The sequence below is a fragment of the Podarcis gaigeae genome (assembly GCF_964106915.1).
Source record: "Podarcis gaigeae genome assembly, chromosome: 15".
In the NCBI taxonomy this organism is placed as follows: Eukaryota; Metazoa; Chordata; class Lepidosauria; order Squamata; family Lacertidae; genus Podarcis; species Podarcis gaigeae.
The window spans coordinates 8088068-8160156 of NC_139692.1; the positions used below are offsets into that span (position 1 = coordinate 8088068).

Below are 72089 nucleotides of genomic sequence, written 5' to 3' on the forward strand. Positions count from 1 at the left end.
GAAGAAGGCTTTTCCAAGAACCCTCAGAACCCCAAAGAAACGGCAGTTTCATATTTTGCCATAGTAGTTTGCGAGTGTGTATGTGCATGCGCGCATAGAGGCTCAGGGAAGTTGCTTCTTGTTTTTAATAAAAAATAATGCTTTCCACCCACATCACAAATTGTTTCTCAAAGCTGCAATTTGCTTTGGGATGGAAGCTGTCATTTCTACCAATGATAGTTTCCCTCCTGGGGCAAATTGCAGCTTTGGTGTGTGAGCATGAATTGAAGCACTGAGTGAAAGGGTTAATGCCCCCCATGTGCTGCTGTTCCAATCCAGATAAGATCTCTCTTGCAATTTTTATTTTAAAAGCCCATGTATAAACAATGGCAACCTACAACGTAACTTGGTTCTAAGCCTTAATGACACCTCTTCTGTTCCATCTATGAAACTGCAGACTGAAGCTTTTCCAAGAACATCTGAAGAACAGATCCAAGGAATCTGAAAACTTTATGTGATTTTTTTTTCATTGGGCCTAATGAAGATATTACTGTACTGCTGCTTTTGGAGCCTCCACCCCCTTAAAGGGCAGACACTACATGCATTTCTTTTATTTTTTTAAATTGCATTCAGCTAATCACTTCCTTTCAAGATCAACGACCAATTTTTGCTTCTCTTGATATCACTTTTAGTGTTCTGCTTCTCCGACCCCTTTTTAAAAATAAAAAATAAAAAATAAATGTGGCCTTTGGGGAGGATAATTCAAATCCTCCCCCCAATAAACTGTAATCTGTTTACTTTCACGAGGGCTATAATTTAAGCTGTAGCCTCAGCAGAAATCCATTCAGTGCCAACTCTTTCATAAAGTGTCATTTAGGCTGAAGATACAATCTCCCTCCCTGGCTTCCATTCTCGCGCAATAGCATGTTTGTGGAATAATCATCATGGCTTCGCTCAAACCGCCAAGGCTTTATTTAGATTCTCTCCCTGCCCCCCCCTTCCATATTTCTCTCTGCAACATACAAATGCTGCCATAGTAAACAAGTGCTCTTTTTGGAAACCTTTTACTGGTATGTAATTTTCTTTCAAAATGTCATAATAAAGCATTGCTCTTTGTTGCTAAGGAAAAAATATGCAGCCTATATTATTATTTTTTTAATAGGAAAAAGCCAGGAAATTCAACTAAATAGAACATCAGATGCAATTGGGGGAGCATGCAGGCATGAATGGTTGATGGCACTACAAATGACAAATACTTGGTGGGCTCGATTCCTTCTTCTAAAAGTTTCCAATCAATTCGCTTTTTGCTTTGCTACTGAAAACATCCACATGAAAGTTGTATTCCTGCTGCTTAACTCTCACTGGGTGAGCAGGATTGCTACTGTGCAGAGCTATCTGAAGGATGTGAGCTCAGAAGTGAAACACTTTTTTGCACGGCCATGCACATAGTGGCTCGTCCCAGAGAAACCATTTGTTCCACCAAGGGACAGAGGTTAATTTTGGATTTCAACACAACACAATGGAATGAAAGCTACTTTTTAAAAATCAAATAGCTAAGATAAAGCTACAGAACATTACATTTATGCCCACATCCCTCCTGTTTGTCAGAAAAGCTCATGATCTACAATGGATGCACTTCTGAAGCTGGGGCTGGTTGGTACACTACATTTTCTATATCTATTCTTTGTCTTATTATTTGGGTTATACTTCAGAGATCTTTACAATGGCTATACATTTTTGCAAGGGTGAAGGACTACCTAGGGCCTGGCATGCAGCCAACACAGATAAATCTTAAATCCATCAATATAATCTGTAGCAGATTGTGATACCCTGCTAATGGCTTATCTTGAAGATTAAAATTCCCAAGCTGCACCATCTCAGTCTGCAACTAACTTTTAGAAAATAATATTGTATATAATAACAATACAATATAGAAAAGCAGAATTAAAGGCCCCATGACCCACATGATCTCTAGGCACGAGAGGAACATTGCTGTATGCCACCTAGGTAAAGGTAAAGGGACCCCTGACCATTAGGTCCAGTCGTGACCAACTCTGGGGTTGCAGCGCTCATCTCGCTTTATCAGCCAAGGGAGCCGGCGTACAGCATGTGGCCAGCATGACTAAGCCACTTCTGGCGAGCCAGAGGAGCACACGGAAACACCGTTTACCTTCCCACTGGAGCGGTACCTATTTATCTACTTGCACTTTTACGTGCTTTCAAACTGCTAGGTTGGCAGGAGCAATGGGAGCTCACCCCATCGCGGGGATTTGAACCGCCGACCTTCTGATCGGCAAGTCCTAGGCTATGTGGTTTAACTCACAGCGCCACCCACGTCCCCATATGCCACCTAAAATTCCTCAAAATCGCAATGATCTTCTACTCATGCATTCTCTAGTGGTTGCTCAATACATTTTGCTGCCTAGTGCAGAGCTCAAATGGCAGTCCCTCTGTTTGAACTTTTAAAAGCCTTTCTGCATTATGCTGAGACATCAGTTCTTGCTTCTAGCAGCCCTCTTTTAATGGTGCCTTCTGAATCAGGATGCTTCATTCTGTTGATTGGCAAGGCAGGCTCTGATGTTAACATGCTGTTCTCTGGCCATGCCTCTGATGCCCATGAGTAGGTCCTTGGCCATCCCAGCTCTGGTCTTCCCTGCTCTCAGAAATAACGCATTTGAGGGTTTCTGCTGGCTATCGGCAGTGGCGTAGCGTGGGGGGTGCAGGGGGGGCCGGCCGCACCGGGCGCAACATCTGGGGTTTAGGGTTAGGGGGCACAAATCCACAGGTTAGGGGGCGCAAATCCACGGGTTAGGGGGTCAAATTACTTGCCTTGCCCCGGGTGCTGACAACCCACGCTATGCCACTGGCTACCGGAGTTGATAATACAGCTAGTGGTATCTTCTAACTGCCGTTGCTTTTTGTTGGGCACAGTAGGGACCTCTGCAGCGGTGAAGTCCTGCCACTGGTTGAGTTCATCAGAGGTCAGTGCATCCAAACCCCCTATAGCATGGTGGATCAGGGGCTTGGATTGCTCTGTTAGAGACAGAGCTGCCAATTGAGGTTCAAATCATGCCTCTACAGTGAACTCACTAGATGCTCTGCGACAAGCTGTTATCTGAGCCTTAGGCCGCCACTCTACTTCTGCACTAAGGTGATAATAACACTGCTCTACCTTACAGGGTTGTTGTAAGTGTGACAGCACAAAGTAACATATGTGAAGTGCTTTGAGAACTCAGAAGAGCTGTCTAAACACTAAGTGTTATTGTTATGTTGTCAAACAACGTGCTGCTTCAAATCCACTGCCTAGTAGGCAAGGTGGGCCGTTCCAATAAAGGGTTCAGACAATCTGTGTGATGATTTGTGCTACATGAAAGCTGTACTGTATGTATTCCTCCTGCCTCCTCATTCACACACGCTCTGGTCCTTGTGCAGTGTCTCTCTTTTATCTCAAATCAGCAAGCTTAAGATCTGGCAGTCAGTCAACTTAATCAATCCAAACAGCCTTCATTTATCATGAGATCCACACGCTGCTTACACAAGAAAGTTCAAACAAGATGTTGAAGGTTTTGAATGATACAGAATCTCAGCTTGAAGGAAGGAAAGTTAATGGAGATGCTGCAGTTCAATCTGTCTGTGGTAATTCAGTCAGTCATGGATGGAACCTTAACTGCTTTGTGGTTTCTTCAGCACTCTCAGTAACCCCTCTGCACATATAGAAGCAAGACAGAAAGGAATTCCAGGGACTGTATTCAACCAAACCACTGTGCTAGCAGAAACCCAGTGCAATCATGCCCACTGGTGAAATGGGACGTTCACCCTCTTCTCCTCCTCCACTGTGCCCCCCAATCTGGGAATGATGGGAGTTGCAGCCCCAAAACATCTGGAAGATATCAGGTTGGCAAAATCTACTATAAACTGCTGACAATGGTTGCAACAATCTTGCAAGGTAGGCAGAATCTGCATATTCCAGAACAGCCACTTGAATTGGGATCTGCCTATTCTGGATGTGGCATTGAGGTTGGATTGTGTTAGCAGAGCTGGATACCAACACCGATCTATTTATGTTTGTGGCGATCACACAGGGTCCCCGGACGTTTCACCATCTATTGATCCCTGTGCCACCACTTTATTTATCACTGCTACCACCCAGGCTCTACCTGGGACAATACTGAGTCCAGACAGGGTTAAATTGGAACATAAACTTCTGTTTATTTATTGCACTTTAACAAGCGTGTGGTTTCATAAACGGTATCAGTCAATTACATTCATGGGGTGCCTATCCAGATCTATAACTTCCGCTACCTGCTGTCACTCACTAAACCACCTCTCAGATATTTACTTGTCTTCCTAGCCCCTAACTGTTCCTGATTCAGCCTATTTCGTTACACTAACTCAGCCTTTCCACAAACTCTATCCCAATTCACTCCCACTCCAACCAACCACCCAACTCCCAACAAACTCCCCCCTTTGCCCCTCCCAGAGCTGGTATTATAGTCCCTCTGACTCCACCCCCTGGGTCCTGATTGGGTCACCTGTTTAACTATTTCACCTCCAGCACTCTCATATGTTAACGTCACAATGATCGGCCAGCAAAATGAGTTGACCAGATCCTTTATCCCAGCCATGGTCACTGGGGAGGGAAAGGGAGGCTGAGCCCTCTTTCTCTAAATTGACTGTGACGTGAAGAAGGGGGAGCTTTTTGACAGGCATATGCTGATTTGTTTTCTCTGCACCTAATACCCCCTACTCATCCATCCGGCAGCCACAGGAAGTGGTAAGTCACTGACCACTACTGCAGCAATGTGGACACCAGATCACCCTTGGCTAATCATCTAAGGCCCCACATGTCAGAGGTGGATGTGGCCAAAAGTGGATGTAGCCTTCCCAACACTCCCACAGGCACAGAGAAGACCCCCCCCCCATCTTTACAGATCAGCTGAGGAGAGAGGTTATTGCCTCCATCTCAGAGTGAGGGTGAATTGCATCTGCATTAGGGTGCTGTGCTGTGTTGAGATGTTTACATTTCTTCACCAGCCCCAGCAGCTGCATGTAGTTTAATTCCCCACTTCCTTGCCACCACCAAAATCAGTGGATTTTAGTGGGCCAGAAAAAATTGCTTGGGAAGTCAGATTAGGACTCTGGGCGGAGGGCTCATGCCCTCCAACATTTCTCTGGTGAAAATAGGGACAGCCAATGCAATTCTGGGCTGCATCAATAGGAGTATGGCATCTAGATCAAGGGAAGTAATGGTGCCACTGTATTCTGCTCTGGTCAGACCTCACCTGGAGTACTGTGTCCAGTTCTGGGCACCACAGTTCAAGAAGGACACTGACAAACTGGAACGTGTCCAGAGGACGGCAACCAAAATGGTCAAAGGCCTGGAAATGATGCCTTATGAGGAACGGCTAAGGGAGCTGGGCATGTTTAGCCTGGAGAAGAGGAGGTTAAGGGGTGATATGATAGCCATGTTCAAATATATAAAAGGATGTCACATAGAGGAGGGAGAAAGGTTGTTTTCTGCTGCTCCAGAGAAGCGGACACGGAGCAATGGATCCAAACTACAAGAAAGAAGATTCCACCTAAACATTAGGAAGAACTTCCTGACAGTAAGAGCTGTTCGACAGTGGAATTTGCTGCCGAGGAGTGTGGTGGAGTCTTCTGCTTTGGAGGTCTTTAAGCAGAGGCTTGACAACCATATGTCAGGAGTGCTCTGATGGTGTTTCCTGCTTGGCAGGGGGTTGGACTCGATGGCCCTTGTGGTCTCTTCCAACTCTATGATTCTATGATTCTATTTGATCATCATTGTGATGGGATAGTGAGCTGCTTGTGCGTAAAAGCTTGATCCCTCTGGGGTTTGGCTGGTCATCCAAACCGAGGCACTAACGGAGCCCCCAAAGCATGACTCCGTCAGTCGCTGGTAGAATCTGACAGTGGGCGTCTACGGAATTTACGCCAACATAAAAGCTGTTTGACGGACATGCGCCTTCGTGACTCTCTGCGTGACAGTTTCCGGCGAAGGGTGGGAGTTCCTAACGGGGGTCTTGTTACCTCTTCGCTATTCTCACTAGAAGTATCCCAGAGCCTCCCCTCCGCTGTGACTCCTGCACTCCCCCTGCTGGTTCCTTCCTCTGCTGCAGATTCTCTCCTATTCTCCTGGAGCCTGTCCACCACCTGTCCCTCCGATGGCAGTTCCCTGACATCCACCTCCCCCCCCCAGGGCCCCCTTCACCCCCTCCCGCCTCCTCTCCCACTGGCGGTGAGGGCGGAAAGCCCCTGAAGGAACTCTCCTCGTCGTCCGAGGATTCAAACACTTCTAGCCACGGCGTACCGTCTCTCTCCCCGTCTTCCTCTTCTTCGTCGGAGTCGGCTTTCTCACCCACCCCTGACTCTGGGAACCCTTCAAACTCTCCTTCCTCATCGGTGGTCCCAAAGTGTTCCCTTCTAAATCGTGCCACGGGTTGCGGTTTTCTTGGGAAACGCTGATTAAATGTTTCTATTAAGACCTCGTCATTGACTACCTCTGCTGGTACCCAAGTGTTTTCCGATTCTACTTCCCCCTCCCATTCTACCAGATATTCCACCTGATTCCCCTTCCACCTGGAATCAATGATTCCTGCCACGTTCATGTCGCGCTCTCTCTCTTCTATCACGGGCGTTTGGGTGGCCTCTCTCTCACGCTCCCCCCACTCACGTCCCTCTCGGTACGGCGACAGTAATGACCTGTGAAATACTGGGTGTAATTTCATGTGACTGGGCAGCCTGAGTTTGAATGCTACTGGGTTGACCTGCTGTATGACCTCAAAGGGTCCCAATCTTTTGGGTCTCAATTTCTTACTCCCGCCCTTGAACGGTAGTCCTTGGGTGGATAACCACACCCGGTCTCCCACCCTTATAGTTTCACCTTCCCTCCTATTTCTGTCTGCTTGCTTCTTATATTCTTCCTTGGCTTTCTCTAAGTTAAGTTGAAGCTGACGGTGGATCGCTTCCATCTCTTCAAAAAAATATTCCGCCGCCGGCACGCTCCACCTCTCCCCTCCCTCTCCTGGGAATGCCCGGGGGTGACACCCATAATTTGCCAGAAAGGGACTCATCCCTGTGGACACGTTCTCAGCGTTGTTGTAGGCAAATTCTGCTAGAGGTAACTTATCCACCCAATCATTTTCTCTGTCTTTTACATAACACCTCAGGTATTGTTGTAAAATCCCGTTTGCCCTTTCCGCTTGCCCATTTGTTTCTGGGTGCCGGGCAGTTGAGAAATTGAGTTCTACGTGCAGTAAGCTCATAAGTTTCCTCCAGAACCTGGAAGTAAATTGTTTCCCTCTGTCGCTCAAAACCCTCAAGGGGGCGCCATGCAACCTAAAAATATGTTCTACAAACAACTTGGCGGTTTCCTCCGCTGTGACCGCATGTGAACAAGCTATAAAATGACACATCTTGGTTAATAGATCTACCACCACCATGACAGCTGTTTTGCCTTTGGATTTTGGCAGGTCCGTCATAAAATCTATGGATACTGCCTCCCATGGCCTTTCTGGCGTGGGTAAGGGTTGTAATAGCCCCGCTGGCGCCACCCTCTCTCCTTTCACTCGCTGGCACCTGTCGCAATCCCTGACATATTCCCGTACGTCCTCCCTCACCTTGGGCCACCAAAACTCCCTGGTAACCAACCACATGGTTTTCTGCTGTCCAAAATGTCCCGCTGTGGGGCTGTCATGCAACTGCTTGAGTACTCTGCCCCTCAGTTCCCCATCGGGTATGTACAGTGCCCCTTTGTAATACAACGCCCCGTTCTTTTCTTCAACCCCCCCTGTGTTCTCCTCTGTCCTCCTGAGCTCTCTGAGTTTCTCTTGGGCGTATTCATCGTTCTCAGTACCCTCTATCAGTTCCCTCTGCCCCACCAATGCCGCCCCACACACCCAGCGGTCTTCAGGGATTACATGCCTTGCCTCAGGCGCTCCCTCCCCCTCTAAGTACTCAGGTTTCCTGGAAAGAGCGTCCGCCCTCACGTTCTCGGAGCCGGGCACGTAACGAATCTCAAAGTGGAATTTGGAGAACTCCTGGGCCCATCGCACTTGTCTCTGGTTCAGCACTCGGGCTGTTCTCCAGTATTCCAGATTTTTGTGGTCAGTTCGGACTTGAACCTTGTGCTGCGCCCCAATCAGCAAGTGCCGCCATTTCCGGAATGCTTCATGAATGGTGAGCAGTTCTCGGTCGTATACTGTGTAGTTCCTCTCGGATTTGTTCAACTTCCGCGAGAAGAATGCACACGGTCTCCATTCAGACGTATCTTTTCCCGGCTGGAGAAGAACGGCCCCCACCACTCGGTCTGACGCGTCAGTCTCCACTCTCATTGGTTGTTGTAGATCCACGTGCAAAAGTTGCTCTTCCGACGCAAACGCCCGCTTTAAACGTTCGAACGCCCGCTGCGCTTCTTCCGTCCAAACAAATTTCTTTTTGCTACTAAGACAATCCGTGATGGGCGCTGTTAAATGGGCAAAGTTTTTGATGAACTTCCTATAGAAGTTTCCGAAGCCCAGGAACCTTTGCACGTCCTTCTTGGTCTTTGGTGTTTTCCATTCCAGTACCGCTTGAACCTTGCTGGGATCCATGGCCAATCCCTTGTCAGACAACCGGTACCCCAGGAATTCCACCTCCCTGGTATGAAACTGACACTTCTCCAGTTTCACCCACAGCCGGTTTTCTCACAGCTTGCTCAGTACCTCTCTTACATCTCGCACATGCTGCTCCTCATTCTCTGAGTACACCAGGACGTCATCTAAGAACGCTACGCAGTTCTTGTAGAGCAGTGGCCCCAGGACGTGATTCATGAATGATTGAAAGCAGGCGGAGCCCGCTTGTAATCCGAAAGGCATAACCCGGTACTCAAAAGCCCCCAAGGGGGTGAACATAGTGGTCTTCCACTCATCCCCCTTTCTCACACGTATCAAGTTATATGCCCCCCTAAGGTCCAGCTTGGTAAAAATTTTCCCTTTTCTCACCCGTGTTAGAATGTCATCAATTCTAGGCATAGGGAAAGTCACTGGTTCTGACACTGCATTTAGGGCCCTGAAATCACATACAAGCCTGGGCTTGCCCGTGTTTTTTTTGTCCACAAAGAACACTGGGCTGCCCCCCACCGCTCGTGACTCTCTGATGAAACCTCGCTTGAGGTTCTTGTCAATGAACTCCCTTAACTCCTGCATCTCACTGTCTGACATTGCATACAGCTTGCCCACTGGCAATTGTGCTCCTGGGAGTAAGGTAATTTGACAGTCAAAGGGTCTGTGCGGGGGCAGTTTATCTGCTTCCTTTTCGCTAAAGACGTCAATCAAGTCAGCGTATTGTGGTGGCACCTTCCCTTTGTCCATCACTTCCATCCCTGCTAGAGTGGCCCTGGCCCCTGCCTGAGCCTCTCCCTCCTTGCAGTGTTCTAGGCAATGTGCTGATCCAAAGGAAACCACTCTCTGATGCCAGCCTACTAGCGGATCGTGTAGCGCCAGCCAGCTCATACCCAAGATAATAGGAGCTCCTCCCAAGGTGGCTACGTTAAACGCTATCAGTTCTGTGTGTCTTGCCACCCTCATTATCATTGGTACAGTCTGTTGGCTCACTTCTCCTCCCAACAGCTCCCTCCCATCAATCGTGGTAACCTGCAAAGGCTTACTTAATGGGATAGTCTGTATCTGGTGTTCAGCTGCAAACTCCTTACTCATGAAATTACATGAGCTACCTGAATCCAATAGCGCTTTTATCTTCAGTGGGTGTCCGTTTGCCAGTTCCAGCAACACCTCTATCACAAGCGCTGGTCTTGGAGGTTCCGGCGTGGGCACATTCACTACTCCCTGGCCTGGCTGCTGTGCCCTGATGTTGGCAACCAGGCGTTGGCTTTTACTTGCTCCGTGATTTCTTCTTCCTCCTTCCCCCCAACAGTTCCCGCCATCCCTTGCCATTCCTTCCTTTGCGGACAGACTCTGGCAAAGTGACCTGGCTGTTGGCAGAGATAGCATCTCTTGCCGCTCTTTCCCTCCTTCTTCCGCCCTTCACTGGTGTTTGAAACTGCGCGCGCGCGCGCTGTTCCAAGTTCCATCGGCTCTGCTGGCGGGAAAGGCTGCTCCGGAATCTCTGGAATGCAGAAGTCCTTCCAACGTTCCCCCTTTCCTTCCCGCTTTTCCATAGCTCTAGCCTCCTGGCGTGCTCCTATGGACAGCGCTGATTTAGTCAGCTGATCCATAGACTCCGCCCTAGGCGCCCGGGAAAGTTCATCTTTCACTGCCGGAGAGAGACCTTCTTCAAACAGCATTTGAATAGGTTCACTAGCAAGGTCCCACCCTAGTCTATGAATCAGCATGGTGAACTCAGTCCAGTACTCACGTACAGATCGGCTCCCCTGTTTACACGCCATTAACTGTCTGCGCACCACCCCCTGCTCGATCTCGCTGGAAAACATCAAGTCCATGGCGCGAAAAAACTTCATTGTGTCCTTTAAGATTTCATTATTGGCTGCCATCAGGGGCCGAACCCAGTCCTTCGCCCCTCCCTCTAGATGGCCAATCACGTACGCCACTCTAGAGTTCTCATCGGGGAAGTCATCAAACAGTAGATTGAGAGCATATTGCATCTCTGTCCTAAAGGCTTGATAGTTCCTGGGATCCCCCCCAAATTTCTGCACCAATCCAGGCACCCGTCTGGCAAGTGGGGTGGTTTTCCCTTTATCTGCATCTTGAGCCCTCCTCTCCTCGAGCCTCGCCGTTTGCAGCGCCAGCTGGACCTCCAACGCCCTGTACCTTTCTTCCAGGCTTGGACCTGCTCCAGCTCCAGCTCCTGCTCCTCCGGTTCCGGCTGGTTCGCTCATGATGCCCTCTGCTTGCACAAGCTGCTTTCAAAGACTGTCAGATTGCTGTGATGGGATAGTGAGCTGCTTGTGCGTAAAAGCTTGATCCCTCTGGGGTTTGGCTGGTCATCCAAACCGAGGCACTAACGGAGCCCCCAAAGCATGACTCCGTCAGTCGCTGGTAGAATCTGACAGTGGGCGTCTACGGAATTTACGCCAACATAAAAGCTGTTTGACGGACATGCGCCTTCGTGACTCTCTGCGTGACAGTTTCCGGCAAAGGGTGGGAGTTCCTAACGGGGGTCTTGTTACCTCTTCGCTATTCTCACTAGAAGTATCCCAGAGCCTCCCCTCCGCTGTGACTCCTGCACTCCCCCTGCTGGTTCCTTCCTCTGCTGCAGATTCTCTCCTATTCTCCTGGAGCCTGTCCACCACCTGTCCCTCCGATGGCAGTTCCCTGACAATCATCATGACACTATTTATACCCCACCCATCTGACTGGGTTGCCCCAGCCACTCTGGGTGACTTCCCACGTATATAAAAACATAATTAAACATTTAAAAACTTCCCCATACAGCACTGCCTTTAGATGTCTTGGGAGGCTCCATAACTCCATAACCTCCAACATTTCTCCAATAAAAATAGGGACGTCCTACCATACCCTGCAACATTTGTCTGATGAAAATAGGGGCTACCTGAGGAAATAGGGACATTCTGGGGACAAATCAGAAACTTGGATGGCTTCTGTCAGTCTGGGATTGTCCCTGGAAAATAGAGACACTTGGAGGGTCTGAGGGTTAACAACCTCTAGTAGCTGCATTAACTGGCTGGCAGAAACTCCCCAGGTTTTCAGACAGAAGTCTTCTTCAGCCCTACTGGGAGATGCTAGAGACTGAAGATATTTTGCACGCAAAATATGCACTCCCTACTGCCAGTGGCGTAGCATGGGGGGTGCAGGGGGGGCCAGCCGCACCGGGCGCAACATCTGGGGGTTAGGGTTAGGGGGCACAAATCCACGGGTTAGGGGGCGCAAATTACTTGCCTTGCCCCGGGTGCTGACAACCCACGCTACGCCACTGCCTACTGCTAAGGCAAGAGTCCTTCCCTGATGTAAATGTGTGGAAAGGTACAAGAGAGAGCATCTGTTTCATTGCACTCCAGACCCTACCAGTAGAGTCATTCCATCACTGTTGGATGGCAGGTTTCCTCCAAATGGGGAGGAGATGTGTTGCCGTCCCCTCGCTTTGATCATGCCAATAAAGATAAGAAAGAACTCAGTGCATTCTCTTTAAGAAAGCAATGGATTTTGGAAAGGGCATTTTGGAGCTAAAAGTTCAGAAATAATAAGAGAAGGTGCTTTGAGATATCTGAGGCATGCTTAATTATTCCTGAGGGAGCTTATTTGTTCTGATTGCCAGCAGCCTATGTTTCTGTTTTTAACTTGAAATGGAAATAAAGGAGATAAGTTTCAAGGGGGTGGAGGGAAGAACGCAGAAGGAATAATCTCAGAAGGCAGGGGACAAATGTCTTGACACTGTCAGTTTGAGTTTCTATCAGTTTCTCCTTTTTCTTATCCAAAATCTAGTTCACCACATTTCCACATCAGTTTACAATTTGAAAATTGCACGAGCAATGCATTTTTAAATGCTATTTTCATATGCAATAGGCGTATGCAATATGATAGCCTCACTTACCATAACATACAAGCTTTGGGTCAAAAACTGCATTGGACAATTCAGAGAAGGGCAAATTTCCAAGGAAAGCTGGAGTTTGACATATGTAAAGTTTGGGGCAGTGTTAATTGTGTGGGCCTAATACGTGCGCAATGCAAAGGCATAATTAAAGACAGACCACCGGAACAAGGCAGGTTAAGTTTCCAACAAAAGGGAAAGGGGCAGCGTCTTTTAGTTTGCAAGGATCAAAAACATGAAAATTCAAATTAAAAATGCCACCTGTTTCTGGCCATTCTATGATTGCAGTAATCCCGACACTAATGTAGGGAGTGGCATTGTAGCAACAGTCCTTGCTATGGGCCCTTCTGATGCACGTGTGGGACATGCTTATGCACTATAGGCATAACATGTATGTAATGATTCTAGGGGTTGCTCGTGCGTAAGTTGCCGCCACTCCTGGCTAGGTTACCTGGTTGAACCCTTTCTGTCTGGACAGCCCTTCACTTTGTGGCTGTCTCAGTCGCTGGCAGAATCCGTCAGTGGGCGTTTCTTGAACTTCTTCCAGCAAAGAAGTTCTTTGACGCCAAGTCTCCCCCTACTCTCCCTGCGTGGAAGTCTTCTGCACAGGGAGGGTGTGGGCAGCGGAGGACCCGTGCTCTCCCCGCTGGTCTCTCGTGAAGAATCCTGGAGCCTCCTCTCCGATTCCCCCATCTGCCCCCCTTCTCCACTGGTGTTATGCTGATTTCCTTCCCCAGCAGATGGGCTGCCTCTCTCCCTACTGGGACCCTCTCCGGCATCCCTCTGGAGCCTTCCCTCTACCTTTAGCTCTGATGGCAGTTCCCTGACAATGTATGATGAGGCAGGGCCCCTCATCACAAAGAGAGGTGCCTACAAGCGTTTTCACCCAGGCACCTTGCAGATATGCATTGCAATGTACAGTGGTACCTCTGGTTATATACTTAATTTGTTCCGGAGGTCCATTCTTAACCTGAAACTGTTCTTAACCTGAAGCACCACTTTAGCTATTGGGACCTCCTGCTGCTGCCGCGCCGCCGGAGCACGATTTCTGTTCTCATTCTGAAGCAAAGTTCTTAACCTGAGGTACTATTTCTGGGTTAGCGGAGTCTGTAACCTGAAGCGTATGTAACCTGAAGCATCTGTAACCCGAGGTACCACTGTACACAGGGTGGAGGTGAAGCCTGGAACTGCCCCCTGCCTTATGCACAGAGCCCCAACCACACTTGTGTAAGGAGTTTGTCTGCAACGTTTCAATTCAAAGCTCAGATGTACTCACTGGTGGAGGAAAGGGAGTGCAGAGGGAGCGGATCGCCCCCAGCACCACTATTCTGGTAGGGTGCCATCATGGCGCCCCCCCCCCCCCGGATATGCACCACGCACTCCCCTGGGCACGGGTGCCACACCCCTGCGGGTGACGCGCCATGCTCCCTTGAATGTGACACGCCCCTGAGGCCACGCCCAGGGATGTGTACCATGCCCCCAGGGTGCGTGTCAGGGTAGTGGAGCATGCAGCTTTGCCACTGGATGTACTGTACAGGTATATGACACAAGCACTATAGCAGGAATGGTCAGTGCCAAAAACCCTATTCAGAAATGTCATTCATGTGTTCTCAATAGCCATGCCCCTGATATCTTGTGAGACAGCTAGCCCAAAACACTGGCATCCGAGTGAACTGGCAGGATGGAGCCTCCGTGTGTGCAGCTATGTGTGCAGATACCTGGGGTGGGGTTAGTTTGAACACATGACATAGGAGGTGTGGCTAATTGCTGCAGGCGTATTACCCCTTCATATGCTAAGGAAACACTTGAGATTGCTTCTGAACAGGGCGACAATTTCCCTGGCTGCACTACAATGCTAGCTTTGCATTCTCCCCCACTCCTCCTCATTTTTGGCAGTTCCTTGCTGTCTCACTAATCAAAATTGAAAAGTAAATATAAATCATTCTCTTTCCCCCAAAATGAGTTCTAATAGATTATAATAAAGACATTTGTACTTGAGATAGCATTGCTACACCCATTCATTACAGAATATTATTACTCCTGGGTTATGTCTTAACACCAGGTAATCAATAGTTGACAGTGCGGGGTAATCTGCACTGAAGTGTTCTATTAATTAAGCGCCCTGACGCGATATATGACATTCCCCATTTCCTGTAATTATAGTGATGAATTTGCTGTAATTATTCATTGATAATATCTGGTCTTGGATGCCAACTATCAATCCCTCCCTTTTGGCACAGGCTTTTCTATTTCTCTGCCATGCTATTGATTTTCCATTGTTGATGCAATTACAATACAGCCTCCTGGGATATTTACCATGTCCCCCTGACATCTTTATATTTTGCACTTTTCAGTGAATAAAACCAGGATTAAATAAACCTCCGGCTCTTAGCAGTTCAATCTATAGTAACTCACTAGCAGCCAGATGTAATTTGTGACAACAGGAACCTTCGGAGAGGTAAAGGATTGGGCAGTAAACGAACTTCACCTCACTTCTTTGCCTTCTCCCCTGGAATTCTGTCCGGCAGGAGGAAGGAACCCTCATCCAGTAGCAGGTGACGTTCTGGAGAGGGCTGTAGGTTGTATTTTCTTGCCCAGTGCAAAGTGAAGGGAGCGTTTCAATGCCTGCCTCCTCCTCCGAGGTAAGGCTTCCCACCTTGTTTTCACCCCCTTCTCCTTTTTTCTCTGATATCACCCCGCCCCTTGTTTCCATGCCTAGAGTCTTCCCTGCCTCCAACTGCTTTGCTTTATCCCCTGCCCTGAGGCTGCTTCAGCCCTCTCATCCTGCCTCTCAAGATTTGGCCCATCCAAGTCATCTTTGTTTTTTAAAATGTTTTTTATTAATTTTTCTGTTTTACCATTTCAGATAAACATTTTACATACTTAAGATATCAGTGCCTTCCCTTCTTCTCTTTCCATGGTTCATTTTACATATCTTATATCCCTGCTCATTTTACAAAACCTGTACCAATCAGTTTTCCATTATGACATCCATCAAAACTTATTTATACTGTTGAATTTATCTTAATGCTGCCAGTGTTTTCAGCTGTACACAATTATTTTCCATATATTTAATAAACATTTTCCAATCTTCTTCAAACATGTTCTTCTTGTTCTCTTATTCTGTATGTTAAGTCTGCAAGTTGTGCATATTCTGTCAGCTTAAGTTGCCGTTCTTCTTTGGTTGGGATCTCGCTCACTTTCCGTTTTTGAGCTAACGAAACATGGGCAGCATGTTGCTGCATACATAAATAACCTTTTCTGACACCTGGGAATTTCAGTCTGAATTATCCCCATCCAAGTCACCTTTGGGTCTGTCCAAAGGAGAAAGAATGCAAAACTGCCACCCCACATTGCTATCTCGTGAGAGAATAATTTTCCATTAATCCGAGTGATTCTGTTTTACTTATTTTGCACTCGGCCTTATTATTATTGCTATGTGTGCATGTAAAGTGACTTCAGTTTCTCATCGATCTCAGGCTATTCTTATTATCCTCAATGCTATTTATTATTGCTCATTGCTTGTGTGTCTGATGGCTGCCCATCTCACAGACCCACAAAGGCTTATCTTAAGCAGGACACAGCTGCTGGCTCTGTTTGCAACTCCTTAGTATCTCCCCCACCTGCCACCAGCTGAACGATCCTTGAATTATGAGGTTTCTACCACAGCTCCCTGCCACACCTCTCTCCATCTTCCATGCAGGCAAATTGTCACAATTCAGGAACACACTGGAGCCAGCCAGAAAGACTTGAGGAGGCTGCAGAGGAAGGCTGATAAGGGGTGTGGAATGGTGGTTATTACATGGGCTGCTGGGGAGAGTCCTGAGGGTCAGATATCCTGAGGCTTGCATATCCTCCAAGATTTCTCCAATGAAAATAGGGATATCCTATTCAATAACAGGTGCTGGAGGAGACTCTTGAGAGTCCCATGGACTGCAAGAAGATCAAACCTATCCAATCTTAAGGAAATCAGCCCTGAGTGCTCACTAGAAGGGCAGATCGCAAAGCTGAGGCTCCAGTACTTTGGCCACCTCATGAGAAGAGAAGACTCCCTGGAAAAGACCCTGATGCTGGGAAAGATGGAGGGCACAAGGAGAAGGGGAAGACAGAGGACGAGATGGTTGGATAGTGTTTTCGAGGTTACCAGCATGGGTTTGGCCAGACTGCGGGAGGCAGTGGATTACAGCGGTGCCTGGCGTTCTCTGGTCCATGGGGTCACGAAGAGTCGGACACAACTAAACAACAACAACAATTCAATAGTAGTAGTAGTAGTAGTAATAGTAGTAGTAGTAGTAATGATGTTATTATTTTGCCCCAGCAGCTCTGGGCAGCTTCCAACATAAATAAAAACATAATAAAACATTGAATATTTTTTAAAAAGACTTCCCTATGCACAGCTGCCTTCAGAAGGCTCAGGGGCTATACCCTCTGATGAAAACAGAGACATCCTAAGGAAAAGTGTGACATTCTGGGATCAAATCAAAATCGTGATGGCTTTTGTAAATCCAGGACTCTCCCTGGAAAATAGGGACACTGGGGGGGGGGGGGTTCTGGGTTTTGTGGTCCTCATTTGTCCCCAAGGCTTGAGGTTCCCCACCACTGTGCTAGGACAGCCAAACACCCCAACAGCACTTCAAAAGGCTTTATGGTTCAACTATGCATTTAGAACAGATAGATGCAGCTATAGGTGCTTTAATTCTTTCTCCACTGAATGTTCAGGTAGGCTGAATACATACATTCGAAGCACATTTTAATTCCCCTCCAACCTAAGAATCCCAGGAATTGTAGTTTGTTAACATTGATAGGAGCTGTAGCTTTGTGAGAGATAAATTACAGTTCCTAGGATTCAGGGGTGTCTGTACTCTAAATGTATGGCGTTTATGTAGCCATTGTCTCCGCTGAAAGGCCCAAGCCTGTTCTCAGATCTGAAGAATTACTGAATCTCTGTGTCTAGACCTTTCTGTAGTTATCAGAAAGAAATGAAAGACATTGGACAGACACCCCAAATATATGATATCTATCCACCTATCTATCATCTATCTATCATCTATCTATCTATCCATTTTTGAATGAGATAGATTGCCAGATACTCTCAAATCTTTGTAATGATGACAACCCATTCTGAGCAGCCCTTGAACGCTGCTGGTGAGAGAATTCATCACCATTACAAAAAGAATGAATTAGTTTGAGGGCCAATTCAAATTGTCTATTGAGGTTTAGCACAGTTGCAATAACAGGGTTTTCTTTTTCCAGCCTTGTGGAGCAAAATGTTCCCTTCATCTTTCACTTTGCATGAGGCAAGAAAATATATTGTTCCTTGAGTGCTTATAGGACACATTTTCAGTCAGTGGAATCAAGCTCCTATTAAAAGGGCCTTTTCTGTAGTGGCTCTCCATCTTTGGGACACCCTCGCCAAGGAGGTGTGCCTGGACTCATCTACTGCCTTTCCAATGCCAGGCTAAGATATTTTTCTTTTATACACAAGCATTTGAACACTGTTCCCTGTCTTTTGCTTGCTCAGTCGATAGTTTTTAGCTGCTTGGTATTTTATAGTGATTGCTTACAATAATTCCAGTTACAGATAGGTAGCCGTGTTGGTCTGCCATAGTCAAAACAAAAAAAGAATTCCTTCCAGTAGCACCTTAAAGACCAACTAAGTTAGTTCTTGGTATGAGCTTTCGTGTGCATGCACACTTCTTCAGATACCTGAAGATACTTCAGATACAGGTATCTGAAGAAGTGTGCATGCACACGAAAGCTCATACCAAGAACTAACTTAGTTGGTCTTTAAGGTGCTACTGGAAGGAATTCTTTTTGTTTTGCTTACAATAATGTTAAGGTGGCAGATATGCTTGGTAGAACATTTAGTGGGAACACTTTTAGTTATCATTGTAGTATTTTTTTTAAAAAAGTTTACTGTGTAAGTTGCCTTGAGAACTTAAGGAATAAGGCAGGTCATGAATGAAATAATACTAAAAATACTGATAATATTAAGTTGTATTCAATGTAGCCCTAAGTAGGTAATTCTGTCAGGACAAAAAAAATTATATTTGCACAACAGAATGATCTCTCTCTCTCTCCCTCCTTCCACTATTTACTACCTAGAGGGGATCGGGAGATTTTGTAGGGGGAAGAAAGGGGAGAAATTCCCTTGCATTAGCACAAAAGTGTGGTTGAACACCACCCAATAATAGTGATTAGAGTAGACCTGCCCAGTCCACTCTAAGACCATCTGACTGCGTTTCTCCCGCCACTCTTGGAAGCTTCCAACATTTAAAAAAACATGATAAAACATTAAACATTTAAGAAACTTCCCTATACAGGGTTGCCTTCAAATGGCTTAGGGGTCAGATAGCTCCATACCCTCCAACATTTCTCCAATGAAAATAGGGACATCCTATGGAAAAGGGGGACATTCTTGGGTCAAATTAGAAACCAGGGTGGTTTCTCTAAATCAGGGACTGTCCCTGGAAAATAGGGACACTTGGAGGGTCTGCATCAAGTGGCTCCACAGTAGCTGCCATCTTCACCCTCCCCAAAATGCCTTTGGGCCTGCCCCAACATAACAACATTACATCAGAGGCTGCTGGTTAAGACAATGTCCTCTTTTCCCAGGGCACGTCCTCTATTTCATGGGTATGTAAAATGAGAGTCGCCATGGCGATCCACAGTTAAAAGCAGAAGTCTGCAAATGTGTCCTCTTTTTTGATCTTCAAAATATGGCAACCCTACATTCTGGAAGAGAAAAGAGGGTGGTGGCTGTTGCAGACCTGCCCAGACCACTCCAAGACCGCTCTGGCCTGCCACCAGCTCTTCCCCTATCATCTTGTAAGTTCAGGGCATCAGGACTGGATCACTGGCCTGAGAGATTATACACCTTGGTGTGCCTGAATCACCAGCCTAGGAGATGCTGTGATCAGGGTGGGGTGGGGGGCTGGCCTGGGAGGACCAGGGGAAAGGGGCTGGATAGCCAACCCAGCAAGTGTGGAGGAGTTGCAAAGGGGACCCTCTGAGGGTCTGCAGAGGGATCCTTGTTCAAGGCCACCTCAACCCTGATGCCAGGTCTGCATGGGTGAAATAGAGAATGGGAATCCAGGCTTCCTTCTGACATGCCTCTGCTGTCTACCAAATATAAAAGCGTGTAGAATGCCTCATTATTGACTTTTTCTATTGGCTCTCTGCAGGCTGGTTCTACAGTCCAGTTAAACAACAGTGCTAGGAACTGCAAGCTGGCTGAGTGTGGTTGTTTTCAATTGGGTGAACTGGCTTACAGCTCATCACATTGGCTAAAGTGCTGACTTCGTCAAGAAGCTGCTGCTCCCACAAAGCCGTGTCTTGATCGATAGGTTTCTGTATTTAGTGTCTCACCTGGAATGAGCGTATTAGGATAATTGAAGGGCTATTGCTATCGCTGATGAATTTTACTTTTATTGAAAATCAGTCAGCATGCTTAAAAAGAAGTGCTGGGGGAACTAGCACAAGTTCATAAAGATCTTTCGGCACACACAGCAATAATAAAAATAAAAATGTTCATAATCTTGTGATTGTTGGCTGAATTTCATCAGCCTAGCCAACCTTGAGCTGCTTTTGCATTTCTCTACAAATCACTTTTTGCTGACAGATAGAGGAATGTCAGTGTAATGGAATCAGTAGGTGGATGCTTACTGGAGTGCCAACGTATGTGTTTTGAAAGAGGAGCTGTTCAGGTGAAAAGATGCCACTTTCAGCCCAGTCTGAATATCATGACAAATTTATCCAAGGCAGAGAAGAGCAACTGAGTTGACTGATTTTATCCTCACAGCAATGCTGTGAGGTAGCTCAGGCTGAGAGACAGTGAGCAGCCCAAGGTCACCCAGGGAGTTTCATGGCTAAGTGGAGATTTGAGTATCCCAGGTCCTCCCACCCTGTAACCACTACACTGTGCTGCCTTGCATGTTGCTTTTACATAAAGGGGCCATGTCTGAAGAGAGCTAAGGAAAATTGCAAGGCTGCAGTTGTGTGTGGAGTTAGAATTACTGTTGTCTCCCTCCAACTTTACATGTTGCTCTTAGCAATGGTTTCAAGCAATGGGTTGATTGTTCTGCACTCATCCTGCCAGGCAATATCCCAACCTCCCAGGCAGCTCAGGGTCCCTGTTCTCTGAGGAATGGAATTGCATTTTCTCATCTACAGTACATCTTAATTCTTGGAGTGCTGGGGACCTTCCCCGAAAGAAGTGCTTGCTTGAGAGAAGACAACCTGTTTCCTTCTCCAACGAATAAATGACAATACAGTGGTACCTTGGGTTACAGACACCTTGGGTTACAGGCACTTCAGGTTACAAACTCTGCTAACCTGGAAATAGTAATTTGGGTTGCGAACTTTGCCCCAGGATGGGAACAGAAATTGTGCGGCGGCAGCGAGAGGCCCCATTAGCGAAAGCGCACCTCAGGTTAAGAACGGTTTCAGGTTAAGAATGGACCTCTGGAACGAATTAAGTAGATCATCTGAGGTACCACTGTAGTGTGTTTCAGTGCACTATACAGTGGTACCTCGGGTTACATATGCTTCAGGTTACAGACTCCACTAATCCAGAAATTGTACCTCAGGTTAAGAACTTTGCTTCAGGATGAGAACAGAAATTGTGCTCTGGCGGCGTGGTGGCAGCAGGAGGTCCCATTAGCTAAAGTGGTGCTTCATGTTAAGAACAGTTTCAGGTTAAGAATGGACCTCCAGAACGAATTAAGTACTTAACCCGAGGTACCACTGTACCTGGGTTGAGTGACAAGCCCTTCCTCGGGATAGCACAAGCGCCGGCAGAAGAATGTGGCGGCTTAAAAAAAATTGACAAAGGACTGCTGTGATCCTTTTGCTGAGCCTGAGCTTCCAGATTTCACTGCCCACAATGACTGCACCTGGCCTCCTTTCTACTTTGACAGCAGGGAAGCAATTTCGGGATAACATCTTCCTAATGCCACTGCACTCTGCAACTGTCCTGAAAACCGAAGAGAGCAAATTTGCTGGGGCCTTTTGTTGTTTTGTTAATAGAACTATTAGCTTTGATTGCTGCCTCTAAGGAGCTCATTGTGTTGGGAGGAGATCTGTCTGCGTCTCCCCCTTCTTCTTTTGAGCTGTTGTATCATTTCTCCCCTGCCAGCTATCTTTCTCTTTCCATCAGCTCTCAGCTTGCCCTAGAAGTTACAGCTGCTTTGCTCTCTTGGTGCTCTGGTGCCTTCTCAGCTTTGCCACTGAAGCTCTCTGCGGCCATTTTGATTGCCAGAAATGCTTTGTGTGCTACCAGTGTGTTTAACTGCTGATATGCCAGAGGCTCCAGACTGCACCCAGTCCTAGCTATACTCATGAGTCAACCTTTTGTAATAAGTATGCATGGATGACTTAGGCGCATTACATATCCTCCAACATATCTCCAATGAAAATAGGGACGTTCCATTCTATAATGATAATTTTACTATCTACACCCCACACATCTTACTAGGTTGACCCAACCACTCTGGGTGGCTTCAAACATATATAAAAACATAATGAAATGGCTTAGGGGTCAGATAGCTCCATACCCTCCAACATTTCTCCAATGAAAATAGGGACTTCCTAAGGACTTCTTTAAATCAGGGACGTCCCTGGAATATAGGGACACTTGGAGGGTCTGCCATTAATCTCAGTGGATCTACCCTGAGTAATACATGCCATCCCAGCCTCTCACCCTGGGAGACAGACATTTCCCCCCCCCCCCCACCCATCAACCAGCAACCATCTACCACCCACCAGGAGTATGCAATCCCTGGACCTTAATAAAGGCCCCAAACACAGGAAAAAGAAGAAAATAAAGTTGAGGTAAAAGAAAGAAAGAAAGAAAGAAAGAAAGAAAGAAAGAAAGAAAGAAAGAAAGAAAGGGAAAGGAAAGGAAAAATATTAAAGGAAAGGAAACAACTGGGCTGGAAAAATATCCAAGTGCTGCCAAATTATAGAGTAGGGCTGGAGAAATTGTGACCCTCCCTTCAACTCCTATCAACCTCAGCCAACACTGCCAGTGGTCAGGAATGATGGGAGTTGTGATTGAAGAGCAACTCCCTAGCCTGGCTGTAGAGGGGAGGGTTCCTTTGATAAGATACAATATTGTTGTACCCCCCTCACTTCACCAAGCAGCCAGGAATTTTAGGAGCATAGCTTATGCAGGTTTGGTTTCTTGTTGGAAAGAGATCAGTAGGTGCAAATGTCATATCTGCATTTATTTACAAATATATAGGTTGAAGGGAGATGGAGAGGAACAGCTTAAAGACTCTAAGAGACAGCTAAAGTCCACTGCTCGCACCTAAGGTCTCCTCCAAGGAGGCAACCAGCATCCCATGACAAGGTTAGCTTACCAAATCCAAAACTCTACTCTCTGTCAGTCTCTCCCACACTGCAGTCTCTTCAGATGCAGAGACCTGCACCACATCATCCTTATTAAAAGAGTTAGGCTTCACTGCTTCCATCCAATTGTGAATGTCTTGCCTGGTTCCTGAACCATGGGTCCTGAACTCCACATCTGCTGCCAATCCTGTACCATTGCTTGCCTGAATAAATATATCTTACTTACATGTAAGAGCCTCTATCTGCATTTGTTGGGTACAAGGCAGGACACCAGGAGAGGGAAGGCTGCTATAACCACTACACCACACTTCCTCTCTGCTGTATGTGTAGACCATCCTGCAGTCCATAAAACCATGGCTGCACTTTCTTACATCTAGAATCAAAAGCAATAAGCATATGCCCCCTTTTTAAAAAACCTTTCCTATTCATATTACTTCCATCCCAGATTCGGACAGTACTTGCATTTATATTTATGCATATATTTACCTCCAGCCAGCCTCCTGTTGTTGCTTGACAAATTCTGATCGAGAATGCGCTGCTGACTAGTTAGGATTTAATGCCAAGCCATGGCAATAGTCATAAAGCTAAACTAAGAAATAGAGCAGACAACTTGGGGGCTCCTCTGATGGCTTGTGAGCTGGTTGCGGCATCCATAATCGGAAGAGCCATTAGAATAATGGCGCTACATGAATATTTTACTTTCGCATTGCTAGGGGGGAGTGATAGAAAGCCACAATTGGAGGGAAATTTGGGGCATGGGGAAAGAGAGTTTCGCCCTCACACTTCTTCTCTTGGGCTGCACATATTTCGTGCCCAAACCCAGGAAAATTCTATACACGTAGCCTTCATAGTCTCCATGCAAACTTCGCATGGGAAATCAATAAAATGCATACAGATATGCCTATTTAGTTTGCATTAACAAGCTTGATTGTAACCCTGATCTTCAAGCCTTTTTTTTTGAGGGGGGGAGAAGAAATAAACAGTGATTCCAGAGACAGGAGAGAATATGGGCAGGTGATAGGAGGGAGGGCATAGGATCCCAGATCCTTATTGAGTTCTTTTGTACAACTTTCCTTCTTCACTCCCAGTCCCTTGTCCACCTGCTGCTACTGCTAGCTATGTGAGGTGATTGCATGGCCTTGTGAGGTCTTCAGGCTTGTTTCCGCAGCACTGAGGACTAGAAACATGCTTTCAAAAAGGGAACTGGGGTTACCCTTTCACCCTTGCCCCCATTTCTTTACTCTTCCTCTGCACTGGGTCTTGGATTGTAAGTTCATCAGGGCAAGAACCTATCCTCTTATATTTAGTGCTATTAGAAGGTGCTATTCTAACAATAATAATATAAAAAATCAGTCATTGTGCTGTTTGATCACGGGAGTATAGAATAACAACCACAGCCATATTTCATGTGCATGTCTCCTGTGTGGGAGCCTCCAAACCTAGAAGCTGTATATGTGTAGGATCACTGTTTGACTAGGAGCCCTGGAAGTAGGAAGGTTCCGAACTGCATATACAAGACCTACACTTGGAGACACATTGGACACACATTGTTCAGGCTCATCACTGGCCATACAGTAAGAACCAGGGTTTTTCCCCAGCCAGAATTCACTGGAACTGAGGTCCGGCACCTCTCAGTTCGACACCATGCCCATTATAAGTGAACAAGGTTCATGGCGAGTTCTGGTACCTCTTTTTCTGGAAAAATAGCCAATGGCCGCTTTGAGTCCAGCATCCTGTTCTCACAACCAGATGGGGAAATCCTCAAGCAGAATCTGAGTAGAAGTTCATTTTCCCCTCCTGTACCCTCCAGAAGTTGGCATTCAGAATCATTAGAGCAGGGGCATCATGGCTGGCAGCCTTTGATCTCCCCCTCCTCCATATAGGCTCTCTCTCCTCCCGTGGGGTCAGTGATGGGGTCACTGGGCACTGTTATGAGAATTATAAGGTCAAAGATATAAAATAAATGTTCATAAATGTACCAGGCAAACACATACATAAATATATAAAACACATGTCTGAAACAGGACAGGAAAACAGCCCATTTTGACTCTCAAATATTCCTCTGCAGTTTGGATGGAAATGGGAAAAGCCTCCCCATTCTCTCTGTGCTCACAAATCCTGCCTTAAGGGCACATTTGTGTATGAATAGGGTGAGCCTGTGACCTGGACTCCGGAATTAAGTATTTATCATCACAAAAGAATGACCAGGCTCTCCAGCTAAAACCCATTAACAGGTTTCCTGCCAGACAGGATTCTGCTGTAGACCGCCCCTTCTGTGATGTATGTATGATGTATTGGGGGGTGGCGCTGTGGGCTAAACCACTGAGCCTAGGGCTTGCTGATTGGTGGTTCGAATCCCCATGATGGGGTGAGCTCCTGTTGCTCGGTCCCAGCTCCTGCCAACCTAGCAGTTTTTGAAAGCACGTCAAAGTGCAAGTAGATAAATAGGTACCACTCCGGCGGGAAGGTAAACAGCATTTCTGTGCTCTGCTCTGGTTTTGCCAGAAGCAGCTTAGTCCTGCTGGCCACATGACCCAGAAAAACTGTCTGCGGAGAAACGTGTGTTCCCTTGGCCAGCAAAGTGAGATGAGTGCCGCAACCCCAGAGTCGTTCATGACTGGACTTAACTGTCAGGGGTCCCTTTACCTTTACCTTTACCTTGAGCTGTTGTTGTTGTTTAGTCGTTTAGTCGTGTCTGACTCTTCATGACCCCATGGACCAGAGCACGCCAGGCACTTCTGTCTTCCGCTGCCTCCCACAGTTTGGTCAAACTCATGCTGGTAGCTTCGAGAACACTATCCAACCATCTCATCCTCTGTCATCCCCTTCTCCTTGTGCCCTCCATCTTTCCCAGCATCAGGGTCTTTTCCAGGGAGTCTTCTCTTCTCATGAAGTGGCCAAAGTATTGGAGCATCAACTTCACGATCTGTCCTTCCAGTGAGCACTCAGAGCTGATTTCCTTAAGAATGGAGAGGTTTGATCTTCTTGCAGTCCATGGGACTCTCAAGAGTCTCCTCCAGCACCATAATTCAATACCTTGAGCTACAAGGTGGCAATTTCAAAAGTCTATATAAGGGCTTGCACACCTTTGTTCTGGGTTCCTCCTCCCTCCTGCGTGGGGGGAGGGGGTGAGCACCCTGTTGCAACAGTTTAATAAAAATCATGCTTACTAGCTGCTTTGTTTCTCAATATTCTCTGGTTGGCCTCTGTTCTTTTCTCCTATGGATAGAGAACCTTCTTAAGGACTCTGTATGAGCTCTTGGGTACCCCATAAGGAAAAAGGAGCAGGTTTTTTTCCCCTTATAACAGCACAATACCTCTTCCGTCTCCATGAATTCAGTGTAAACATGGAGAGATCATGTGAGTACGTATCTGACTCACCTTTTCTGCCTGCTGCCTTGGTTTGCAATGTTTATGTAGTTAGGACCCCTGCCACTCTATTTTCTGGGTAAGATATGGGGAGCTTTTCGGTGTGCACAATGTAATCCGGAGCAGTATTAAGAAGAAACAATCCGGGAAATTGATCGACTACATGAAACATCACAAGACACTTCATGTTTTACACAATTTCTAGTTACACCAACTTTGCTTTTATGTCCTCTAGTTAATAGCCTCATCATTACTTGCAACAAGATTTCAATGGCTAATCAATACTCCCAGGGGGCATTGGCACCAGTTAGAAACACGCCGGGGGAGAGCAAACTGCGAGGATAAGCAATCCACTTGGTGTCAGAGCAGAGCTGCTGTTGGCCAGCCAGGCAGGTCAGGCAGGTGGGCCCCTGGGGTATGGAAACAGACATTACAGTTATAGGTGTTTGCAACCTGTGGTGTGAAGTCAGTGCAGCCGGCAGAGTGAGTGCATGGATTAAATAGCACAGAGCCATGGCCGAAAGGTTTGTCTATTGGAAGAGTTTGTAATGAACAAAAGCAAAAGGCAACATTGCAAAAAAGAAAAAGAAAAAGAAAGAAAAAAAGAAAGTACATTATAAATCTGCTCCTTATTGTGCAAACAGCTTTAGGCTGACTTTAAAAAAGCAAACTTTTATTAGCTGCGCATTAGAAGACATTTTAAAAATCATTTGATTATTGTAAGAGAAATGCCAGAAATGCACATTTCCATATAGATAGAACTTTACTGCTAGCATTATAGCGCTGCATTTTAAAGAGGGAAAGGCAGGGTTCATGCGGTGAGTTCTTTCTGAGGCATTTGCACAGTGGTGCTAGGCTGTGACCAGCTTGCAGGGAAAGGCTTGCTTAAATAACCCCCAATTCACGAGCAATTAGGGAGTGACCCTGCTTATTTTGCTCTACTGTGTCTTTACTGTTCCCCTGGTTGTCTCTGTCCTGTGTTCCACTGCTCTTGAAATCCAGTTTAGGGATAAAGGAGAAATTCATTTCAAACAGTTTTATACACAGAATTCTGACCCAATCCAGTCTGCCTACATCAGACTTCTTCTTGCATCAAGAATATTCTGACGATGAAGGTGCTTGTGCGTTGTTGGGTTTTTGTTTTTTTAAAAAATAGCCCAAAGATATGTATGAAAATATTTTTTTAGAATAAAAAAAAAGTATATTAGAGATATTTATAATGTGCATAACAGAGTCAAGCCCCATATGGTATAATATTTATGCAGCATAATTTTATAGGTATCAATACATAACTAGTTATATACAATTAGTTGTATGCATTTGATTCTGTCGCTCTCACCCTTGAATGGGGGGCCAATTTACCACACCCCATGTATTATAATTTTTACCATTTTTTTATTATGGTAAAGCCACTGCCATCAGCTCCAGTCAACATGGCCATTCATCAGGGATTATGGGAATTGTAGTCCAACAGCATCTGGCAGGTACCACATTGCTGTATGTCCCTCCCTGTTTTTCTAGTGCTCAGGCCATGAGAATGGGACTGCTTCATGATACTTTCTTCAGACTCTCTGTTGCATCTAAAAAAAACAATGCGAGAAGGTTTTGCTTATACAGATAAGAGAAGCTGGCAAGTTCCAGAACCACATTACGGATCAGAGAGAGAATTCCACCCTTGTTTTGAATGTTCCTGGGACCCTAATGACTTGAGTCCTGCCGTTTTCCCCAAATCGTTTTTCACTTGCTAACTGCAAGCCTTCTCTGCCTTGAGATTTTCAGAGTGACAAGTGGAAAATTGCTCCATTAGCAGAACAAGGGGAAATTAATCCCCCCTAGCACTGATTTCTTTTTCTTATGGCCACAGGAAAAAAAAAAACTTTGTATTGAATGTGCAATAATGAGGAGAAGAAATTGATTAAATAAAATCACACAAGAGCAGAACTATTCCAAATTCACCTCCTCCCCACACTTACTTGACTCTTGCACTAATTTTGGTACCTATTTGAGTCGGCTGGAAAGTGGTGATTTTGAATAGAAGTTAATTCCAGAAAAATGTGCCCGTGGGGTCTGATGAAGGAAAGGGGAGTCTGAGTCCTGGACACATTGAATACGTGTTCGAGCTTTGTCAGAACATAAGAAGAGCCCTGCTAGATCAGACCCAAGGCCCATCTGCATAGTGGTCAATTAGATGCCTGCTAGGGGAAACCCATGAGCAAGACCTGAATGCAAAAGCATTCTTCTCACTTGTGGCTCTAAGCAACTTGGATACAAAGGCATACTTTCTTAGACAGTAGTCATCATGGCTAGTAGCCATTGAGAGCCTTGTTGTCCATTAATTTCCTAGCTGAGATGAGACACCCCCCCTCCCCAATTCAGCACCAACCAGCCAGCTTGGCCAGTGATCAGGAATTCTGGGAGGTATAGCCTAGCAACATCTGGAGGACTATAAGTTGCCCACACCTCCTATAGTGTTCTGTAATGCTAAATGAAGAAACGGCTCTCGCTCTCTCTAAGTTTGGTATAGTTTGGTCTTTCCTAGCTTGCTATCATCTGGTCATTAGTATATGACAATGACCCCAGATGGGGAAAGGAGCTGATCTTTGTTCAAAGCCATATTGTAATGCACATCAAATCAGTTTTTACCTGCAGACCCAGAGGAGAAAATTGTATGTGCTATTTCACGTGTGCTTCCTTCTATAGCCTCAACATCTGCATCTGCAAATAAGGCAAATACTTAGAAAGGTTCCCAGAGTACTCGATCCTTTCTTCTCTGGAGAAAAGTGACCCCGGAAAGGCTGCCATGGATTTTTTATATGCCAGGGAAAGGTGAATGTGAAGGCTATATTGGTGCATCAAAATCATATGCAGAAGAAATGCCTTCAGTGCCATTTACTTTTTCAGGAAGGTGCAATATATCTTCTTTCAGGTCAAATGTCTCTTCATGAATAAAAATGAAACCCCTTAAAATAAATGCAGTGTAACATCATTTCTCTCCCTGCAGGGTTCTGAATGTAAAAAAAAGGGGGGGGGGAAGAATCAATGGGACCATTACAACTGATCATGAGTTTATAGACAGGGACAAGCAAGAGAGTTGGGTAAGTTGAAAAAAAAGAAAGGGATCCAACAGTGTTCAGAAAAATTGACTGGGAGCCCAGTCTACTGGATTAACCGCCTGGTTCAGCTGGAGAGTGGCTGCATTCACACGGCAAGTGATTTCGTTTGCATGGCATTTACCTAACTGTTGGTTTCTGCCTTATATTTGAGCCGCCACACTACATAAAAGGCACCTCCAGAAATATTGTGGGATATTGCACAAGTTTAGAGCTCATTGCCGGCGTGCCTGGAGACACACTGGGCCCACAATGTGCACTAAACTTGTGCTATGTTCCATGGCATTCCTGGAAGTGTGTAAAGTCAAATATATAAAAATTAAAGTTAGGAAAAGGCTGTGAAAATGTAATAATCTGCTGTGTGAAGGCAGTCAGTGTCTCATGGGTGGTATCAGATTTGCATGGGGATGAAAGCAGGCAAGGCACACCCAGGGGTGCTCTCTCTGCACTTCTGAGAATTGATATCTACCGTATTTTTCGCTCTATAAGACGCACCAGACCATAAGACGCACCTAGTTTTTGGAGGAGGAAAACAAGAAAAAAAATATTCTGAATCTCAGAAGCCAGAACAACAAGAGGGATCGCTGCGCAGTCAAAGCAGCAATCCCTCTTGCCGTTCTGGCTTCTGGGGTAGCTGCGCAGCCTGCATTCACTCCATAAGACGCACACACATTTCCCCTTACTTTTTAGGAGGGAAAAAGTGAGTCTGATAGAGCAAAAAATACAGTAACTGATGCAAATAACTGGTCATCATGGGTTGCTCAAGGCTGGTCCTTTTTTATGTTTAGAGCAGTGAACCTTTTATTGCAGCCTGAGGGGCACTTCCCCTCATGTGCTCTTTTGCAAGGACAGGCTACCCAAAATTGCCACTGACATCAGCTGTAACCTTAGGAACTTGAGCTTACTTTGCCCTCCTTCATCACATCCCTTTCCCCTCCTGATTCCTCTCTTTTTAGATTGGGAGCCTGAGCGCAACATCCATTTTAGAAGTGAATTTTAAAAACAAACGTGCTCTGAGAGGTGTCCCCCCCCCCTTAAAACATGGGATATAATGATGGCAAATAAATAACGGCAGGGCTGGCCTTTGCAATGAAGAAGCCAAACAAATTCTTCTGGAGTGTTAATGTTGATGCCTCTGAAGACAGCTTGCCCCATAAAAGCCACAGGGCCAATTCTCCTAAATAGCAGCCTCTCTCTCTCCCTCTCTCTCCCATGCCCTCCTCTTGGCCCTTGATCCTTGTTATTGCCTCCATGAAGTCTCCAAGCCTCCTTCCACAAATCAAGCAGCAAATATGATGTGCACTCAGAGGCTGGCAGGGAGCAGCACCTGGCCTTTGGAGAATCTCACAAATCATGTCACAATGGCTATGAGGATTGGATGACCTTAGCGTTTATAAAACCGGGGGAACAATGTTGCTTAACAAAAACACTGAGGCAGTAACTGAAAGACTTAACCTTCTGCATTGTAAGAGCAACAACAACTTTTTTCATCCCGCACGCCAGCCAGGGACCGCAGGAAGGTGCCTTGAGGTGAACACAGTGCACGTATACAAGCAAGAACCTTCCATTCTTTGTAAAAGAGGAGGGCTACATTTTAGAGATCTTCATCCCATATTATCTCACAGTTCCTCTGGCACATGTTGCTTCAAATATATCATCCTTCTCCTGGTTCTCCACCACCTGTACCAGCAGTAGGGAGCACTTTTATAACCAAGGGCCACTTTTCTTTCTGCAGAACCGTTTTGGGGGTCACATGCCACTGGTGGTTGGACCCAGGGGCAAAAGTGGGCAGAATAATTAATCTAAATTTTATCTTTGTTTATCAGGCTAGTTTGCACTACTGGTGGTTGGACCCAAGGGCAAAAGTGGGCAGAATAATTAATCTAAATTTTATCTTTGTTTATCAGGCTAGTTTGCACTCTCACTCTCACACCCCTTTCTGTCCTCCATCCAGGCATGTAAGAGGCATGATCGAAGTTCAAGGATGCATTCTAGTCAGGCAAAAACACCCAAGGAAGGGGCAAGGGGTGTAGCCTGGGAAGAAGGCTGAGGAGGATGTGTGACCCAGGAAGATTCCCAAGGGCCAGGTGGAGAGGCCTGGAGGGTCACATTTGGCCCTTGAGTCTGAGGTTCCTCACTCCTTATTTTCATTAAAAAAATAAAATAAATGTCCAGTAGCACCTTACAGACCAACTAAGTTTGTTCTGGTATAAATTTTCACGTGCATGCACACAAAAGCTTATACCAGAACAAACTTAGTTGGTCTATAAGGTGCTACTGGACAATTTTTTATTTTTATTTTTATTTCGACTGTGTCAGACCAACTCAGCTACCTACCTGAATCCTTATTTGCAACCTTCAGTCTTATAACTGTGGATACACTTCAGGGCAGAAAAGAGTCCTAATCCAAAGGAAGAAGGGCCTCCATCTTTCATGGAATCAACACAGTCCATGTTTATGGGATATCAGTGAGGAAGAGTATCAGTGAGTAAATCTTGGTGAACATCCTGGGGGGGGGGGGAGAGAGAGAGTCATAGTTCAGTTGTAGAGCATCTGTTTGGCTTGAAAACAGCACCCTGGTATCTCCCTCTTTTTTACAGGTGAAACTCAGAAAATTAGAATATCGTGGAAAAGTTCATTTGTTTCAGTAATTCAACTTAAAAGTGAAACTAATATATGAGATAGACTCATGACACGCAAAGCGAGATATGTCAAGCCTTTATTTGTTATAATTGTGATGATCATGGTGTACAGCTTTTGAAAACCCCAAATTAACAATCTCAGAAAATTAGAATATTAAATGAAATCAGCAAAACAAGGACTGCAAATAGAGCAATATTGGACCTCTGAGAAGTAGAAGCATGCATATGAACTCAGTACTTGGTTTGGGCCCCTTTTGCATCAATTACTGCCTCAATGTGGCATGGCATGGATACTATCAGCCTATGGCACTGCTGAGGTGTTATGGAAGACCAGGAAGCTTCAATAGCAGCCTTCAGCTCTTCTGCATTGCTCAGTCTCATGTCTCTCATCTTTCTCTTGGTAATGCCCCATAGATTCTCTATGGGGTTCAGGTCAGGCGAGTTTGCTGGCCAATCAAGCACAGTAATCCCATGGGCATTGAACCAGGTTTGGTACTTTTAGCAGTGTGGGCAGGTGCCAAAGTTCTGCTGGAAAATGAAGTCAGCGTCCCCTTAAAGCTCATCTGTGGAAGGAAGCATGAAGTGCTCCAAAATCTCCTGGTAGACGGCTGCATTGACCACGGACTTAATGAAGCACAGTGGACCAACACCAGTTGATGACATGGCTCCCCAAATCAACACAGACTGGAAACTTCACACTGGACTTCAAGCATCTGGCATTCTTCCTCCAGACTCTGGGTCCTTGGTTTCCAAATGAGATGCAAAAGCTGCTCTCATCAGAAAAGAGATTTGGGGAGCCATGTCATCAGCTGGTGTTGGTCCACTGTGCTTCATTAAGTTCCTAGTATCTCCAGGTAGAAAAATGGAATCGTAGAACTGTAGAGTTGGAAGGAACCATGAGGTTCATCTAGTCCAACCCCCTGCAATGCAGTGCTTGGGGAAAAATGTATTGTCTGAAATTCTGGAGAGCCACCGCCAATCAGCGTTGATGGTACTCAGCTAGATGGGCCAATGCTCAGTATAAGGCATGTTCTGTGTTCCATGCCAAATACACCAGGTGTACCTCAAACAAGCAGCTATAATCCAGTGAATAACACACAATCAATACTCCTAATAACCCTATGCTTATCATTATAAATCATCAAAAGTAAATAGCTATTTGTGCATCACTTTCCTTCTTCTCCTCATATGTCATGGTGAATTTTGGAAAAGTAGGTTAGAAAGTTTGGAAAAAAAAGAAGAGAATTTTTATTCTTATGGAACTACAACAATTGAGCCAAATTCTGCCTTTAAAACAAGTGGGTCAGTGATTATTAAATAATCTATGCCAATGATCATAAATTTAATGTGAATCTTCAGATGAAATATAATTATTAATGTTGTTGCTACTGTTGCAACAACAATAACAATTTTAGATCACAGATCAAATTGGAAACAGGAGAGAACAGACTTATGAATGAAGACATGCAAAATGGACAGATTGGAAACAGATTGTCCTGTCCAGCTTTATCTCTCCACATCTCAGGGTCTTCCCCTCCCCCTAAACAGTAACCTCTTTTTTGTTCGTAGCCCCATTTCTCCTCCAGGGTGATCAGCACAGACCACTCTAGTTGGCTGCTAAAAGGAATGATCCATCTTTCTCTCTGTAACAAGCAGGGAAGGTTGGTGTGGGGGGAACATGCACTTCAGGCCTCTGAATGAATAAATGATGGCCTCTAGTCGTGAGGGTTGTCAGTCTGGTGTGTTTCGCCAGCAGCAGAGTCACTGGAGAGGAATGGAAGCAGCTATCGAAGGGCAAACCTGACTGTCACACACACTTAAGATTCTCCCACTGCTGTGGCTGCTGGAACTGATGTCATGTTCATGCTGATGCTTCTTGTACATTCTTGTTGTGCTCTGAGTGCAGTGGAAGATGCCCCACCATCCTCAGTCTTCCCCATAGCCAGCCCCCCACCTGCCTGCCTCCTTGCTTAGAATCATCTAGGGCCATCTAGTCCAACAGCCTTCAAGGCAAGAATCACAGCTAAAGAATCCCTGACAGATGGCCATCCAACCTCTGTTTAAAGATCTCCAATGAAGGAGAGTCTACCACCTTTCTGAGGGAGGCGGTTCTACTGCAGCCCTGGGGTTTGCAGCCTCTGCCCGACAGCTTCCTCCTCCTTAGTTTCAGTGGAAAGAGAAGGGGGACAATCAGAATTAGTTGGCTCTGCCCATCATCGGTTCTGGTTCCACCTATTGTTCAGGCTTCCTGCCTTTGGCCCTGCCAGTCTCAATGGGCATCAGCCACCGCTTCTGAGTCATCACCTTTCACATCTGCATGGAGAGATACCCTCCCAGCACAAGAGAATGATGCTTCATGAGAGGTGGCTAAGCACCAGACATATACTCCCCATAATGATGCTTGCTAATTATGTCTTAGCTTGGGTCGAAGGAGGAGACTATTTAAAAAGGCATTTGTCCTCCTGACAGTTTTACAAGCCACATGATTTCACAAGGACATCCTCTGTCAGAATCACGCCCTTGGCCTTTACCAGAAGTAATCTCTCCACTCAACTTAAGAATTGTGTCCTAAGACGGACCTGGGGCTGTGGGGTTGTGAAAGAGGTTACCACTAAGGGCCAGTGCATTGCCCTCTTTTGATGAGCAGATCAGATGTGCACACCTCTGACCAAGCATCATGCCAGCAACATCAGCAGATTCTTCTGTTTGGCTGTTCTACCACCAGGGGAACTATTATATGGTGTGAGAGTATGATGCACCTGAATTAAGAGAGAACTTGCCATTATCCAACACAGAGATGGGGAACCTCCTGCCCTCTGGGTGTTTTGGGACCTTCAGGTGATAGCAATTACTAAGGCCACAACCACACCATACATTTAAAGCACTGCAAGACCACTTGAAAGAGTCGTGGCTTCCCCTCCAAAGGTCCTGGGAACTGTAGCTTGTTAAGGAAGCAGCTGAGAGTTGTTAGGAGAGCCCTATTATCCTTGCAATTCTGATGGTCCCTTAGGAAAAGGGATCAATTGTTAAACCACTCAGAGGACTGTAACACTGTGTGGGGAACAGGAGTCTCCTAACAACTCTCAGCACTTTTAACAAACTACAATTCCCATAATGGTTTGCAGGGGAGCCATGATTGTTTAAGGTAGTAGCTATCTGAACTAGTCAGGCACTTCCTATAAAGGCACTGTGAACTCCAGTATGTTGAATTTCGTCCAACTAATCAGAACTTTAAATCTAAAGACACATTACATACAGATGCTTAACTATTGTAATATGATATTGGAGATATCACAGCCTTGCCTCCCATTCATCCAAACACCTTATGACATTCCTCTAGTAGCAGAAGCTTCAAAACAAAACAAAAGCTCACCTGATTCAATATTCTGAACCTACTACTTCACAAGCCTGTCTCACCTTTTACTTGGTGCAGTGTATCAAATGTATGAGGGTGAGTCTGAGTGCAATTGCACAAATTCAGCATTTATTAGGGGAGGGGGGAAAATCTTCCTGAGCTTGCAGTTCCAAAAGGAGGAAGATGGAGAAATGTGCGCAGATTAGTTCCAGGATAGCAGCTAGGGACAAATGTGAAATGAAATGAAATCAGATGAGTGCTGATGCAGACATACCTTAAAAATAAGTCTTCCCCAGGTCTTTCTTTTGGCTTTTTGTAGGCCAGCGCTTGAGAGAATGAATGGAAGTAGGGGATCGTGTCATCTAATTGCCGCATTGTTTACAGCATTGTTGAATTGTTGTAATGTGTTGCTACAGTGCTACAGTACATCTTATTTCTTCTCAAAGAGAGTCCTTGGTGTATTTATTTGTTCTTTCCATTAAGTGGCTTAGGCTGAAACTCCAGAGTAGCATGGCATGTATTAAGTGCAAGGGCTAGACCTAGAAAGAGACTGTCAGCCACACAGAGCTGCTGACTGCTATTTTATCCTACCACTGCAGAGCAAAGCATAGAGAAGCATACTTGGGCAGCCTACCCTATCTCCCTCTCCATCCTATGCGAGGTGGGCAAGGGTGTATCCTGGAAGCTTTGGGGACTGGTCTATTAGGGCAGATGGGGCACTGCTCCACCAACCACAGTTTGTCCTCAACCTGATGCCACCTGCCTGACTTCTTAACTACTGTACATCCAGTCCAGGGGCCGGTGGCACTAAGAATGAGAGCAAGGTCATGGGCGCAACAGACCTGTACAAATTATTGCTGGTGGCTGTCAGTTTCAGAGACTGTGTGTCTTTCTTAAGAAGCAGCTCTGGCTGGAACGTGCAGGACTTGACGTCTCCCTAATCCAGAAATATCATACTTGATATCTAACAGTCATAGTGGATACTTTGACAGGATTTCGGTGATGACCACCAGCATTTCATGACAGATGTCAACTAGTCTGAGAATATTTGATTGCCGATTTCATGAGTGCCTGTCAGTCCTCCAGTCTTGGCAGCAAGCACAGAGGAAGTCCTTTAAAGCTATTCATAATACATTGACTTTGAATGGTAAAATTGCTCATTTGACATTTCTTATCACAATCAGAAAATTAGACATGACCTTCTGCGAACAAATTTCCAGATATGGAACAAGGAAGGGAAATAAGTGAGGAGTTTTCTTCCCCCTTCCCTCTTTCTCCACACATTGCATAAAACTCAGCTTGTCTGACAAACAGAAAGGCAGGTGACTTTATTTGTAAGACTTTGGAGCCACACAGCTAACCGAAAAGATTGACCTGTTAGTGACTTTGGTATAATTCCATTTGCCCCTGTTTCTCATAGAATCATAGAATCATAGAGTTGGAAGAAACCACAAGGGCCATCGAGTCCAACCCCCTGCCAAGCAGGAAACACCATCAGAGCACTCCTGACATATGGTTGTCAAGCCTCTGCTTAAAGACCTCCAAAGAAGGAGACTCCACCACACTCCTTGGCAGCAAATTCCACTGTCGAACAGCTCTCACTGTCAGGAAGTTCTTCCTAATGTTTAGGTGGAATCTTCTTTCTTGTAGTTTGGAACCATTGCTCCGTGTCCGCTTCTCTGGAGCAGCAGAAAACAACCTTTCTCCCTCCTCTATGTGACATCCTTTTATATATTTGAATATATAGGTCATGGTTGGGCATAATGATTAGTCATGGTGTGGAATGGGAGGAAGAATCCTCAAGATCATCTGCTTACTCATCAGTAGCCTGCCAACAATCAGCTTGAAGGAGCTGTTGTTGGGAAACGTTGAGGCTGGCGAGATGCGGCAAGCTTCCCAACAGCATTTAAGCCTCAGAAGAAGTTATAGAAGGGAGACAGAAGCCAGAAGACGAAGACAGAGGCCACCTCTTGAGAGAGGAAGGTGGCAGGAGCTGGATAAGGTGAACCTGAATATGAAGAATTTAGGAACTTTTGGGAAGGGCTAAGCTGTCTCCTCCCATCACCAAAATGAGTTTGGCTACTGCTGCCTGTCAGTAAGATGGAAAAGCTGTCAAGTGACAGTCACCTTAAGAGTCTACCAATGTCTTCGCTTGGGGCATGGCTCACTCTAGATCTCATGGCCTAACATGAAGTGACAGCAGGTGAGATGATCTGGCTTTTACTAATGGCATTGAAGGCAGCAGCATACCTGGTGGTGGCTGTTCCACCACTGCAGTCACCACCAGCAGAGGTGTGGGTTGGTGACATCTTACATCAGGGTCTACACTTGATGCTTCTGGTCTGTCAGCAGCCATAAGCTTGAACAGTGCTGTTCTATTTTATCCAGTGCTATTTTTCTAGAAAAAGAGGTTCTAGAACTCACCATAAACGTCTCCCGTGTTCTCTTATAATGGCAATGATGCCCACCTGAGAGATGCCGGAACCGAGTTCCAGGGAGTTCTGGCTGAAAAAAGCCCTGATTTTATCCTGCCTTTGCTCTTGCTATAGTGTGGTCACTAATAGGCTGCACTCCCTATATATAATAAGGACTCACACTAACAAAGCCTCTTTCTGAGCAGTTCCTTTTTCCTCCTCATCCTTTGCTTTCTAAGGGAGAAACGCTAATTGAAATTCATGCTCTTGGGCCCTATGAACCATTCAGAAGAATAAAAGCACTTAATCGCTTAATGAAATTATTGTCTCCAGAAGCGTGAAAAGGGAAAAGGGGAAGAACATAAACTATTTTATAGGAAACCCTTTGAAAACACATCTCACTGATGTTTCCATTCCTTTGTGGACTTTGAAACTCAATATGTTCCTTTCTTCACACTCCTTTTACAAAGAGTGATTGCTAATGCTATTGATATATTTCTCAGCTGTACTATTTGGCAATCATATACCACCTTGGGCTACAATCTTGCATGCTAAAGAGTCCAGCTTTTGCATTCTACTCAAGCTGGGTGAGGGGGCGGGTGGGAAATGATATAAATTAGCAATTTGGCATTCCCCCCACCCAAACAACAACAGACCAAAAAAGCAACTCTTGGATGTGCATATCTATTTGCAAATTTGCAGTCTGGGGAGTCAAGCAAATCACCCCCCCCCAGCTAGAGCATTTTCTTTTTAGAATGATGGATACACCAAAGTTCCATATTCATATTGTGAGAATAGATCAGTTTGTAGCAGGAAAGAGGCAGCCCAAAATGTTGTTGCTATTATTAATTTATACAATGCTTAAATGCCAAATGCTTAAATGGATAGTTTAAAAAGAGGGTTAGATAAATTCATGGAGGATAACCTTATCAGTGACTACAACCATACTCCGCCTTCCTGCTCAGAGGCAGTGATTATTATTATTATTATTGTTATTGTTGTTGTTGTTATTGTTATTATTATTATTTATTGAATTTATATACCGCCCTATACCCGGAGGAATAAAGGCAATTCACAGAAAAGATCAACGTAAAAAACCACAATATATATTGCATGGCAAGTACCCTCCCCCTTGTGAAATGAAGACACGGGACACATTATTTTAGGTTAATGGGTGGAAAAAGGCCACAACCTCCATGGCCATCTGGTTCGTCACTGTGAGAACATGGTGATGGCCTAGCTGAGCTACTGTCGTGACCCAGCAGGGTGTCTGTGTAACCAGAAGTGGATCAGAATCATCAGAACCAGAATCATCAGGCTGCAGCAGCCTAACCAGGTTGAACTTGTTGATCCTAATGCTCTCATTGCCACCTCTCCTGTTTCATCATGCACAGCTCCTCAGTATATCAGGAAACTCTCTAAGGACACCTGGGAGTGATCATGTTGATGACATTTTTCATCCTGCTATTGCAAAGTGAGACCAACCACAGCAATTAGAAAATCCCCCAGAGCAGTCAGAAATCCTTCTGATTCCATTAGTCTCTAAGGGTGGGCCATCTCAATAGGAAATCTATTCCAGCAAGGGGGCTGGGATGTGGGTACCATTACAGCCCATCTAAACCTTACTAGGACCAAACCGTAATGATAAGACAGTTCACAGTATTAAGACAGCAACATGACAACAGTGTGCTTCATCTTCATTCTCATGCAAAGTTATGCAGTTTTAATCAATTAAACAATCCTTTAGAACTCATATGATTAATCAGCGAAGATTCCTTTAATGAGGGCGGCAGTCTGAAAATAAAACATTTGCCCACGAAACCACGACTCCGCCATTTTGTCCTCCTCAATTGGTGAAGGATTATAGTTCACTTGCAGACCATGCAGAAGGTTCCAGTTTCAATCCCTGGCATCTCCATGTAGAGCTGGGAGAGAACCCTGCCTGAAATTCCTTAGAGCTGGTGCCAGTCCATGGAGACAGTACTGAGCTATATGGACCAATGGTCTGACTCGGAATAAGGCAGCTTCCTGCATCTCCCACGCTTATCAAAAGCACTGATGACAGATCAGAACGGCTGCTTAACTTTACACAGAAGGGGCCATTGGGATGCTTCTGTACTCAGGAGATTTGTAATGTTTCCTCCAACCTTTGACCATCAGATAAGAGAAGTCTCTTCTCTAACTGAATCTTCTGGACTTGAAACTGATCTCTAGCTTTGGAGTAAAAATAACCAAGACCCCAAATGCTGTTTCTGTCTCCACAGTGAACATAGACATGGCGTTAATGTCGGCATCTGCAAGAAGACTAGTGGAAGCTTGTCACATTGCAACATCTCCAGATACCACATGTTTTGCAGTTGACTGGCTGGGAGTAGAAGTCACCTGGGCCACTCTTGGGATCTTTGGGATGGGCAGCATTGGGTATAACTTAGTGAAGAGAGCAAAAGCTTTGTCACAACAGGAATCACAGAAAAGAGGAAGAAGAACAGGCAATTGGTGCCACTTATTGTAAAAACATAGAAGACTTGCTCCAGCAGTCTGACTGTGATGTTGGTTGTGAATCTGACATCTGAGACACACAAGCTCATTGGGAAAAGGGAGCTGCAGCTGATGAAACCCATGGCTACTCTCATCAACATCTGCAGAGGCGCAGTAGTTGATCAAGATGCCTTGGTAGAAGCGCTCCAAAATGGAGTTATTAAGGCTGCAGCTTTAGATGTGGCTGACCCTGAACCATTGCCAAGGGATCCCCTCTTATTGCTACTGAAAAATGTTATTATAACTCCTCACATTGGAACTGCAACTGTGCAAGCCCTGCTTATGATGACAGAAGAAGAAGTGGGAAATATACACACTGTTCTCAATGACCTCCCCAGTGAAGTGATCACCAAATAGTTTGATGGAGAACATTAATAATCAATGGCTTATCTGCAAAGGACATTAACCGCTAAGTAACAATGGAGTATGAGAATCAAAACTCATCCTAGCTTTCATTTATGGCCTCCCATATTGTAACCATTTTCTGCAATTATATTCTTATGTAAAAGAACTATGTATTTTGTGTTTTTATATTGCCATTTTATCTTGTGAACTGCCCTGAGACCTGCAGGCACAGTATAGGGCAGTATATAAATTAAATAAGTAAGTAAATAAATAACTAGTTGCTGAGTATGTAGACATCTGCAAGAAGCATTATCTGTGCTCGCAAGCCTTGATCCAAATGTTCCACCTTAATAAGAGAATCACTTTGAAGTGAGTGCCAATCTCCGCCTGGTTGGTTTAGCAGCCCTTTGGGATCTTATCAGAGCCAGCATCTTTCCTTGTTAAATATATGAAGGGCAGAGAGCTGGCCAAGAACACATTTCGCTGAAATATCTGGTGCCATTACAGTCAAGGGGGTTGGGGTAGCAGTGGCAATTATGCCATACACATGCAACTCTTGTTATTCCAGCACAGCCACCTAGAGGCCTTGGATCTGCTCAACAGATGATATATTAGCCCTCTACTGGCAGTCCAAGACAAAGTAGAATAATGATGGCCAGTGTGGTGTAGTGATTAGAAGGTTGGACTAGGACCTGGAAGACCTGGGTTCAAATCCCTGCTCAGCCATGAAGCTCTCTGGTTGATCTTGGACCAGTCTATCTCTCTCAGTCTAACCTACTTCAAAGAGTGGTTGTAAGAATAAGATTGTGCAACCCAGGAAGGGGGATAGGGAAGTGGAGAGTGATGTTGTACCTATGCACAGGTGCATCTCTTGCTTCTGTGCTCACCTGGTTGTGTCCTTCCTGCCTAGTAGAGATGGATGCATATGTCAATTTCAATTTGCAAGCCTTCAGTTCACCACATTTTCACATCAGTTTGCAATTTAAAAGAAAAATAAACATAAAAAATAAATAGCATTAAGGTGCATTTTTGATAATAGACACAGTTTTATATGGAGCTTTGCATGTATGCATATTTCGGGAAGCAATTTCCCCACGTGTGATGGTATTTTCACAAATATATACATTTTTCAATGGAGGCTTTCTTCTAATGCGTGCATTAATATATGGATGGAGACTTTCACTGCAAAATTTGGAGCACCGCAAATTTTTGAAGGATGGCTGCATTTTGGTTCATGTATTGTTTTGGAATTGTGATTTAGGTACTGCATATCTAGTGCTTTTTTTTTTTTTTTTGGAAAAGAGGTGCCTGAACTCACCATGAACACCTCCCATGTTTTCCTATAATGGCAATGGCACCCACCTGAGAGGTGCCGGAACTGAGTTCCAGTGAGTTCCCACTAGAAAAAAGCCCTGGGTATATCCACATTCAAATGTGAACTGAGCTGAATTTCTCCTTCTCCACCCCTGCTGCCTATTGTGGATGGAAGATGGTGGGATGTAAATGGCAAAAGAAAAAGGGAAGCAGCTCTATAACCAACGCAGTGTGAAAGCTGTAGCGTCTAGTGGAAAAAGTAATGACTGGGTAATGCTGAAAGCCTCTGATATGGGACCACTCTGGGAGGCCCAGTTGCATGCATATGAAGTGCAAGAACACCTGGGCAGATCAAAGGTTTCTCTCTCTCACAGAGACAGCCTCCCTTCCCTAGTTAGGCTCTGAGCCTCTGCCAACTGCTGCCAGGAACATGGGTTAGGTACATCGAGACTCTCCACAGGACGTCTTCATCAGCCTGGCAAATCCCTTTTTAAAAAAGACATTTGTTTCAAAGATATTCATGGCCAGCACATTTAAACATTCCAACTAGGAGTGGTGAACTCACCCCACAGGCAGGCTAATTTTAGCAGCAGGGTTCATTTCATGTTCTCAAAACTCTGCTATAATTTCTAGGTCCAATGAAGCCCACTTGCTCTTGGAAAATGAATGCATCTGTCCAGGCACCTGTCTCCTGGGAGAGCTTTGGGGATGCCACAGAAAAGGCCCTGTTTCCTGGGGGTGCCAGTCTCACCTCCATACTGTATATGATAGGACCTTTAGCAGAGATTTGGTAGCAGATAAAATACTTGTAAAAATAAGTTAGGTTCTGATGCATGTAGACTGAATTGAGACAATATTTTGCTATTCCACTATAGGTATAAAGCAGCTAGAGGTGGGTTGGTGTGGACAGTATGGTGTTATTCACCTACCATCCCAAAGCGGCACATTGCTGCTGGTTCCTGAGATGGGGAGGGGCAAGGCAGCACAGAGCTCAGTGAGATGTGGCTGCAACATTGGGAGCATCAGAATGGCTCTGCTGCTGTGCCCGCATCAGGCTGTGCACTCTGCTACCTTTGCACTCTGCTGTGCACTCTGCTACCCTTTCAGTAACTAGCAGCAATGCACAGTGTTGGAAAGCCAAGTGAGCATTGTGTGCTGCTCATATCACCACTTAGAAAAAAAATATGGAAATGTGCATATTAAAGTAGATAAACAGAAACTCATTCTAAGCTATGCAGAAGAAGGTTGGAGACTTCTTTTGCCTGAACTCCTTTTTGCAAGGATAGGGGTAGAAGGATCTGTCCATTTTAACATTCTCACTTTCCCATTTTTCCAATCTGAAATTCAGTTCACATTTCTGTAGCAATTTGTGTTTTTTTCCCCTTAAAAAAACAACACACTCATGAAAAGCATTTTAGTGTTAATGTCTCCTAATAAACCCATTTTTGTATGCAGTCTTGACTGATGTCCAAATTTTTGCAAGCAACGATGCATTTTATATCTTATTTTTCTAAGCATTGCTTGGTTGGAGAACTTCATCACAAAATTCAGAGAAGTTTGGATTTCAAAGGATAACTGTGTTTCGGTTCTCATATTGTTTTGGAAATTGTTGAAGTGGACTGTAATGGTTATAGGGGTTGCTCATGCGTAAGTTGCCGCCACTCCTGGCTAGGTTACCTGGTTGAACCCTTTCTGTCTGGATAGCCCTTCACTTTGTGGCTGTTTCAGTCGCTGGCAGAATCCGTCAGTGGGCGTTTCTTGAACTCCTTCCAGCAAAGAAGTTCTTTGACGCCAAGTCTCCTCCTACTCTCCCTGCGCGGAAGTCTTCTGCGCAGGGAGGGTGTGGGCAGCAGAGTACCCGTGCTCTCCCCACTGGTCTCCGGGGAAGAGTCCTGGAGCCTTCTCTCTGATTCCCCCATCTGCCCCCCTTCACCCCTGGTGTTACGCTGATTTCCTTCCCCAGCAGATGGGCTGCCTCTCTCCCTGCTGGGCCCCTCTCCAGCATCGCTCTGGAGCCTTGCCTCCACCTCTGGCTCCGATGGCAGTTCCCTGACATTGACAGAGCCATTCTTAAATAAGAACTGAATCGAATTCCCCCCCCCCGTTGCCTAGCAAGCATAAATGCGTTGCAAGAGGACATGCAGGCTGCAAAGCAAGTTGGGAACTTGGCTGGAAAGTTTGTGGCTTGTTAAAGGTGTGAGGCTTCTCCTTGTCAAAACATATTCATTGCATGTGGTCAAATGGCTGCCAGGAGCTAGTGCAAGCCACCTTGGAACCTTCAGCAAATGTGATTTGTGTTAGACATGATGTCTCTATAGGTTAAAAATAACATGCCTGCTCAAACGTGTTAAGCAGGGGAACGCAAGCATCGGAAACATTATGCAAGTTGCTGCAGTTGTTAGACATTTAATCAGATAAAGCTCAGCTGGCTCTGTCTTGGGCCTCTTCTGAGAATCTGGCTCCCCCCACCATGTTTATGAAGGAGGAGAGCGCCATCTGTCATGTATGCTCATTAGCTGTGCAAGTGTGACTGCCATTACTTCGAAGGAAACAGCAGCAACATCAAAACAGCTTTCGTCACACTTTGCTGCCACCCAACAACTCAGGGATTCAGGCAATCTGTGGACAAACGCTGGCTCCCTCGGCCTGAAGTGAGATGAGCGCCACACCCCATAGTCACCTTTGACTGGACTCAGCTGACTAGTGGTCATTTACCTTTTACCTTACAGTCTAGAAATGGCAGCTGGGTGGTGAGATGGTCACACTCACAGAACAGAAACATTGTCCATCTCATCCCAGGGATGGGGAATCAGGAAATTTGTTTGCAGGACATTTTGGCAAAAAAGGAAAAAAGGTTCCTTGAGAAACAACTGTTTCTATATGGCCTAGGATCCTCGTACCTACGGGACCGCCTCTCCTGGTATGCCCCACAGAAGAACCTACGGTCTGCAAATAAAAACATCCTGAAGGTCCCAGGCCACAGAGAGGTTAGGCTGGCCTCAACTAGAGCCAGGGCCTTCTCGGCTGCGGCTCCAATCTGGTGGAACACTCTGTCACAAGAGACTAGGGCCCTGCGGGACCTGACATCTTTCCGCAGGGCCTGCAAGACAGAGTTGTTCCACCAGGCCTTTGGTCAGCGCGCAGCCTGACTCCCTCCTCTGGCAACCTGCACAGAATTTTGTTTAACGGTTGCCATCAATTGGATTTTAATTAAATTTTATAATGAAATGTTTTTAGAATGTTGGATTATTTCATTGTTTGATTATTTGATTGTTGTTAGCCGCCCTCCCTGAATCATAGAATCATAGAATCATAGAGTTGGAAGAGACCACAAGGGCCATCGAGTCCAACCCCCTGCCAAGCAGGAAACACTATCAGAGCACTCCTGACATATGGTTGTCAAGCCTCTGCTTAAAGACCTCCAAAGAAGGAGACTCCACCACACTCCTTGGCAGCAAATTCCACTGTCAAACAGCTCTTACTGTCAGGAAGTTCTTCCTAATGTTTAGGTGGAATCTTCTTTCTTGTAGTTTGGATCCATTGCTCTGTGTCCGCTTCTCTGGAGCAACAGAAAACAATCTTTCTCCCTCCTCTATGTGACATCCTTTTATATATTTGAACATGGCTATCATATCTCCCCTTAACCTCCTCTTCTCCAGGCTAAACATGCCTAGCTCCCTTAGCCGTTCCTCATAAGGCATCGTTTCCAGGCCTTTGACCATTTTGGTTGCCCTCCTCTGGACACGTTCCAGTTTGTCAGTGTCCTTCTTGAACTGTGGTGCCCAGAACTGGACACAGTACTCCAGGTGAGGTCTGACCAGAGCAGAATACAGTGGCACTATTACTTCCCTTGATCTAGATGCTATACTCCTATTGATGCAGCCCAGAATTGCATTGGCTTTTTTAGCTGTCGCGTCACACTGTTGGCTCATGTCAAGTTTGTGGTCAACCAAGACTCCTAGATCCTTTCCACATGTACTGCTCTCAAGCCAGGTGTCACCCATCTTGTATTTGTGCCTCTCATTTTTTTTGCCCAAGTGCAATACTTTACATTTCTCCCTGTTTAAATTCATCTTGTTTGTTTTGGCCCAGTTCTCTAATCTGTCAAGGTCATTTTGAGCCTGGCTTCGGCTGGGGAGGGTAGGATATAAATAACATTTATTATTATTATTATTATTATTATTATTATTATTATTATTATTATTATTTTCTTTACAAGAAATAGCTTTCTTTACAAGAAATAGCTGAGTAGCTTAGAAATTTACAAGAAATAGCTGAGTAGCTTAACCTCCCATGTTCTGACCATAGTTCTTCTTCATTGGTCTGTAGCAAACACATATAAATAGAAAACACATACAAAAAAAAATGCCTATTTAAAATACTCCATACAATAAGAACAGAAGAAAATAAATTTAAATGTGAGTAACAACACCTGTAAACAAAAAAAATGTTATGGTGAAAATGTTGTAAAATGACTAAAAGACCATTAAAACAAACCAATGCATGTATATGTGAACCAACAGAGCGTGAGTAATGATATAAATTCTGCAGAGCTGAAATGGTGCATGGAGAAAAAAATTATCCTAGCTTTGAAGCAGCCTGCAAAAAAATACTGTAATCCAAAAAGGTACAAACACACACAAATAAATGTGTACACACATATTGAATCTGGAAAATTGCAATGTACCAGTTATTGTTGTTGGCTGTCTTGAGAGACAATGGAGTACACCTCTGGGGGTGAAGTCAAACTGCTGCCTTGGCAGCACTGGAGTGACCTCCTTGAGGCACAAGCCTGGGCAGTATGTATGGAGGTCCTGAGATGCCCAGACAACAAGAACCCACTCTTCCAGGTGAGGTCCAAAGGAAAGCAAAGCAATATGTTTGGTACTAGCTTGGCTGCAGGAGTTGCCAGAGAGATGTGTACATGGTACCATCCAACCATCTTAGGGACTCCACTCTGGGTTTGTGTAGGGTTTACTCCTAAGCCTTTTCTTCTCCTGAAGATATTCCCACAAGGCAGCAGAGGATTAGGAGTAGAGTTTTCCTTCTTCTAGGTGAGCCAGTGTGGTGTAGTGGTTAAGAGTGGTAGACTCGTAATCTGGTGGACTGGGTTCGCTTCCCCACTCTTCCACATGCAGCTGCTGGGTGACCTTGGGCTAGTCACAGTTCTCTGAAATCTCTCAGCCTCACTCACCTCACCTCACAGAGTGTTTGTTGTGGGGGAGGAAGGGAAAGGAGATTGTTAGCCGCTTTGAGACTCCTGAAGGGGGGTGAAAGGCAGGATATCAAGTGCAAACTCTTCTTCTTCTTCTCTTCCCAGGTTGACATCTGCCCCTCACTTCCCTCTATAGCACATGCAGAAAACACCTTCAGGCCTATTGCATGGTTGGACCATTGGAGCCTGTCTTCGCATGCAGGGGAAGTTCCTAACTCACCAAGGATTTGATACCAACTGGCTACCCTCACCTGGTTTAGCCAGCCAGTCGAAGTCGTTTCCTGGGGTCTGGCTGCTGTTGCATGATAGGTGAGAGCTGAGTGCAGGTTTGACAAACTATTTCAGAATGACCACTCCCCACTTAAAACGGGGGGCACCCTTTGCGTGGACGCGCGCAGCCCCTGGATCTCCAGCGGCTCCATCAGCATAGGCTTGGCTTTGCCTTCCCTCAGGTGGGATACCTGGAGGTCTCCGCCTACCTCATTCAGTTGTCCAATCCCACCTGGGGGAAGCGTTGCCAAGGAGACCAGGCCAGGTAGGGGAGGGATTACCTGCCCACACAATAGAGGGAGGATCTTACCTGGGAATCCTCACTTGGCTTCCAGCCAATAGAGGACAAAGGGACTGTCTTCTTATGAGATAGTTTCCAGGTGTATGTTACTTTTCTAAGCTAAGTCTGCCTTCTGGGATCCGATTCTGAACAGAATGTGAGTAAACTCTTTTTATACTTTTATAGAAGACTGTGTCATGTCTGATATTTTATGAGGGAATAAGGGGAAAATACCAGAACAATTATTATAGATGCTTTAGCGAGCCTGAGCAAACGCATCTGCTGTGAGTTTAAAAAGGGGAATGTTACTCTGCTAAATTGTGAACTTGTTAACACAAGTTGGAAAGGCTATAACTAAACAATATATCCTCTCCTGCATCCCTGAACATTTCCACACTCCAACAGTCATCTCGTCAAACTTCCTGCAATGCAGGAATCTCAGCTAAAGCACCCATCCAACCTCTGTGTAAAAACCTCTAAGGAAGGAGAGTCCACTACCTCCCAAGGGACTCCAACTCCCATCAGCCCCAGCCAGCATGGTCAATAGTCAGACATGACTGGACTTAGACCAGTGACCTTTGGAGAGTCACAGATTTTTCATCCCCGTTCTATAAAGATGTCTGCCTGGTAGCTGGTAGAAGAGAGAGGTGGCATGACTCTAGAGCAATAGCTTTGCAGCATTGCCTTAATCTAAGCTCACAAGCAGTAGCAGAGTGTTTGCCAGGGTGTTGCTGCACACCTGACCTCTGAGTAGCCACATTGCTACTGCTTACCAAGAGGCAGAGGGGAAGAGGTGAGGAGTTTGGTGTGGCACAAATCAGCAGGAACGCTAGATCTGGTGCATTTGCACCATAACTTGCTGCCTTTACTTTCTGGGAAGCACCACTTATGTGACTGAGTGGAGGTCAGGTGAGTGGTGGCACTCCAGCATGCCACAGGCTCACAAGCACAACTGTTCTAATTCCTGAAGTTCTTCTTCAAGCCAAATCAGATGTTCAGAGCTGATTTCCACCCCTACCCCCCAAACTTCAGAAGCAAAATAAACAAGGGGGTCCAAGGCTGTACTGGACAAAGTGGTGGGTTTTATCAGCATTTGAAAAACTCAGCTGTACAGTATGGACAGAACTTTAGATGATGGTTCTTGTTAAGAATTATAACCTTGTTACTATTTACACTGTCGGTTTTTGCCTCCGTTCAAATTACATTTTTTTCTGCTCAGGATATCGAATGTGGCGGAAAACCACTCCCAACCTGCTGATATAAATGGTCGGTGAATCCCTCCTTCTCCTCAAAAGCCCCCAAGCAGGGATGTTCAGGACCAATTAAGTTGCTCTGCACTGGGATTTTGTATCTTAGAGATCTCATGTTTTTGTCGATCTTGGCCTTCCAACCACACTGTATCATTCCACCCCCAAGTAATTTGAAGGTGGATGTATAAAAGCATGCAGAGAAAGGAGACCATTTGGCAGAGCGTTAACAACACTTGAGCAGGGAAAACAAGACCAGCTTCCTTTGCAATCTTATTATGCATGCTGTGTGCCGCTCGGAGTGAAAGAGAAATGTCAAGTGGATTCAAATCCATAAAAGCACAGGCATTATTTGACAAGGGGTGGGGGTGGGGGAGAGGAACTATTCTTCTTTTCTCTTTTTTTGCTTCCCCTTTAGACACCTTGAATGGAAGTACTTCAATATTGTCAAAAGGAAATTAAATCGAAATTTTAAGCCCTGGCAATAAGGCCAATCTTTTGTTTCACCTTGGGGGTTCACCTATAATTTGGTGGCGGGGAGGGGGGCAAGGGGAGAAAAATAATTCAGGAGTGAACAATTCACATGGGAAGGAAGAAGAGAGGAGGCTAGCAATTACCTTTTTATTTCTTAATTTTTAAAACTCCCCCTTCTTTATTCTTTCTTTCTAAAAAATACATTTTGGAGGCATGGGCTCCCAGCTCTCTACAGGCCTAATCTGGACTGGGCTGGCTGTGTGCTCCTTATTAGGGTGCCAATCTGAATCAGTCCTGTTGCGACCCCTGTGCACTTTTCAACAAACCATTCATGCAGTTTGCATATGCGTGTATGGTGTTGCATCTATTACGTTCCCCTCAATAAGGTGAGCTCAGTAGGCATTTATGACCCTGTGATCATCTTTTCTGCATGCAGCCTTTGATCTCTCACCCATGTTGAATTCCATACAGTAAATCTCTAGGACATTTGCTTGCCGTGAAAGGGATGCTTCTTCATTCAGGACCTGGCTTTGGTTTTCTGGCATACGCTGACAAAATCAAAGCAGGTGGCAGCTCTAGAGGGATGTGCTAATGGGATCGCATCTTTTCTCTTCTGAGATGTTGCCACAGCGCTGTAGGTAATCAAAGGCGAGAGCTCTCCGGCATCTGTAGGAGGCAGGCGAGCATCACTGCAAGTGCCTTCCAATATTTTCAAGAATTGTTTTATTGAACGATCAATATCCGCTAGGAAGAACAGTCCTCACTACGTTGGTATTGACCTTATCAGAAAACCTAAGGTGTTGGTGTTGGAATGGATATTTTGCAGAAGAGTTCTGCTGCATTTTTCCTCTCTTCAGTTTTCTTTTATTTGTTAATTTCAGCAATTTATAACTTACCCTTGAAGAGACGTGATGTGCTATGTGCTATTCTTCCATGTTTGCATTGGCATCATTTTCTCTTCCGTTTAGTTTTGGTGATTTCAGTATGTTTCCTGATTTGTATTGTTTTCATACAGTGTTGTTTAGCTTAAGCTGTTATACTAGGATCACTTATTTGTCTTGTTTTACAAAATGCATGGCTTGGTTTATTATTATTATTATTGATATTATTATTTGCAATTGTTTCTAATATGTTTGGAATTGTTATGTTTTTTTTTGTTTTGTTATCCTGTAAGCCAATATGGGGAAAATGGCATGCAAATTAACATATGACATAATGATGATTACATTTTGGGGAGAGTTTCAAATAATCAAAATGACAATAGAAGTTAATTAAAACAGAATCCATCTAGCTTTTGTTAGAGGGGAAAAATAAATAAAAAATCAAACAATTGCTTCAAACATAATTTAAAACAGCAGCAACAAACAAACAAAGAGATTAAAGAAATACAAAACAGCATAAAAGCAATCAGCAGAAATAAAATAGGTCTGATTTAAGACAAGCCCTGGGAAAAATGTTTCTAAGACCTGAACACTTAGTCATTTTTGCCTCCTAAATGTTGGATTAAAACTATAGGAAAATAAACAAGGAATGGAATATGGCACCAGAAAGAAAAATGCCAATATGTTCCTTAAGCTACCAAAGAAATATAAAGTGTTGGAATCATGCCAAACTTTGTTTTGAAATTATAATACTAATTATAATACAAATATTTTAAAAATATTAATCACCTTCAAATATTTTAGGAGAGGAACCATAACTCAGTGGCATGCAGAAGCTCAGATATTCAGCCTTTCCCTGGCATCTCTGGGGATGGGAAACCTTGGGTTCAGGGGATGAATGTGGCCCTCCAGGCTTCTCTCTCTGGCTCTCAGGAGCCTCCCCAGGTTATACCTCTCTCCAAGTCACACCCTCCTCAATTGCTTTTTTGCCTGGCTGGAAGGAGTCCTTGGACTCTGGCAATGCCTCTTGCTTCCCTGCATAGACGATCGAGAGGTGTGTGTAAGCATGTGTAGACACTAGCCAAGGCAATATTTCCATTCATTGCTTCCCCACTTTTGCCTTTGTCCACACCCATGACTGGCACGTGGCCCTGTAAGTATCTTATTTTTTCTTCTTTTAATTATTTCAATGTCGGGGGTGGGGGGTGACAATAAAATTTCCGCACCGGGTTCCACCAGACCTTGCTACGCCATTGCGTGGAAGGTTGTCTAGAAGGGAATGTGGCCCTTGGGCTGAAAAAGTATCTCCATTCCTGGTGTAGACAATGCTAGGCTAGGTAGACCAATGGCATGTTTTAGGTAGAGACTGAGATCGAGGTGACATCTTATTCCAGAACTGCTTCTCTTTCATCCTAGAGGGGCCCCATGACATCTGCTTCCTGTCAATGCCAATTCATTGCCTGAATGCGCAAGGGCACCATCTGGGAGGGGGGGGGCTTGAGGGCTCCCCAAATTCCACAGTGCCCACGTGCGCCTGCCGCATGTGCTCACCTCACTTGTGCACGCCGCACGGCACGCCATGTCAGCACGTCTCGCAACATGCACAAGTGAGATCAGTACACTCTGCGCCATGTGTTTGGAATGCACACGATTGTGCATTGTGGGGGCAGGCTAGTGCGCTAGAGTATGTTGAATAGCAGTACCAGAGCAGAAACAGAGGCTGTACCAAAAAGGCAAGGGGAACTTTTCACTTGTTTCCCCCTCTTGGAATTGATTGTTTTGTTTTAGCTATATACTTGGTATAAATAGATATTCTACTGTGGACATAGAATTGGAATGGACACCATTTTATTTCCTCCCACAAAGCATGTTGTTTGGAGGCAGGGGTGTCATATGTCCAGAATTTCCTGCACATAGCCGGGTTTCTGCCCTCGTAAACAACACCTGGGCAGAAATCGCTTAAATGCCTGGGGAAATCCAGATGTACGGCAATCCATGTTTAAAGTGTTGATATTGGTGAATTTCCTTTAAAATAGTTGACATTTTGCCAAAAAAAGCTTAACAATTTTGGTCAAAAATTAAAAAGCTCTACAACTGTGACAAAAAAGTGCAACAGCTTTTGTGTCCAGATCTTCACTTCTTGAAACATGGCAACCCTATTGCGTGTCGAGGTCCCCAAGCCACCCCCCAAATAACTCACAACGCACACTTAAATTTTGTTTAAGGTTTTTTGGCATAATTTTGGCCACAACTTTATTTAAATACAAAACTGTGAGTGGTTGTTTAGGCATTGGTTAAGACTATCTGTCCCCCCGGCTGGGGACAGAACTGACTTCCGGGCACCACCGAAAGACAGTGCGGGGGAAAGCAAGTCGGGGAGAAATGGAGCTGAGTCACAGACCCTCAATTCTCATCCGCATGCTCCCCGAAGGCTTGCTGGCCCTAGTCCCATTCCAGGGATTGGACGAAAAGATGGCAAGCCTCAGGATTCCTTTAAAGGAATTCCCTTTCCGCAGCAACCATGGAGGGGCAGGCCCAGCCTATCCTAACCCCTCCTCCACCAATTTATAACCAATGCCTAACCGCAACCTTACAAGTCACAGGGAAAGCAACTGTTTCCACTTGGGCTTTTTTCTCTCTTTAATCGGAATGTCTTGCAAAACTCCAAACATGCTTTATCTGAAAGCAAATGCAAAGGTTTAAATGCACCTTATGCCATCAGCATGGGAGGGAGGGAAACCCAAGATTAACAGTGCCATTTTATCTATGCCTAATCAGACATCAGACCCATTAGCTTTCATGATGAAAAGATGTGCTAAAACAAGGTGGGGATTAAGTGGGAGGAGAGAAGACAATTTCACAGAATGATTTCTCTTCACATCTGGAATTACGGAGTCTGTTTTACACATTTTTGATTGAAGTCATCATTCTAGGCCAGCACCAGCACAGCACTGTCATACGGAGACCTACCTTTCTCCCACATGGATGCTGAAACCTTTTTTAGAGAGCAGGATTAGGGCTTAGAGTCCTAAATGGTAGAGAGCAACAGAGTGGCCTCCTTCTGCCAGTAAAAAAGCAATGCATTACTGCCATTTGTATTCACTTGGCATTAAACAGTCTAAATTGTGTAAATTAGAGTTTGCCTCCAATGGGATATGCTTTTAGCTGCTTAATCACCTGCCTTCTGATTGATGAATGGAGGAATTTACGTATAATTTTTTTTATTAAAAGCATTGCATTTTCCTGAAACCCTTTTGGCATATTGCAGGGTGTTGTGTTGTTGTTTTTTGACATTTTGAAATATTACAGTTTAATAAACAAACACTATCATTCATAATTACAAAGAAAGATATCCTTTACCGGTTTATATTTTCTTCCTTTATTTACAGTAGCAAACTAGCCCCACGAATAAGCAAGTGCATAATTAACAGTTGGCTTTCTGGGTTGTAGTTGTCGCTTGTGATACTCAGAGTAGATCTACTGAAATTCATAGATGTGGTTAATTTAGTTCATTAACTTCAGAGGGTCTGCTCTGATTAGATGTTAGTTGGATGCAACCCTTTGTTATTAATTATATTGGTCAACACTGAAGCGCACTAGGTGACCTGGGGCCAGCCACTTGGGCTGCAATCCTAATTTCATTTCCTTGGGTGAAAGCCCCATTAAATTCAATAGGACTTATTTTCCAGTAAACATAGTTAGGCTTGCATAGTTGCTCTCCTATTCTAGCCCATCTCCAGGGTTCTTATGCAGATGAAATGAGGACTGGAGACCACACATGCAACCTGGAGCTCCTTGGAGGAAATATGGGCTATAAATGTAATAGAGTGCTCCAAGAAAGCTTGCATAGGATTGGACTGTAAAACTTTAGTTGATTAGCTCATTCATTAAAGCTTCCAGCCACAGTTAACATAATTAGAATTTTTAAAGGAAATGGTTACAATTTGTTTAACAAACTATATTGCTATTTCTGGTTTGATTTTGTTATCACGGGCAAGGAGGGTGTTTAAATCTGTTAAGTGTAGTCTCAGTATTAATATGGGATTTTTTTTGGAAAGAAATACAAATAATTCTGCTATGAGATTTAACGGAGCCCACCTCCACAGATGTGACATTATTCCTGCCTTGATGTATTACACAGCTCATAGTTTTCTTAATGGATAGTGAGATCATGGCTTAGAGCAAATGCAAGGAACATTTGGCCTTCCAGATGTGGCTGAACAGAAGCTGCCATCTGTCTCAAGCATGACCAATGTCCATGGATGAGGGAAATTGTAATTCAGCAACAACTGGAGGGACAGAGGTTCCCCACACCTGACTTACAGAGAGGAAGACTTGGACCCTGTGCCTGTGCCATGGTTCAAATTCTGATTCCCCGCCTTTGCAGTTTGGAATAGGAGAAACATCCCCACTGATACGGATGGGCAGTGGCGTAGCGTGGGGGGTGCAGGTGGGGCCGCCCACACCGGGCGCAACATCTGGGGGGGCGCTCGCCGCCTCCGGAGTCGCCGAAGAGCCTCGGGCGCAGGCTGTAGCAGAGCCCCATGTCTCGCGGAACTGACGAGCTGTGCGTGCGTCCGGGCTGAAGGCGTCCGGCAGGCAGCGGCTCTCAGCACTCGCCGTGGTCCCCGCCCGTCAGGGCCGCGGAGGGCGCACCAGGCAGCCCCTCCTCACAGCCCCGCCGCCGCCGTCGCTGCTGCTGCAGCTGCTGGGCCATGTTGCATTTTCCTCGCCTCTCTGCCCTCCTCCTCCTCCGGGCAAGCGGTGTCGTTTGGTCGGCAGTGCCAGCGGCAACTCACCTCAGATCACCTGACACGGACCCGCCGCCGCCGTGGCTACCTTACCGTAAATACCCCAGCCCAGGCAGCAGCAAGAAGAAGCTGGCAGCGGCGGCAGGTTAGGGGTTAGGGGCGCAAATTACTTGCCTTGCCCCGGGTTAGGGGGCGCAAATTACTTGCCTTGCCCCGGGTGCTGACAACCCACGCTACACCGCTGCTGATGGGAACTCGTGTCCCTCTGCAAATAGAAAATACAGAAGCTGCTATTCAGATTGGGACCATGGAGGATGCAAGGGCCTTCCAGCCATCTCTCTTTGACCTTTGGGATTCTCCCCAGGCAATGCCCCTCTCATAAGCACATAGGAAGATAAGGAAAACTCTTCTGGGTCAGGCCAAAGGCCCATCTAGTCCAGCAACCCACAGTAACCAACCAGATGCCCTGAAGAAGTTCACAAACAGGACCCTTTTGATGCTGCTCCCATTTACCTCTGCCCCCACCTATCACTGCTATGTAGCCCCTGAAAGATTTTCCATCAAGGAATGTGGTTCTCATGCTGAAAACGTTTAAGACCTCCCTCAGTCAGGTCAGATGCTCCAGTATATTGTTTCCGATGAATTTCAAAAGGTGTATCTTTATCAAGGCAATTGCTCTTGGGTGAATCGGCAGCAAGCCTCTTCCAAGCAGCTCTTAAGCAACATTAGAAGACACTAAAGGCATTCACTTGATAAAGAAGCACATCTCAAAAAAACATTTGGAACAATATATTGGGGGTAGCTGTGATTTCTGATTCTATTTTAAAGCCCTCTTTTCCGCATGCCCTGGTCTCAACCCACGGGTGCTATTTACAACAGTCACACAGAGCTAAAATTAGGAATAATTCCATGGCCAATTGGTCCCCAAAGGGCAGATACAGATCAGTGTTTTAAAATGCAGCAAGTTTGTTTCCCCCTACTGTGTTTCAAGTCACATTTTATGTTGTTGTACACAACATTACCTGATTCCCCCCTCCCACGTTACCTGATCCATTTCTCTGTGCCTACAAACCCCCAACTTCTTTTTCAATGAAGCCATCCATTTGTGGATGTGCCATCATCCGCACATGCACAATGGATGTCTGAAATGCACACGCCTCAGCTTAACCATGACTTATGTTTTCAAAACGGATGGAAGCTGGTTTGAGGGGAAAGGCACCAAACAGGAGTATTTCTCAAGAAACTACAGGATACAGATGTATTGTGGCTAATGCCATGTGCACTCAGCTTCAAACAGCAGCAGTGAGAGCACACTGAAGCTGGAGTAAATGTAAGAGTTCCTGGGAAAAGTGAGAAACTTCATTATTCAGAAGTCTTTCCAGTATGCCTTTATTAGTAGATGGTGAGGATTACATATGGCCATTCATCAAATTCATGTGGTATTGCATATATTTTACTAATAAATGTTAGCATTTCCTGACAGTTCTCACCAGCCTGCTTAAATTTTAGCATTAGTGGTTAATATCAACATTCGCTGAGTTTCATATGTTGGATGATTTCTGGCCAAGTTAGACTCAGAGTAGACCCATTGATTTCGATGGGTCAACTCTGAGTATAATAGACTTTGGATACAGCCCACAAACTGCAGTGTACTGTATGTAAGATTGTAGAGGTCAATAGCCTTGTTTTTGTAACATAATGACGGTTGGAATCTCTGCAAACTCCCTACAATTTCCTTCCTATAAAGAAAGGGCTCTGGACTCCCACATAACATGTTGGGTCCTGTTCAATGTTTAAGCCAATAAATGTCACCCAAGCTAGGGCATGAAGATTGATAATCTAGCTGTTTGGCTTTCAAGTGTAAGCATTTTGAGCAAAGAGCACCGGAAATTCAATTCTCAGCTCTGGTTGTTCTTGATGGAACTTGACAAGTCTTCTTGGACAATAGCATTTCTGACATAAGCAAAATAAATACTTCAACAATCCCAATTTACATGAGCAGATTCTAGTCCTGGAAGACAATGTCTCCAGGATATCCCATCCTTCCAGCCATTCTTGTGAGAGTCAAGTGCTTAACACCCAGAATAAGATTAACAAATCCTATTCTGGGAAGAGTGCAAAAACTTTGCTAAGTGATTAAAAAATAAAACAGCAGACACATAATCCCTCCCCTCCCTAGAAGGTAGACCCATTTCGCAGATGAAGAAACTGAAGGTGCTAAGGTAGCTAGTATGACAGACAGAACTAGTCAAACAACCTCAAGAAGGAAAACAACCTCAAGAAGGAAAACTCACAATTTAGCTCTGAATTGGAACAAATGGCAATCGGGTTTTGTGTGGATTTTGTTTTGTTCCATTTTAGTGCTAAAGAGCTCAGCTCCACGCCTAGAAAGCATATATCTCACCCCTACCTGGAGATGCAGGAGACTGAAACTGGGACCTCCTGTATGCAAAACAGCTGCTTTACCATCGAGCTGGCAGCTCTTTTCCATCCAAGTTAAACCAAACCCTGACACACCAGCTGTACAGTTGCACAAGAATTCACTCTCCCTCCCTTCCCATCTACCCTACTCCACCCCATGTTGTGTATGGTGCCTAGTTTATTATTTTGTAGTCCCATGCACCTGACATTGACTCCCTTATTAGCAGACCTAGGATGGATGTCAAAATGCCAGCAGTCTGCAGATAAGGAGGGATGGCTGGTGATTCAACTTTTGCTGTAGCTGCTGCACAAACAACAGTGCCTTGGCCTTTTGCAAGACCTCGTCTCTTATAGTGCTGAACGATGTGTGGCTTTATTAAATATAATGGGCACCAATTGTAGGATCTGCCCTTGACAGATAAAGTGCCAATTTTATGAAGAGCTCTGCTAGGTAGAACCAAGGGAGACCAGCCTCCTGCTATGTTGTCCTTTCTGGCTGGTGATATGATGTCAGTTTGACAAGCCTTTATTGTGTTCAGTTCACAGTTTCATGGCCAGGAAGGTGATCCTTTTAGAGTTCTACTGTTTAGTTGTTCTGTTGACTCAAAATTAATAGATATGTGTTTTTAATATCTATTATGTGGATCTGTTGTGCAAGAGATGAAAGATTTATATCTCAAATACAGTGGTACTTTGGGTTACATACACTTCAGGTTACATACGCTTCAGGTTACAGACTCCGCTAACCCAGAAATAGTACCTCGGGTTAAGAACTTTGCTTCAGGATGGGAACAGAAATCGTGCCCCGGTGGTGCGGCAGCAGCAGGAAGCCTCATTAGCTAAAGTGCTGCTTCAGGTTAAGAACAGTTTCAGGTTAAGAATGGACCTCCAGAACGAATTAAGTACTTAACCCGAGGTACTACTGTATGCAAGTTTTTGATGACTCAGTGTGGATTCGTCAGACAAGCAATTCTTGCCATTCGCCATTTTCTCTTAAAATTTAGCTAAAAACTGCTCTCCTGACAAGTCCACTCAATCATTCCAGTCTTGCTCTTCGAGACAACAGAGAACCATTCCACTCTGCCTAGCATCCCCTCAGGTTTTTGAGGACAGATATCAAGTTTCTCCTTAGCCTTCTCTTCTACAGGCTAAACAACCCTGTTTTTTTCACCATTTTTCATTTCTAGATCCTCACCAGTGATTTTAATGAATGGGTAAGAAATACATAGTAAAACAAGCAAGAGTATTAATAACAAGAAAATGTATGGAAAAACAGCATGAAAAAGTGTAAAAGGGTAATATCTGGATATATTTTCACAGCTTCATGTTGTGGTAAAGAACCCCTCAAAGGTAAACTATCCCTAAATGGATCTCAGAGGAGTCTGATAGAAGTGGGAAAAGGAGCAGAAATTGCCAAGGTTCACTTATTTGCCCCATGTCTGAAATAGCTTTTAGTCTGCGACCAACACATAATTGATTACATTTTCCACCCATTTGCATTGTGTTTCCTTTGCATTGAAATGTCATAACCTAACATTTATGTAATTAATTTTGTAAAATTCTGACTAGGTGGACAGTGAGATGAATAAAATAGTTTTTGTAAGAAGCCATACTGCAGCAGAAAAGAAACAGTGCGGCATGCAAGGAACACACGTCGGAAAGGAAATCAAAGAGGAATTGGTGGCTGTTCTGACAAAGTATTCATGAAATAATGACTTCAGATGAACATTTTCTTAATGGAGCAATTTTCTTCTTGACAGCATCATACATATAAGGTTATCAAGCTGTCAGAAAAAAATTGTCAGGCTAACTTGACCAGCTCCTGTCTCTTGGTTATGAAAAATTGTTTGATCTGTAGGATTTGGCAAGCAAAGGTTTTTAAGGCACAATCACCTGGAAACGGCTGCAGATCACTCTGCTGCTTGAAGGAATGGCTACAGGTGTGGCTCAAAAAGCTGACACATCTATATATACATGCATAGTGTCAATGTCACAGAACTTCCCAAAGGCTGCCATATTCAATATTGATTGTATCAAGGCTTGACAGACATCAGCCACGTTGGGCCTTCCAAATTAGACAGACTCCATCCCACACTGCTTCTTACTCCCTTTCTTCCATTTCCGTCCAATCAGCATCCTAAATCATAGAATTGTAGATTTGGAAAGGACACCAAGGATCATCTAGTCCATCTCATTCATTTCATTTATTGCATTTGTATCTCACCTTTTCCTCCAAGGGATTTGAGGTGGTTCTTCCCCTCATTATTTAACACCCACAGCAATTCTGTAAGGTAGGTTAGGCTAAGAGGCAGTGACTGGCCCAAAGTCACCACAGTGAGTTTCATGGCCAAGTCGGGATTTGACCCTGGTCCCCTAGGTTCTGGTCCGACACTCTAACCACTATGCTACACTGGTTCTGATGATGTTCACCTTGCAACTCAATTTGTTGTGAATTTATTTTAATTGTTCTCAGGTAAACATTTAACCCTGGGCAATTGTCAGTGAAACCCACATGGTCGAACATCCACCCACATTTGATACCTACACAGTGCTGGTGGCACAGTAAGATTGTGACAGCATTCATCTAGTTGGCTTCCTCCCCTCTTTTAGAAATAATAATAATATATACTTTAATGAGAATCTGTTTTTTTGCTGTCCTTGTTTTCTCTTTGCATCCCACACAGACCTCCTTGCTGTGTCCCCGAGAGCCAAGGCTGCTTGTCACCAGGGAGAGAAAGAAAGCTGTCAAGCTGTAGGCAGGAGAAACCTCGGGCTGCAAAACTTTCAGACCTGCTTAAGTTGAGGCCAAAACTATTCAGGCACCAGGGCACCTGTGGTACAGGAGGAACAGAAGCCAGAGAGCAGAGGTCACTGTAAATCTAATTATGAGGCACAGAAGTTATGCAACAGAAATCTGAGCTGGCAGTTTGGCTGTACAATATGTACTTTTCTGCCTTCTCCAAAGTGCAAGTGGGATATACTGTATGAGCTAGAGAGTAGCCGGGGAAGGGAGGTAGAAAGGTAATGCACTTTGAAAATGTTTAAAACCATTCACTTCCTTTAAAAAATAAATCCTTTCTGCCCTTTGTTTCTTGCTAGCACTGCAATAAGGAGAGTTTTAAAAAAGAGAGTGAGTGAAAGCAAGCAAGCAAATGCAAGGTCCAAATCTGCAGGTTGGCATAATTTTTGCTTTCAAGCGTGATCCCTCTGTGCCCTCTGAAGTCCAAATGGATTTACAAAGGGGTACCTTGCTGGACATCTTTGGGAGAAGAAAAAGCTAAGGAGTAAAAAATCTAGAGCGGCGTCCCTAAAACAGTTGGATGGCACCTTGTATGCCTCCTTCCAGCAACTCCTGCAGCCAAGCTGCTGTCAAATGTATTACTCTGCTTTCCTTAGGACCACATTGTGGGAATGTCCAGGGAGGCAGGAGAGGATATATTGTTTGACTATAGCCTTTCCAACTTGTGTTAACAAGTTCTACAATTTAGCAGAGTAACACTCCCCTTTTTAAACTTGCACAGCGGATGCGTTTGCTCAGGATCAGTAAAGCCTCTAAAATAAGTTACCTGGTAATATCCCCTTTAGTCCCCTCATAAAAGAAATAGACACGACACGGTCTTCTATAAAAGTATAAAAAGAGTTTACTCACTCACTCATTCTGTTCACAGATGGCTCCCAGTAGGCAGACTTAAGTTACAAAAGTAATATACCTGGAAACTATCCCATAAGGAGACAGCTCCTTTGTCCTCTTTTGGCTGGAAGCCAAGAGAGCACCCTAGGCTAAGCAGATGTTGCTTCTTCGACAAATGTAGTCAGAGAGAGAGAGAGAGATGTAGGCCAGTCCTATGCTTTTGTTACCTGCACAGGCGAGGCCACACCCACCTCTGGTCACATGTAGAGGAAGTCTGTCCCAGCCTAGGAGGAAACAGGAAGTTCTGACTGGCTAGTCCAGACACCCCCTTGTACTTGACTGCTCTGTGCTTCACATCCCACACATTAGTCAGGTAGAGAGGGGGATCTTGTCATCTGGGCAACCCAGGACCTCCATACACACTGCCCAGGCTTGCGCCCCAGAGAGGTCACTGCAGGGCCGCTAATGCAGCAAAAGCAACGTAGGAGGCAGCAGTTATGAGTTACCAGTCTCTGCAGCCACAGCGGGCTCTGTAATTCTCCAGTGATATAGCTTCACCCCTGGAGATGTACTCCATTGTCTGTGAGACCAACGCATGTCAACAACAACCATGTACTCTTACAACCAGTGCTTTTTTCCTAAAAAAAGTTTAGGGGTACTCTCATTTTCCTACTCATATTGAAATACTGCCCCTCAATAAGACCAAACTTAGATTCTAAAAATGTTTAGGGGTATGCGTACCTCTGTGTCCCCCCCCCAAAAGCACTGGTTGCAACAAAAAGAGACTCTTGTGGCGCGTTTCAGACGTTTATAATGGCATAAGCTTTTTGTGGATTAGAGTCCTATTCATCAGATGCATGAAGTGCAATCCTAAAAGGGTAGACATAGTTGTGAGGTGAGGTGATGAAGATGATGAGGATTGGGTTCAGAGGGAAATGAAATTCTTAAAGAATAGACATAGGGACAGTGTTAGCTGCCTTTACAGAGTCAGACCATTGGTCTATCTAGATTAGCAATGTCAACACTGGCACTGTCTCTTTGGGATTTCAGACAGGTGGGATATAAATGCAGCAAATCAATCAATCAATCAATCAATCAATCAATCAATCATTAAGTAGATAAAACATCAGAGACAGCATTAACACCTCAAGGCACACTGAATGCTGCTTTTCAGTTGAGTGTTCATTACCAAGAGCTGCTTCACACACACACAATTCATACGCTCAATGACTGCAACAGCAGTATGTATAAATTGGCCCCAACATGCATGTTTCAGGAAGCTCCAAATCCTGGCTATATACTGCACACCTGTCTCTGCAGAACAGCACTACCACTGTATAGTCTTCAGTCAGACCAACTACAGTCCAGGGGGATACTTTAATATCAATAGTCAGCACTTGAGACCTTTCACATAAATGAGGTCCTCCCTGCTCAATGGTATCTCACGGATTAATCAGATCCTTCCCTCTCCACCACTTCTCTGATTCTGATTAAAGTGTCTTACAGAAATGCAACTGAATCAATACCTTCCTGAGAATCGTTGAGGTTTAATGATCTATGGCACTGATACTGTGTCGGTTGCAATCCTATTAATTACTGTGGGTGCCAGACAGATCCTGCTGCTCTAAAAAGTTTGATTCAGGCTGTGGCCGATTGAGGGCTCTGGGTCAGATTTGCTATTCCCAGTTTGTGTGTGTGTGTGTGTGTGTGTGTGTGTGTGAGAGAGAGAGAGAGAGAGAGAGAGAGAGAAAGTGCCCAGTGCCTCTTTTCCAAAATGAATTGCCATTTTCAGGATCCGTTCCACAATAGCTTCAAGAATCAGCGAGTGGAGTCACAGGAGTGGACAGCTGCAGTTTATTAATGAATTAATGGGTTCATAACTAATCCTTTGCTATTCTTTGGCAGTATCCCACATTCCTGCACCAAGTCCAAAGTGCCTGATAAAGCCTTAGATATGATTGAAGTATACAGTGGTACCTCGGGTTAAGTACTTAATTCGTTCCGGAGGTCTGTACTTAACCTGAAACTGTTCTTAACCTGAAGCACCACTTTAGCTAATGGGGCCTCCTGCTGCCGCTGTGCCACTGGAGCACGATTTCTGTTCTCATCCTGAAACAAAGTTCTTAACCTGAAGCACTATTTCTGGGTTAGCGGAGTCTGTAACCTGGAGCATATGTAACCTGAAGCATATGTAACCCGAGGTACCACTGTATCTAAAAAGTCCATTCTGCTTTCCAGGAAGACCAAGGTTGCAACCCATCTCCTGCTCATTTACACCTGAACAGGAAATGTTGGCCTGTGTTGGGGGCACAGGGTTGTGTTCCACAGCCTCCAGTATCCTTGTCCTCATTCCTTCAGTCCCTGACTGTCCTGTACTGAGCAAGGAAGATCTGGAGGAGGCTTCTACCTGTGTTCCCTTTAACATAAGTAGGAGCTTCCATGTGATATGAAGCCCTGAATGCATGGAAATATCTTACTTCCATTCAAGCAAACATGGGCACATATCCCCACCCTTCAGGTATTCTCTGTTCAACATTGGGAGGTCAGGAATAGAGAGGGCAGGTGAAGCCTGGGAGAAGTAGTCTAGCCGAACAGGCTTAAATTAAGCTCCAGACTTCATCAAATGATGTTGCTTTCTTGGAAGTATCCAAGGTCCTGCAACTCCAGCCTGATCTCAGCTAATACCTTCCATGTGGGTAAGCAGCTCTCTGATGTACAGTGAGCACACTGTTCATGGTTATAAGGCTTCTGCTCATAGTCAAAAGATATTCTATTCATCAAGAATGGAGAGCCTTAAAATGTTACTCCTTTGATCTGGAGACTACCATCTGATTGTCTCTCCATGATCTTCTGCCTTATGTATGCATGTATGTTTTGATTTTCCATAGGGACAAACATACATGAACAAACAAACAAACAAACATATAAAGCATTATTCAAATTTAAAATATATGAACATAGATTTATACAAAATCTGTAATAAATCACTTTGAACAGAGAAATAAACATCCAAAAACCTTTGAATCTGAATATATCTGATAAATAATTTATATAAATAATTTATTATCTCAGCAGCAAAAAGGTGTCAAATAATTCCAGATTAAACATTTCCTCCATATAACTGACAAAGGGGAATCATGTCTTTCAAATTGCTCTCTCTCTCTCTCTCTCTCTCTCTCTCTCTTTCTCATTATTTTTTTATTCAAAGATGTAGATTCTGATCTCCTAATCCATCCACATTCCTCAGAGTTGTTTACGACAATCAAAATCAAAAATCTTCAAACATATGAACTGTGGAAATTTGTGCTTACAGCAACAATGAACTATATGATCATTAAAATAACTCACATTGAGATATTGAGGGATCATGGGTGGGGCTTCAAGAGGCATTGCTAAGGTTGCCGTGCAGGTGAGGGGAACCTTTGGCCTTCCAGATGCTTCTGAACTATGAGCCCCACCAGCCCCAGAAAGCATGGCCAACGTCCAGGGATGGTAGGAGTTGTAGTTCAGCAACAAGGACAAAGGTTTCCCCATTGTAGAGAAATGAATGAGGCATTAACCTCTTATAGCAAATTGACTTAGGAGGAGAGATAGCCTTGGGCCTTGTCAGACTCAAACCCCATTGTGAGAGGGATGGAAGAGATGCATCCCTTCAGCTTGTTTTCAAGTTTAAAAGATAATGACAGCCTCACAACAGGTAACAAACCAAACCATTGTAGGAGCCTGGGTGGTGTCACCCACATGGGAGAGAGGAAGGTTTTACCTGGTTATGTATGAACATAAGAAAAGCCCTGCCAGATCAAGCCAGAAGCCCATCTAGTCAAGTCCATTCTGTTCTCATAGTGGGCAGTCAGATGCCCATGGGAAGTCCACTATCAGGACATGAACGTGGCAGCTTTGTTATTGCCTCGTAATTCCCAGCAACTTGTATTCAGAGGCGTGTTGCTTGAGCTAGAACAGCCATCGTGGCTAGGAGCCAATGACAGTTGTCTAATCAATCTTCCTTTAGAGCCACTCAAGTGGGAAGCCATCATGACAACTTGGGTCTTTCTGCTCAACTCAGGATGCCTTCAGCAGAATCACAGAAGAGATTCGCCCCAGTACAGATACTTTTGCTTATTAGTTCATAAAGCTGCCACCCGTTAACTCAACTTTTGTTCTGCATCTTCATTCTGGGGGTTGGAAGATGAAGGGACACCCAAACAAACAAGGATTCTTCTTTCTCAGAATCTTCATTCAGTAGGTTCCAGACCTCTGCTTAAGACAAATATGGCTCTCTGAGTTCCCTGAATGTGCCCCTTTTCCCTTGCAGGTCCCTACCACTTGACATCCCATCTGCCTGGCATCTGATTTTCTCCCTCTGGCGTTTAAGTGCCTCCTTAAGATGAACATCTGTTCATCTCCCTGACTTTTCCTGATTAATTTTTCTTCCATTTTATAGCCTGTCCTTTCTCGTTGTGGCTTGTCTGTGCATTTTTGATTGCAAGCCTGTGGGCAGGGCTTATGTTTCCACATTGCATTCCTGCATAGTGTGTGATTTCAGCCACGTCGCCTTCCTTCAATAATAAGAACCGCCGTCATCCATAACAGACACCCACGAACTGATGCAAGTCCTCTGATACACTCCTAACCTGAACAGAATGTTCACGCAGAATGTGGCCTCGCTTTGCCTGAAGACAGGAGTTTTGATACCTTTGCCAGTGACAGAAATCGCCACCCATCCAAATGCCTTATTCCCAGTCCTGGCCCTAAGAAAACAAAAATGTCCCACCTGCCTTCCCTCTCCCCCTTCACTGAAATTAAGAGACATGACAAAATAAATAAAGAAGCACATTTGGGAAGAGGAAGAATGATAGAATGCCTCTTGGTGGCAATTGAGCCAAAACAGGCCCATCTGTTCTTGAGACATGTGTGCGGCTGAGTCATTTGCATAATCATTAATCTTTGAGGCCAGTGATGTTAGAAGAGGGAAGGAAGCACTTTCAGGAATACTGACCTAAATTGATCTCCTCTGCCAAAATGCTTTGCTCTTCCCTGAGCTTTCCAACACAAAGCTTTTCTGTTGCCCAGTACCATGAAGCAAGGGATTTGCGTGTTGAGGTCCCAAGCCACCCCTCAAAATAACTCACAACTCACACATAATTTTTGTTTAAGGTTTTTGGCATAATTTTGCCCACAACTTTATTAAAGTACATACCTGTGAGTTACAGATAGGTAGCCGTGTTGGTCTGCCATAGTCAAAACTTATTGCAACTTATTACCAAACGTAAAACCATGGAGAGACCTGGTCTGAACAAAGACATTGGATTCTTATCTCATTATACATGACAAAGCCATTTTTCACCTTCTCACCCCTTGCTTTTTCCTGTAGACCTATTGCAGTCGTTAAGAGTCGTCAACAGGCTCATCACAGCTATCTGCCAATCACCCATTCCCACCACCCTTCTGAGTAATACCCCTCCCCACCTTCTCACTATATAGAAGGGTCTGGTGACTTCTGTTTCAGTATATCTGGAGAAGTGTGCATGCACACGAAAGCTTATACCTAGAACTAACTTAGTTGGTTTTTAAGGTGCTACTGGAAGGAATTTTTTGTTTTATACCTGTGAGTGGTTGCTTAGGCATTGGTTAAGACTATCTGCCCCCCTGCCTGGGACAGAACTGACTTCCGAACTCCCTCAGAAGCCAGTGAAGGGAAAACAATACTGGGGAGCAATGGGGCTGAGTCACAGGCCCCCACCGCTCATGCTCCCCAGGGCTTGCTGGCCCTAGCCCCATTTCAGGGATTCGGATGAAATTATGGCAAGCCCCTGGATTCCTTTAATGGAATTCCCTTCCACACCAGCATTGGAGGAGCAGGTCCAGCCTATCCTTACCCCTCCTCCAACCTATTTATAACCAATGCCTAACCGCAACCTTACAAGTTGTGACAATTTGCTACATAGTAGGCGAAAACCAAATGGCACAGCCAATCAGCCATATGGACAAAATTCCTACCAGGCCCCTGCCCCAAGAGCAGATGACCCCATGACAGGCATAGCAAGGTCAACCAAAACACCCTGAACTCAGGGCGGGCGGGTGATCCGATGCACTCAGCGAAAGAGAAAGCAATAAGTTGAGTGCCCCAGTATTTAAAACCTTTGATCCCACCCACCACATTGCAACATGCAATTTGCCCCAGCAACCCAGCCTTCCAATCAAATGCCCCAGATCAACCCTGCCTGGCAACAGAGGGGTGGCTTGGTGGACTCCACCGCAACACGTGCTCTCATTTCAGGGAGAACACGCTTTGTCAAACTCTATTGAAAAGTGGGTGCAAAAATCTATATGGCTTGAAGGGAGACTATGGTGCTCTTTCTGGGACTTCTCTGTACCTACCTGGGCATAGGATTCCCAAGGATCAGAAAAATAATAATAATAAACAGCTTTTAACAGGAACTTGGTACACAGAAATCAGCATCTAAAGCTTTTCAGGCATTCTGCTGCCTGCATACTGATGTGCCATTAAGGGCACAGGACCCCCTCCCTCCCCCCAAAAAACATTTCTACCAAATGGTCATTACTTTGATGTTGTTTCCTATCATGTAGTTGATAGTACGGTTGCCAAGGGTGCAGCATCTCAAACTCTGAGATTCAGCAGGTGGAGCTTGGTGATGTTATGGTGATGCCTACAGCCCTTTCCTCTTCCTGGAACATGTCATTTTATCTTAGCAATAAAAGAAGGAGATGCCTTGCATCAGCTTCCATGCCACCAGACTAAACTACTGTAAGATATTCAGTAGTGGGTGGTGCCCATTGGGACTCGTAAGGCAGAAGACAGTGAGACCCAATAGTAAGTGGAGACAAAGTCAAGGACAGGCAGACCCATCCTCTGACCCAGGCATGGGCAAACTCTGCCCTCCAGATGTTTTGGGACTACAATTCCTATCATCCCTGACCATTGGTCCTGTTAGCTAGGGATGATGGGAGTTGTAGTCCCAAAACATCTGGAGGGCCGAGTTTGCCTGTGCCTGCTCTGACTGACTGTAATGAAGAATGGTCTATGCTGCAATTAAATCCTAAACTGAAGGCCCATATTGTTAGATCCACACTTCTAAAGCCAGCCCCATATAGCTGTGTTAACCGATCTTTTAATTTTTCTTATAAACTTTTATGCACCCATTATCTATGCTTAATTAAGTATTCTATGTATATGTTTAAATCCATGTTCGGTTCTTGCTCCTATTTATTTAATGATTATTTGTTTAGATTCATACTGTTATGCTATTTATTTAGATGTTTTACTTATGCTGGTCTATGGCCATAATGAAGTACTTGACTTGACTTGACTTGACTGATTGTAAACAAGAAGGCAGGTACGTGAGGATTGGCTGAGGTCAGGCTGAGCTCAACTAAAGGGTGAGAGAGGAGAACCCCCTGGCTGCATCAAGGTTTAAATTTCCTGCAGCCACGCCTCCTACCGGTGCTGATTGGATGGCAGGGCTACCCCTGGGTGTGGCCCTCTCAGTGCCGTGAAGCAGCCAGGATGACAACGAGGGGATCGTCAGTCTCCACCCCCCTGCCAGATCACTGCAGGGGCCCAGATGCCTGGCTGCAATGCCACTCACCACAAAAGATGAGTGGACTTAAAACCAAACCAAAATAAAACAGTACCAAATGATCAGGCCAGAGCAACTTCCTTATGAGGAAACATTTTGATCTTTAGGGGGGGAAAGGAGAGAAGGGTGCACATGGTAAAGGTGTATAAAAATGATAGAATTTTTCTCCCACTATCACAGTAGAAGAACCTAAAGTCATCCAGTGATGGTGAATGGTGGGAAAGTCACAGCAAAGTAACTGAGTGCCAGATTCAGCTAAATACTCCTGCTAGCAGAAGCCCATGCAAGGTCTTCCACTAGTGCAGCAGGACTCACTGCCACCCCCCCCCCCAATTGGTTCAGGGTTTCAGAGAACATGCAGAACAGTGCATTGGAGGAGGACAGGGGAGATCATTCCACCCTACAAGCAGAAATGCTTGAGCCAATGGAACGTTTGCAAAACCACAACACGGTATTCCTCACTATGTGTTGTATGTAGAAGTAAACTATTGCATTAGTAAAGTAAAATATGATTTGATGGGCACCAACTTAAACAGCTTTCAAAGATGAGTAGACAAATTCATGGAGGTTAAGTCTATCAGTTATCCAAGGCATGGTGGCTGTCTCCAGGATCAGAGGCAGGATGTCTTTGAATGCTGCTCAGGGAGAAACAACACCAGATTGTTCTCATGGGCTGCTTGTGGGCTTCCTATAGTCATCTGGTTGGCCTCTGGGGAAATATGAAGCTGAATTAGATAAGCCTTTGGTGCAGAGGTTTTCAACCTTTTTGAGTCCATGGCTCCCTTGTCTTTATGTGGCTCCCTTGTGGCGAAACATTTCCCGAGCCTCAGAAGCCCTTTCCTGCAGAGCCGGCAGCCCCTCATCCCTTTTTGAACACCCTCCTGTGTGGAGTGTTCCCTCAGCCTTCTCTCTTCTCCCCTCTCCTTGGGAGTCCTCCGGGCAACCACCACAGCTGCCCCTAAGCCACCCTCCACCCCAAAGAGAGGTGCTTCCTCAAGCCGTCCCACAGGGGCCTGGGAAGAGGCCTTAGTGGCCTGACAGAGACTGGCCCAAGGTGAGTGTGAGGCCACCATCTTACTCACCTTGGGAGGCAGCAGTGGCAGCAGCAGGAGCTGCTGGGCCTGCATGGTGGAAAGGCTTGTCTTCACTGGCGGGCACTCAGCTCCCTGGCAGGCATTGCACACAGCAAGCACAAGAAAGGCCAGCCTGGCTGGCTGGCCTCCCACTTGTTTGTCCATTCCCAACAGCAAGGACTGGTGGGCTGGCTGGTTGGGCTCTCTCACCCACTTGCTTGCTTACTCCAAGGCTACCTCAGCTCCTGGCAACCAGCACACCCTCTGGCCAGCCCCAGAGGCACCATGGGGTGCTAATAACCAGGGCTGTTGCAACAAACAGCTGTGCAAGCCTTTGGAAGGCAGAGATGGGGGGAGGGCATCAGAGGAGGGAGGGAAGGAAAGAGGCCAGTGTACCTGGCTATCATTCAAGGCACCCCAGGGTGCCACGGTACACACGTTGAAAACCACTACTTTAGTGAGATCCAGCAGGGCTCCTCTCATGTTATGCTGTTTGCCAGTTGTTATGCACAGCTTGGTGCCCATGGACCAGGATTGCATTAGGGCCAGCTACTGCAGCACATTGATTTCTAACAGTAGAAGAAATTAAGCCAAAGTAAGAGTGGGATTATGCCACCACCAGACCTCGGCTTCTGTGTGCTGCTAGAAAGCTGTGGCAGATGGTCTTTCTTTACATGCCCATTATTTAATAGAGTGATTGCCACATTTGGGGTCCAGAAAGGATATTCCTTCAACTAAGATTGGCTGGTGCCTGACCAGACCCTGTAATGCAATTGACAGGGGTGGCTGGATTTGCATTTATTGAACTCAATCCTTCCGCCTGAAAACATTTCTGTAATCGCTCTTTTTGGTAGTGTCTGCTCTCAGTACATTGCATAATGTTGTTTAGGTTTTGTAGATTGCGTTTCCCTAGAAAACAGGTTAATCTCATAGGCCTCTTTGGCTATGGAAGGTCTTATGCTGACAAGAGTGGGAGATGGACCAAGAGGCTTTTAGGAATGTCTTCGGCCTGTTATGATGATGATGATTATTTTTAATAAAAAAAATACTGGGTCTCCATACTCTGGTTGAATCTGAATGTTTTCCAATTCAGGCCCCTCTTGCAGCGACAGCAGGATCAAATAAAATAAATAAATACATAATGCCAATCTGAGCTAATCTTTGAAATGATCCTCACTTGGGGAAAATCCATGGCTTGCCATCTGGAGTTTATATCAGAATGTTCTAATCAGACCAGAGAGCTGAGCCAGTGGCAATTTGCTCCCTGCAGAGAATCTGGGAACTTCACAACAAGGGAGGAGAATGAGAGGGCAAAGAGGCAAGCAGTGAACCACCCTCCAGCCCTGTTATCTAAACACCAATTACAATTCGGCAGTAATGTTATTTTCTGACCATACACTAGATGGATGGGAGAAAAGCCAGTGGTGGCTGGTCCTATTTGGGTGAATGGGCCAATGCCCCACCAGGTTTAGTCTGTAGTCAGCCAGGACCCACCACACAGTCCTCTTATGTACAACTAGGGTCTAAGGCAGGGGTCAGCAACCTTTTTCAACCTTGGGCCAGTCCACTGTCCCTCAGACCATGTGGCAGGGGAACTATATTTTGAAAATAATAATAATGAACAAATTCCTATGCCCCACAAATAACCCACAGATGCATTTTAAATAAAAGGACACATTCTACTCATGTAAAAACACGTTGATTTCCGGACCGTCCGTGGGCCGGATTGAGAAGGCGATTGGGCCACAACCTCCCCCCAGGCCTTAGGTTGCCTACTCCTGGTCTAAGGAGTCTAACCCTTAGACTCAGGGTTATCCTTGTAGAACTCACCAAGGAGGAGGATTGGGATGAAACTGGAATCAGTTGGCTCTCCCTGTCACTGGTTCAGGAACCACCTACTGTTGGTCTCAGGGAGTGGGTGGCACTGATCAGAAGGTTGAATCCATGTGATGTTGGTGAGCTCCCGTTGCTCTGTCCCAGCTCCTGCCTACCTAGCAGTTCGAAAGCACACCAGTGCAAGTAGATAAATAGGTACCACTGTGGTGGGAAGGTAAATGGCATTTCTGTGCACTTTGGCTTCTGTCATGGTGTCCTGTTGCACCAGAAGCCATTTAGTTATGCTGGTCACATGACCCAGAAAGTTGTCTGTGAACAAACACCAGCTCCCTCGGCCTGAAGCGAGATGGGTGCCTGTCAGGGACCGTGCTGAGGACGGCTCCACTGAGGAAGAATGGTGGGAGCCACCCCTCCCCTTGATCCTGATCCTGAATCTTCCCAGAAGCAGGAGGACAATATAGATTTGGAACAGTG

General features: G+C 45.1%; 1 protein-coding gene across 1 annotated transcript; it reads left to right on the forward strand.

The window, feature by feature from the left end:
* Positions 1-1595: 1595 nt before the first annotated feature.
* On the forward strand, positions 1596-40636 carry LOC310832999 (glyoxylate/hydroxypyruvate reductase B-like; the record flags this gene model as incomplete). The annotated part of the gene is given in 4 exon segments (XM_083715360.1): positions 1596-1632; positions 40006-40192; positions 40194-40283; positions 40285-40636. Coding segments are annotated over 4 exon segments (666 nt in total).
* Positions 40637-72089: the final 31453 nt, after the last annotated feature.